Genomic DNA, 72,089 nt, shown 5'->3' with positions numbered 1-72,089 from the left:
ATACAACAAATGATAATTTAAATAAAATACTTTTCCTTCAAAAAAGCTTTTAAGAAACATTCGTAATGTTTCATATAACCATCCTGATGCGCCTCTCTTTAAGAGCAGAGTCTGATGCCTGTGATGTGTCTCTATCAATATCGACTGTGTATAACATATAAATCACATGTAGAAACTCGTGTCCCTAGCACTAAGAGTGACCGCATACCCCACCCGTATCACGCAGTACTGGATGCTACAAAATGACAAAATAACATATGGCGAGCGAATGACATCAAGTGCATTAAATAGTCTACTCAACTTACTTCACACCGAAAACATTCACCTTCTTACCATGTCATTTAAAGACCTTCGAGCATTCTTTTCTTCTAATATGACCGCGGAGCAAATGTATGATATTTACCTTTTAGATAATAGTCCATAAATGTTTTGCCTTACTTTGTTTTATTGAACTGGGCTTTGCGTGTATGTATTCTTTTTCTGTGAATATTATTTTACATGAATTTTTGTCTTTTTGTTTTGTTTTCGGTGCCCCTGCTGCCAAATGTAAGGATGGGGGGCCGAGGGCATGTCAAGCTGCATCATGCAGCTTTTTTTCTCGATTTCCTCCGTCCTACACATTTGACGGAAAATAAATCATTATATTACAGTTAGGTAAACGCCTGCACTCTTTGATGCTATACTTCGTCTCATCCTACGATAGACTAAAGGCCAAAGCCACGGTCCGCCATGTCCAATCACGTTCCACGCTAAACTGTGCCATGATAACAATGATTTTAAGTGGATGAATAATGTCCGAATCAAAGATTTCTGCATCATTTCTACAGTTTCGACACTGAAAACAGCCTGTATTTCGTGGCTTTCTTTGCAATGTAAAATTCATAAGTCAATCAGTACTAGTCTATTCGAACCACTCTACGCTCATTCTTATTAGTGATAGGAAACGCGGGGATAATGCCTGTATCGAGGATAAGTGCCACGCAGTTTCTAAGTGGCTCGAGATTGGATCTGGCTGTTCGTAGCTGTTGCCTTTAGTCTATCATAGGGTGAGGCGAAGAATAGTGGCGTTTTAAAAGAAAGAAATAAAGCGACAATCAGCGTGGTCTTACTGTCTCCTCCCTGGGCGGCTTCCTCTTAACACCTTTGCATTCGTATCTGTGGTTGGGGGGTGCAGGGACCTTGAAGGAAGTAAGCACAGTGTCCGTAGAGGCACCTCTGCATCTAACCTAACAAAAAGCTCCGGACCCCTCTCATCACGGCGACCGTGGCTCCCTCGAAGGTGCCGTTTCTACACGGCCAGGATAACTTAAGTGTCCTACCTCAGTGGAATTGATTGCCGCGAAGGTCGACTTAGAGATGCACTGAAGGCGGACGCGGGGTTGTTGCGAGAATTTTAAGCGTTGACATGAGGTAGTGACAAGTCGCAACAACCGACACCAGCACGCCTCTCTCAGGTGCAGCCTAGACGCGAAAATACGTCTTTGGAAGGCTTGCACTCCCTTGACGCTCGTGAAGTAAGGACGAGAGGCTGCAATCTCGCGAATATACTAGATAGTTTTATAATAGACTGCACCAAAAGTTTGGGCCACCCAAGTAGCTTGGTACATCGTACTCCGCATGCGTAGAAGTTTTCTTCATGCTCAGTGTGAGGCCCCAGGTGGCTCAGGAGCTTCTAAACGTTGAGGTCCCGTATAAAGAAACTCCCTACTTTCGCGTGCATGCTGATCTTACTCGAGGCTTGTGTGTTTTGCATGCTGCTGTATATCGCTTTTGTGGGACTCAAGCACTAGTAGTGTTGCACGAAACCAGTATTTATTTGGAAAGTAAAATAGTAATAGTAGTAAAAACTTCTTTTTTTATTTGGAGTAGTTAAAACAAACTTTGGCACATACTCCAGGGTATTCCCATTAAAACATTGTTCCGTCTCAAGTTGGCGATTTATAAGCAACTGTTTCATCTACCGACGCGATTCATATGTGTTTATAAAAGAATAAGCATTCGAAAATACTTTTTCTGCAGAGCACCTCAGCGTAACTTATAGCGCTCTTACGTTACGATATGTTCCGAGAGTGGCAGTATTCTTGACAGGCAAGGTATTTGTTGCTGTGTTTGGCTTGAGCGTTTTTGTGAGTTTCTTTAGCGCGGTATTAAAGAAATGAATAAAACACACCACGAATGCAAACATCAATTGCGCTCTTGGACACATAAATAAAGCAACCTTTAATTAGAATTTGTTCACAAATTGAAAATGCAGTGGAAGAGGTTTTAGTCATTTTGAGACGCAGGGTGTGAAAATTATGTTCGAGCTTCCTGCTTCGTCCTCAGCTCTTTGTTCACCCTCATGTGGTAGTCAAGTAGAGCGCCTTAACCATTTCGAAGCTGAAGCACTCCTGATTCAACCTTTAAAGTTCCAACCTTTTCGGGGACGGTGCGAGAGTAAGGTTCTTAAAACTGGCCATACGCTCCCTTCCTTTAGCTTTCAGTTAAGAAAGTTCCAGGAGGTCTTATGTAATGCGAAAGCATCAACATGGAGCGAAGCTGCCGTTCTCTTTCGCCGTTTTTTGTGGCAGCGAAAAACGGCACCTAAATTCCCGTTGGCTAAGCGGAGCGACACCGAAGCACAGCAACGCAGATATTTCGTGGCGGAACCCGACCAGGCGCTCAAGGTCAAAGCGGACGCGCCTCAGAAATAAAACACAAAGATCACAGCAATGCAGATGCATCGTAAGGGAAGCCGAGGAGCCGACGGGGTTCGCCACGCCTTCGCAGCTGGGTGAGTGTGACGTCACTGCCGTAGCGCCGTGTGAAAAATGAAGACGTGGCGCGATGCTTGTAGGAGTGCGCTGCGTGTAGGAATGCTTTCGTATTCCTACACGTAAGCAGTTTTAAGTGTCTCTGCCGAACTTTTTAGTTTTTACCAACATCTATATGTTGTGGGAGACAACGAGCCACGCTGGACGTGGATGGACGGCCCCGTGAGCGGCGAGGAAGAAGAAAAGGGACGCTCGTGGTAGGTGCGCGTGAAACAGTCCGAAGAGCCGTGACGAACGAACGTGGCTGTGCTGAACGAGCCCAGGGAAGACCCGGACCACAATGCAGCCTTGGCCCCCGCAGCACAACTTAAGTATCGATAAAGTGTTTGTCTATCATAGCGCTCCTTGTGTGACTTCCTCGGAGCGAGTAGAACTCGGCCTGATCGGGAATTGACAGGCGACCCACATAATTGGCGCTTCCAACGTGGGGCCCGATCAGTCTGCCGTTTTTTCTTTTCGCTCCCAGGGAGTCCCACGAATCGCGATTTCTAAATTTAGGTTTGTTTTGTTTCCCCATTTGAATTTTTTTGTTACTCCGCTGGACATCAGTGTTTAACGTTCTGCCGCCATGTCCAGGTTACGGAATAAGGCCGCCCATCCCGAGGCCTCAACCCAGTCAGTGGCGGATATTGACTCGGACGTGGGAAACGGCACGAGTGGGGAAGCGAGCGTTGAGGCAGCGCTAGAACCCCCAATTCCGGCGGTGAACACGGGAGACGTCAGCGAACTAATGCACGCCATGACGGCGATGCTCGCGACGTTTTCTAGGCAGATGGGTTTGGCCCCAGGGGTGGTGAATCCCGCGCCTACGCCCGTGCCTCGCCCGCGGTTGAGCGTGCCGACGCCGACCTATTCGGGCTACTCCGACGCAGCATCGGTTCACGATTTCTTGCAGGACCTAGACGCGTACATTGCCGCGTTGGGCGCGTAGGATGAAACGGCCCTGATACAGATCGTCCCAATCGCGTTGACGAATGACGCAGCGCGTTGGAGACGAATGCAGAGGCCGTTCCTTTCGATGGCAGATTTCCGGACACGATTCAGAGAGGAATTTCTGCCTCCCGACTATGAGATGCGGATCAGAGATGAGCTGGCCAGCCGTACTCAGCATCCGGACGAGAGCCTCAAAGCAGGGTTGGGCAGTATCGCTATACAAATGTATCGCGATAGTATTTCAGAAATACATTTCGTATCTGTATTTCTGTATCGTGATACATTTTTTTCACCAGTACTTGTATTCTTATATCAAAATACATTTGGAATGTTTCTTTTATTGCGATACAATCAGGATGAAATGTATTACGTTACATTTCCTGAGAAATACTCCCCCCCCCCCCCCCCCCTTCCCCGAGAAAAAAAAAAAGAAAGAAACAAGTCCGAACGCATTTTTGTTTTTAAATTTTTGAGGACATTAGAGTTAAGGAGATGCTGGGGCATTGTTACTGTGCTGACCAAGGTTCCTTTTGATTCTGCAAACTATTTTTCTATGCGTCCTTTTCTCTCTTCTGAGAAGTGTTGCGTAGTCGGGCACCAGAACCAGGTAGTGGCGTGCCAGGAGTGAGGTCAGAGTATCTTCTGCCGCAGGTCCTTAGGTAGGGATTTCTTGAGTCATTGTTTGCTGGCATCCAATGCCCGCTGCTAACCGTCTCTCTCGCCTTAGCGTACAGAGTACACCCAGCCGGCAAAGCTGAGTCACATTCCGTTGCAGCACGAGCCTGGCGGTGGTTGACTTGAAATAGTAGGATGACTCACGCAGTGAAGTTCAACACATATTCGAATGCATCTGCGGCTGCGCCCGTAACATTGCACAGCTCAAGGGTACGTCATCAGCCGACGTGAACATGACCCGCTGCTCTGGTGATCCGAAACCCAGAAGGAGGCCAGAAGTGGCCTCGCTGTCCCATCCCAGACTACGTACTCCCGCGACTAGTCTCGAGACCGCTGTTTCTCGGACAGCTCGCACCTGTGCCGGCCATATCAGCTCGCAATCCACGAGGTCTTTGTTTATATAATGCTAGGCAAAACGTGAGGACTGCATTCCGTGCGTCAGTGGCGGAGGGTCGGTAGTAAGGACCTTCAGAACAGGAATGCTACCGTATCGTTTTTTCAACCGTGACAGAAGATAAGACATGTATTCCATGATGCTTCAGGTGGTCCACTATTCTCAAAAATTCCAAATGACACTGTACGCACGATCTTCAACTAGGTAACCTACAACGAAAGCACGTATTGTCCTTTCACACAGCAGCGTGGTAAAGTTTCATGTTCAAGGCCACACCTACAGATAAAGAATATTAGTTCATTCCACCGTGGCACCATGTGACTAATGTTGATAGGATTCCCTGGTCAAACAGACAAGATGTCATGGAAGGGACCGCGGGCAGCCCTTGATGGAACGTTTTTTTGGGCCCATTGAAGACTACTTGTCATCCGAAACCACTACCTTTAAGGCAAAGTGCCAAGCCTACAGGAAAGTAATTTCGGGATCGAAAACATCCACTTCAAAGTTCAAGCTTCATCTCAGTTGGCGTCTCAGAAAGTTTGGAAAGTGTATTGCACATAAGTATTTTTGTATTTGTATTTCTGCCCTCCCTAAGTTGTATTCCTGTATTTGTATTTCCAAATAATTCTTGCCTCTTTTTAAAATGTATTTCCGATACGTATCGCGATACATTTTTACAGATGTATCTTAGTATCAGTATTTTAGCTACTATTTTAATGTATCCCAGTATTTGTATTTCCAAATACATTTTTGAGTATTTCTGCCCAACCCTGCCTCGTAGAATACATCCGCGCTCTCCAGGAGCTCCACTCCAGAGCCGACCCTACAGCGTCAGACGCAGAGAAGGTAGCTAAAGCGATCCGCCAGTGTCACCCTAGATTTAAACCCTACTTGCGCGGACCTGCTTTCGCTGGTCTGGAAGCACTTGCCAGAGAGGCGCGCATCGTTCAGGCGAGCTTGCTCGCCGAGTTGACGTATCGCCCCCCTCCACGCGCAGAGGAATCTGCAGAGCCGGGTTGCGCCTGGACAGGACGAGGCGCGGGAGCTTGCGACGACTCACGTACCCCGTACGTGGCCTCTACAGGACATAGGAGTGGCGCAACTGCTTTCCCCCTCACCTTAGATCCCTTCACTTTTGAACAGAAGCGCAGAGCAGCTAACGCGGGCTCTTCCAGGGCGCGTCCTCGTAGGGGAGGCGGCGCAGCCGACCACCGCGGAGTCGCGAATCCTTACGAGGGTCGCGGGAACTACACTGACCCCCGGCGTGACACTACTTCGCGTGATGGTAGCGGCCGACGCTCAGCACACAATGGCAGGAGACAGGTCAGGTGCTATAAATGCAATCAGCTTGGGCATATCAAGCGTCAGTGCACATGGACGGCAGGTCCCCCCCCATGGGTCTCAGGGAAACGGGAGAGGCCGGCGCCACTAATTGGACCTCCCGACTCGCGGTTGTCGGCCGCTGCCGAGGCCCCTCATCAGTCTGCCAACGGGGCTGGAGTTGCGGTCAGCGACAGGTCGGTGTTTGCCCCGTCGGCATGTCGAACTCAGGGTTTGACATCTGAGAAGGGAACGTATGTGCGCGTCGAGATCGGTGGTAACATTTACTACGCACTAATTGACACCGGTTCGACTCTTTCCCTAATCGGCGACAGAGTCTACGAAGACTGTCGCCGACGAGCACTTCACGTGCGGGAAGTTTCCACCGCGCCGTGTTTAGCAGCAGGATCGGCTAGGGCACAAAGCGCTATACGCCTTCACCTTAGCTTCGACGGCAGTCGAAGGAGGCAGCATTTTCTCTATCCGCCAGGCATGCAAATCCCTGTGATCTTAGGACAGGACTTCGTCTGCCGGGAGGGGATTATCATTGACTTGAAGAATAACGGGTACCACTATAATCCGTTGACTCCCCTTATCCCCTTTGCCGTCCCACCGAGTTTCGGTCAGGACACAGAAAGCTCACTCGTCGGATCACGAGAGGAGCAAAGATTAGCTGCGCGAGTTGTATCGGGAAACGTTGAAGCGATTGTCGCTTCTTACAGCGGGCCGGTAGAACAACGGCGTAGGTTAGCAGACGCCTTGCATCGACACGCAGCTATGTTTACCGAGAGGCCGGGACTTACAAACATTTTACAACACAGAATCGACACAGGAGATGCTAGACCATGGGGTTGTAATCCCAGACCGCTGAGTGCGCACAAGCGAGCTCTCCTAGACAAGGCTCTCGATGAGATGATAGACACAGGGGCCGTAAGGCCGTCACAGAGCCCCTGGGCTTTTCCGGTAGTCTTAGCGCCAAAAAAGACGGTACCGCTCGCCTCTGCGGTGACTACCGCCGACTTAACGGGATGACACGAAGGGATTCATATCCCTTCCCATCTATTGAATCCATCATGTACTCGTTGGGTAGCGCGAGGGTTTTCACTACCTTGGATTGTAGCAGAGGTTTTTTGCAGACCCAGGTAGCACCACACGATGTCCAGAAGACGGCGTTCACCTGTCACAGGGGTCTGTTTGAGTTTATCCGCCTTCCGTTCGGATTGTCGAACTCGCCATCGAGTTTCCAACGGCTTATGGACATCGTGCTGGGGGACGCGAAGTTCAACTTTGCCATGGCATACATGGATGATGTCGTCGTATTTTCAAAGTCATTCGAGGAGCACCTAGCGCACCTTGAGATTATCTTAAGCAGAATGAGCAAAGCGGGGTTAACGATTAATCCAAAGAAGGTCCAGCTCGCAGCCTCAAGGGTCAACCTCTTGGGTTTCGTTGTAGATGATGGTACCTTGAGGCCGAACGAGGATAAGTTGAGGGCCATTCTTGATTACCCACCACCGCGCGACGCGAAGAGCCTTCAAAGGTTTCTTGGAATGGTCGGTTTTTATCGGCAGTTCATTCCAGGGTGCGCTGGACTCACACGGCCACTGAACCTGGTACTCCAGGGAAGACCCTGACCACAAGGCAGCTTTGGCCCCCGCAGCACAACTTAAGTATCGATAAAGTGTTTGTCTATCATAGCGCTCCTTGTGTGACTTCCTTGGAGCGAGTAGAACTCGGCCTGATCGGGAATTGACAGGCGACCCACAATGTAGCCTTTGTTTTTGTTTTTTACAACATACAATTCATGACGTATTTATAGCCCTCTGCAGTTACTTGAAGTTGCTATTAATTGTCACTGAAAGCCTAAGACATTCGGGCGTGGAGTATCCCTCCGCCAACAATGACACTGTGGTATCGCCGAAGACAAGAAACAAGTCTAGTGGCAAGAAGCGCGACCATGAGAAGTTACACCCCGCTTTTCTTCTTTGAATGTATATAGTTAAAAAGAAAGCTGAAAGGTTCTTACAAAGTGAAAGTCCTTATAATTTCGTGTTAAAAACAAGTTTTTGCGTTGATTAAGTTTTGGTATGCTCAAAAACGCTGGACTACCATCCGACAATAAATATATCGTTAGTTGTTTTATTAGAACGTATTAAAAATATATAGTGCATTTCATAGATGGTTCCCCAAAAAATCATGTACAGAATATTTATACGTGATGATTGATACCCAAGTCTGTGGTTTGAAAAGCTGAAACTCGTGAAGAAAAAAGAAAAAAATGGGACAGACAACGCCTATCCCTTTTTGAGACGTTGTCTCAAAAACCTATAAAAACCTTACCTCGACCACTCCAACTGTTTCATGAGCGCACTGCGGACACAATGAATGTACAACTTTCTCAAAGCATTACCTAAACTTAAAGGTAATGCTTAAAAATAGAATAAGGGACGTTACGACAACTATTTTGACGAGTTTTAAACGGCTACTGTGCCTAGATAAAAACCCATTTTTTTAGTTTTTTTTTTCATACAACCAGCGCAAACCTTTACTATTTAACAAATGTAGATCTAAAAATTGCAACTTCTTCACGACCGTGGAACCAGACGTGGTCCCTTACTCCGGTGCTAGTTCGAAAATAGAACTTCGAGCCTTACTCACCAGCAACCCAGTGGGGGCACATATCAATAGGCAAACAAATGCACGAACAGACAAGTTTTCTTCCTCCGAAAATTCTACAAAAGATGAGGATGCCACTTGCTCTCCAGCAAGTTGGGTGAAACTTAGACAACCTGCTAGGTTTTACCAGGGCTGACCTTAATAACAGTTCAAAAGTAGTATCACCAAATAGACCGAAAATACCCGCGTTAGCGTGGAAAAACACCAGATTAGGCTCAAGAATGTCTTGCATCTTTCTCAACATTATACTCACCGAGGAATAATATAAATTTTATAAATCTAAGCGCAGCAAAGTACGGGCCTTTTAGTGAAGAGGAAATAGGCTGTCAAGTAATATTTTTTGCTTCGTCTCTCAAGTTTACGATTATGATGTTTTCTAACCAACTCGCCTGCGCAGTTTTGCTTCTAGTAATTTATCTTGTCTGTGGCGTATAGTTAACACACAGAAAGGTTTGCGTGACCAGATTTTCAATGGTAATGGTTGAGGTCGAGCTGAGTTAGGAATTGTGCAAGAAACAACATGTTTACGTTTAGAATAAATAATGATCTTTAAATATATGAAACCTTCGAGATATCCGTGTTTACTTTTCCTCGTTGTTGCTGTCCAGACGCCCTGGAGACTCCAGCAGATTAATAACCATTAAAACTATTACGGGGGGACAAGGACACATCGGGAGGCAGCGCCAAATAATCTTTTATTCGAGCGCCCTTACCAAAAAAAAAAAAAATATCTGCGTGCACTCACGGGCTTTTTTCTAGGTGGCTTTTTTATCGACACATCTGTATTCACGTAACGAGGAGATGCCAAAACCCCGACGAAAGTGAATTGGTTCCGCAGGGATGACGCTGTATATAAGTGTTATTTTATTTTTATTCATTTTAGCTCTCACTTAGAAAAAATGTATATAAGCCAACTGAAAGCATGCCGACTTAGTGTCTTCGCAATCCGTACTTCTATTAACACAGCGACGATGGCTGTTTCGAAGATGGTGAGTTTCTACATGGCAAAAATACCTTAATACTTAATGCCCTACCTCATTGGCAATTGCTTTCCGGGACTGTCTTGTTATAGAGATGTATCGAGGGCGAACCCAGACTAATTTTTATGTGTTGTGTTGTTATGTGTTGTGTTGTTGTGAACTGGGTCCACTCGTGCGACAAACTGCAAGCACCGACAGCAACAAGTCTCTAGGAGGAGCAACATGCACGCGAAGGTATCTAGGCAAGCTTGCAGTCTCTCGGCCTTCGTGAGGTAAGCACGAGGGATAACAAGCCTGAAAAGATGATTTAAAGTTAAAGTCCGTAAATGTATCTTCAACCAAAATTTTAAAGGCAACCGGACGTTTCAAAACCAACTCGGTTTCTTCTGCAGGGGTGACTGAAGGCACGCGGACACAGCAGCAGCTCCTAACCTCTTCGTTTTCAAAAAAAGAAAAGAAAGAAAGTGAAAGTGAAAAGAAATTAAAAAAGAAAAGAAATTAGGAAATTGAAAAATTGTAATATAACTTTTTTAGTTATGAAGATAGTCGTCTCTTCAGCTTTTCCGTTGCGTCACGGAGGCCATGCGCGTACACAGAGGGCAAAGCGCCCAGCGACCTGTTTCGGTTTCCTTACGTTTGCTGGATTTCCCACGAGATCAAAAAAAGTCTTCTTGAAAATTGGGCTCTTTGTCCACCACGTGTGCGTTCGCGAAGTCAATGCGATGGTCTAGGTTATCGCAATGTCCGGCGATGGCGCTGCGCTCACTGTCAAACTTCCGCATGTCGTTCTTGTTTTGGCGGATACGCTCGGGAAAGTTCTTCGTCTCGCCGATGTAGGTTGCGGGGCACTCTGCTCAAGGAATGGTGTAAACCACGCCCTGTGCTTTTTTTTTTGGTAGACTATCTTTCGGTCTTGGCAAAAAGCCACGAACTCAATATGACCCCGCAACGGCCGCCTCTTCCAAAAATGGCCGCGGCTGTGGAGGACGGAATTATGCGCTTAGACCCTAGCATCCGGGATAGAGTGCGGCTTAAAGCGGTGGGTACCCTTTCGAAGCTGCCACAACGGCAACGATACAACCTGACGGTGGAAGAAGTTACAGCGCTTCGCAAACTTCGCGAAGATACGGAGATTATATGCTTCTGCCGGCCGACAAAGGAAGGTCGACCGTCGTCCTGGACCGTGAGGTATACAAGGAAAAGGTACGGGGTCTTCTTGGCAGCCATGCTTATGAAAAGCTCAAAAAGATTCTACGCCACAGGTTCGGAGGAACTTGAGCAAAATCCTGGCAGAGATTTTCAAGAAATACCCTGAGTCGAAGAGCCTTTACTTGCGACTTATTTGCAGGAATGGCTCCGCTCCAGGATTTTATGGCGTTGCAAAGATCCAAAAAGCCCAACCTGCCTCTACGACCTATTGTGGACTTTACAACAATTATCTTCACCGGACTTTGGCTCCTCTCATCGGAAACACGTCGACCCATGTAAAAAATGCTGGACACTTCGTGGAACGCGCCTCGTATATACATCTCAGCGACGGTGACACCATGGTGTCTTTCGACGTGGTGTCCCTCTTCACAAGTGTCCCAGATACCCTTGCAGTTGCTGCAGCCCGCGAAGCCCTTGAAAAAGGCAGCTCCTTGACCACAAGAACAAACCTCACTGTGGAGTAACCCTTCCGTCTGCTCGAGTTTTGTCTCGGCAGCACATATTTTACCTTCAAAGGGGAGTTTTCAAACACGTCAGCGGCACTACAATGGGTCACCTCATCTCGGTCACAACGGCGAACCTCACGATGGAAACAATCGAGCAAAAAGCGCTGAGGTCTTTCCCCAACAGCTCTAAAGTATTCAGGCGCTATGTGGATGATTTTTTCTGCATTCTCAAGAAACTGGACGTGACAAATTTTTTGGCACACCTCAACTCTATCGAGCCGGCCATTCAATTTACCGTGGAATGTGAGGCGGATGGCACCTTGCCATTCCTTGATGTGCTGGTGAACCGACGAGGACAAGATCTGACGTTTACAGTGTACCGGAAACCAACAAAAACCGGGCGCTACCTCGATTTTGACTACAACCATCCAACGTGTCATAAAGCCTCAGTGGTTTCGACCCTCCTGCGTAGGGCAACAACTATCTGCTCGTCGGAGACCGATAAAAAAGAAAAAAGACCATAATTGAAGACCAAAAAAATGGCTACTTTAGTAGCTTTATTGAGCGCATCGCCCGACGCCAAGGTCTCTCCAGACAAGAACAGATGCCAGTAGAAGAAAGACAGCCCCATCGAGTCGCGCGCATCAGAGCTCCCTACGTAAAGGGAACCAGCGAAGCTCTCGCACGAGTTCTGGGAACGGAAGGCATTCTGGTAAACCACAAGCCCACGTCTACATTGGGAAGGTTTATGTCAAGACCGAAAGATCATCTACCAAAAGAAAAAGCACAGGGCGTGGTTTACACAGTTCCTTGAGCAGAGTGCCCCGCAACCTACATCGGCGAGACGAAGAACTTTCCCGAGCGTATCCGCATACACAAGAACGACGTGCGGAAGTTTGACAGTGAGCGCAGCGCCATCGCCAAACATTGCGATACCCTAGACCATCGCATTGACTTTGCGAACGAGCACGTGGTGGACACAGAGCCCAATTTCCGAAGAAGACTTTCCTAGAATCGTGGCAAATCCAGCACACACCACGAAACCTAAACAGGTCGCTGGGCACTTTGCCCTCTGTGTACGCGCATGGCCTCCGGGACCTGACGGAAAAGCTGAAGAGACGACCATCTCCACAACTAAAAAAGTTATTTTACATTTTTTATATTTTCTATCTGTCCTTTTTTTAATTTCTTTTTGTGTTCTCTTTCTTTCTTTTCTGTTTTGAAGACGAAGAGGTTACGAGCTGCTGCTGTGTCCGCGTGCCTTCAGTCACCCCTGAAGAAGAAACCGAGTTGGTTTTGAAACGTCGGGTTGCCATTCAAATTTTGGTTGGAGATACATTTTCGAACTTTAACTGTCACCCACAAAGGCAGATTTCTGCCGAATATGTTTACTTTCAATAATTTAACCTGCGTGCTGCTCCTACTTTGGTTTGGGCTGTTGCTGTTTGTTGCTCCATAGGACTCGAGAATTAGTAGTATTTAATTAGTAAGTAGTATTTAATTAGTATTAGACCTCTAGAAATTAGTATATATATATGTATATATATATATATATATATATATATATATATATATATATACAGGGTGCGGCCGTAAAAACTTTCACATTTGGCACGCTTAGGAAGAATCGAATTTCAAACATACATACTTGAAACTGGGCACACGAACGTCATTTATTCCAAAGTTTTTTGCCTATTTTTTTCAGACGTCAACTCTGGAGTAGCGAATTATTAGAAAGATAACAAGAATGGCAGACGTGCATTTCCTATGGCCTATATCCGCCCGTTCGCCGTCTGCTATCTGGTTCGCGACGCCGCTAACAGGTGGCGCACTGAACGCAAAAACGCGGGAAACTCCGCACCAAAGGCTGGTGTCGGGCGAGATAATCGCGATAAAAAGTGATTTGAACGAAATATATGAATGATTGTTGAAATAACCTGTTTCAAGTAAAGTTCTGACAGATCGTCATGCAAGCAAGAAGACACCATAATGCGACGAGATAATTTAATTTACAGCTGCTCGTCTTGTTGACAGTTGCGGGTCGCTCTCGAAGACAGAAAGCACCGCTTAAATGAGCTCCTCATTTTTCAGCAGGCTCTACCGTTCACTGACTGGATTCTTCTTTTTAAAGTCGTCTCCACTCACAAAACGATCCGCCCAACTGAAAGCAGTCGGGCGTGAAGGCGGGCGTTTATGAAATGCAGTGCGAAAGTTTTCGTGGTGCTGTGGCCACCGAGTTCCGCTCCACTTACCACTTGACTGCCTGGGCACACTCACTTGCCAAGTATTGCGGCATCGCTGCAGTTATTATCAAAATATTTTGATAATAACTGCAGAAGATAGTGCAACCGGGAACGGACCCGTCAACAGATAAGCAGACGACAAAGGAAGACACACGTTCGTCTGCTTTAAAACATATTTTTATTAAACGAGGGCGTCCGCCAGTTTCTAAATTTCAAGTAAAAGGGCATAATCATTCACATATTTCGGTAAAATCACTTTTTATCGCGATTATCTCGCCCGACACCAGCCTTTCGTGCAGCGCTTCCCGCGTTTTTGCGTTCAGTGCGCCATCTGGGAGCGGCGTCGCGAATTGGATAGCAGACGGCGAACGGGCGGGTATAGGCCATAGGAAATGCACGTCTGTTATTTGTTATCAAATTGGGCACGTTCGAGTGCCCAATTTGAGGTATGTACATTTGAAATTCGTTTTTTGCTAGGCGTGCCAAATGGGAAAGTTTTTACGGCCGCACCCTGTATATATATAAAACCATGATGTTGTTAAATGTTTTATGGTTAGTTGATAGTGCCGTAAGAGAAAAACTTGAAACATATTCTAGAGAATGCCCAGTAGAATGATGCTTCGCTTCCAGTTTGTCCTTTATAGGTAGGGTTCCGCGTTTTCGGATTTTATTTTTTCAAAATTCGGCGTACTTTTTTCGGTGTTTATTTTAAAAATCGATTTTCGTTTTTTTTCGGTGTATATTCATTCTCAAAAAAATTTACCGTTTTTTTCGGTGACCATAAAAGAAACGCCAACGGACACGGGATCAGATGATCACTCAAAGAATAACGGCATATATATATGCGTGGTCTTCGCTACAACTTCGGTCAGGACACACTTCAAAATCGTGGAATTCACGGGCATAATCTTCAGCACGCTTCTTTTTCCTTCCCATTCTGACGGCGTGACCGTCTGAGGTGATGACCGTACAGAAACCAGTGAAGTGGCAAAACAAAATCTAATGTATTTATGTTTTCAACCACAGGGAAGTTTGAGAGAGGGTGATAAGAAGGTATCAACGGCTTTCCTCGATGTCTTCTGCAGTGCATGACACCCGAACTTTTTTTAAGAACAGGGACTTGACTAACTAAGCCCGATCACAGAAAAAACACAGATGTCCCGCGAAAGCCAATCCAAGACCTCTTTAGTTGCATGTTGAACCTTGGAAGAGGGCAAGTACGAAGACGTCACAGGATGTCGAACCTTGCAAAGCCCTCTCTCCTCTCTCCCCTCCCCCCTCCCCCACCCACCTCGACGCGGCCCTAAGAAACTAACCTTTCTTGGTTATAACCGAATTTTAGAAAACGGATTAGATGTACTTTTATCGGTTTAAACATAAAACGCCGAACCTACAAACTGACCTTTTTCGGTTAAAACCGAATTGTCAAAAATGAATTCGGCGTACTTTTGTCGGTTTTTATCGGTTTAAACCGAAAACTCCGAACCCTATTTATAGGCAAATGAGTAATCTTTCAACTTTTTTAGAATACATTGTAATGCATTTCCTAAGAACGCTTTCTGCAGGGCAACTCCGCGTAACGTGCTCTTAAACTACGGCCGACTCGAAGCTCGGCAGTCTTATAGACAAGCAAAGTGTAATTTTCTGTGCTTGGCTGGACAGCTGAGATTTTCTTGAGGGGTGTTTGCAAAAATAATACAATTTTCAAGAATACAAAAACAGTTGCGTTTTTGCAGAGAAAAATAAAGCCGCTCGAGTTGTAAAAAAAGGAGAACAATAAGGAAGGGTTTTGTCCTTAAAAACGCAGGGCGTGACTTATTACGTTTACGCTTGGTCATTCGTGATATATCCATTAGCCTTCTTATCGGCCAATGGAGAGTTTTAGAGAACCATTTTTGCACATCCAATACCGTACAATGAACCCTCCGCTACAAACTGCGGAAGCACTACCCCAGAAGGTTAGGACATGCGCAGTTTGTTCCGGAGAGCCCATTGTATTGTACCGCTAGTAAAAAACAAATAAATAACGGTTTCTTAAAACATTCAAATGATTCAGCCTCTTCCGCGACGGAGCGACAATGATACCTGGGTAAGACGGGCACGTTAGAGACCTTCAGAACGAACTGCTTTAAAGGGCAACTCCGCTTAATTTCAAAACTTTTGAGATAGTGGCCGATTTTGCTTTTTGAAGCACTTAAAAACAATCCCCAATCCCTTGTTCCGCAAAAAATAAAATATTTTTCGTGTAATTTTACTCTAGCCATGATCACAAACCGAAACCGAAACGGTGGCAAAGCCGGACAACATTGTATATTCGGCATCACTAAGCATGTACACCCACGTGATATACAAGGGGAAGAAGGAGCTCCCCTCTTATCAGGATCCTCCTTTGTGCCTCCTGGATTAGCACAGGCGTCGCTATTCTCCTCCCAGAAGATTATAGAAGATTAACCTGTCACTCAAAATTCTTACAAAAGCAGCTTCCCTCTCTTCCTTTTAGTCGAGCGCCGGGCCGGCCGAGAGCGTCACTCACGTCTCTCACGGCGCTGGTGCCACCCGTGCTCTCCCCGGAAAAGAAAACAAAATTGAAAAAAAAAAAAAAGAAGCTGTACATGCTTGATGACGTCACGAACGTGCCGGGAGAAGGAATTTGGAGGAAGCGGAAATGCAGCCGGGCAGTGTTGTCTGGCCCACACGTCTCATCCAAAACCAGCGGATTCGTGCTTGTCAAACTTTGACAGCGATTTTAATGAAGTTCTAGGCGGAATTCCGTCGTAATATTTGCCATGGGGGATTTGTAGATGATAACAAAAAGAACTGTATAGTTTTGCACTACTGGAAAAGAAGCGGAGTTGCCCTTTAAAGGGTCGGCGAACCATCGCACGCCGATAAGCGCAAGATCCAGAGCTGTTTCAGAGGTGCTTTAAAGAAGCTCGTTCTGAAGGCCTTTAAATCTGCACGTCATACTCAGGTATAACTCGACATGCCTTCAGTTTCTTAAGTTGTCAGCAACCAGAGTTGTAGGTGGTTCTTTTTTGTGTTTTTTCTTACCGGAATCTACAATTTTTTTACTTTTGCCATATACCATTCAAGACATACACCTTTTTATAGGTTTCTTCCATTACCCGACTTGCTATTGTCCCCAGCAACTTCAAAAACCCAGCGTGTAAGGAGTCTCGAGAAGTATCGCTTCAAAACCAATAAACGGCATTGCGGCATTGGTCAACAAGACGCCAGAGAACAAATTACGAAAAAAGAAAGCGCATGAAAACAATTAGACACATTCCACGTTTCGTAATGTCTGAATAAGTATAGTCAAAACAAAAACCGAAACGCTGCTATAATTTAAGAGTTGCTTCAGATATCGCGTAAACAATATATTTTTTTCGCTTCTCTAGTTCTTGTGTGCCAGAAAACGCAATACCCTACTATTAAGAAACAAAAAGCAATCCCTAATTACTTTAGAGCTTGAAAAAAAAGAAACGGAGCATATTACATTTCATAGACTATCCCTGTGAAAGCGCACACTTAATGTATAGTCACTGACATCCTAAAAAAACACAATGATTACGTTTACTCTTTTCGCCTCCTCGATTCGATCTTCGACGTTCTCATGCAGCAATCCCGTTGGCTCTGGAGAAAAAAAAAATTGCGGTGGCTTAGGTCGGCTATTTGAGGATATACGTAGAGTGACCTTGTGCGCACAAAATGAGAGGCGCTATCAAGCGGCTTAGGTGCAGCATCAGACTTGGCTACCGCCAACGTTATTAGATTAGCTCAGTTACGGAACTGCTCATAGGCGCCGCATACACGAACAGTAACCCCCCCCCCCCCCCCCCCTCACTCACTCACCACGACTCGCCAAGCGTCGCTCGACGCGCCGCCAGACGGCTGCTTTGGTAACTGAATCAGGATACGTGCGTTTCAACGTTACTAGAAACGTAAAAACCAACGGAAAAAAATTTTTTCGTAGTAACTTTTATTGGAGTTTAGAACAAAATGGGGGGCCGCGTGATGTTTTCTAAAATATTTAGTTTGCAAGGTTTTGCAGTACAATTAATATTGTTTTCATACAACCATGTCTCAGCGGCGATATCAGGTAGCACGTCCCGACGTAGGCTCATCCCGACCTGGGCTCATCCTAAGCCTAGGTCATCTTAAGCCTAGGAAAATGCAATTTCGCGGCGGGTGCGCCGCGAAATTGCACTTTGGAGCAATTTCGCGGCGCGCCCGCTGGGGACACGGGGGTGGCATCCCCGTGACCTCTTTCCATTGTATCTGTTTCGGCTCCGAAATGGCCGATTGAAACCCAAATAGGTGTTACGTGCAGTTCCTTGAGCGACCGCTGCAGGATAAATGGCGGCGTTGTGATCGCCATTTGGCGCTTCAGCCGGGCTCTTGGGAACGAATAGTTATGAAACGAAAATTTAGATGGCGCTTCGAACGAGGCTTGGCGGATTGGAGTGAGTGAGGGGGGGTACCCCCCTCCGCGGGAGTTCCACAACTGAGGTAACCTGATAACGTTGGCTAGCGTGGAACGGAGGCGCACAGCTGGGCACGCGGAGGCGCCAGTGTGTCCGCCGCAGCTATGACGTCACCTCTCTGGAATGTGCAGACGGGCGAGGCGGGCGTGGCGGCGGCTGAGCGGGCGGTGGCGGCCGCTCCGGTGCGCCAGCTGTGCGCCGTGTGACGTCACTGCACCTCGCGCATGCGCAGCACGGATCACGGCTCATCATGCGAGCCACGCGAAACTGTTCAACCTCGGCCAGTCTAGCTCACGCTACAATAATAAAATGCACGGGACTCGACACGGCACCCTCCGTTTCCTAAATTATTTATGATTATGTGTGACTATAGAGCCACTAAATCTAAAAACAAAAGAATGAGACGATTGCTTAGAAAGTTTCGTTGTTGAAAATATTTTCGTGTCTAGGTTCTGCTGTTGGCCGCAGTGTTAGTCGTCACCATCTGCATCACCTCGACAGAAGGACAGCCACGACCCCCCAGACGTAACATCGGACGTAACTTCAAAAGTGGCAACGCTGCTGGTCGTGCGACACCTCGCACTCACAGTCCCTACAAATATGGAGATCTTGGAATTGTTACTGGTTCCTTGTAGGGAACTGGCATCATGTGCATCCTGAAGAATCTGTACTTTTTCAGTCGCGGCGTATAAAGTGCTCAAAGGGTTTTTTAATGTTTTTAAAACTTGTCAGATGTGGACATTTATTTTTGGCCACAAACCTCCGTTTTCTGACGCATTCTTGAAAGCGCCAGAACAAGAAGTACAGAAATAAAAACATGGGAAACGTTACTTTATTTTGTGCTTTTGTGGATGCAGCGACCTACATTCCAGGCATGAAGTGGGTGATTCAAATATCTGAGAACAAGCAGGCGAGCGAATGAACTTCCAACATCTTGTGCACCCAAGACTTATGGGAGCAAGAAAGTGGACTACACATTTACATGCATGAGTGTGTTATCCACGTTTTTGTTCCTTATCCTTTTCATATCACGTTCCTGTTCCTTATCATAGAGCCCCTACCTAGGTTACCTAAATGTATTTTTCACGCAGTTGTTCTGGCACAGCGTATATACCTGCTTTACTCAGATAGCACGTAAATAAACAGGAAAATTACTTTTTGTCTTTGAAAAGATGGATTTTCTATACTGACAAAGGACTGTTGCCTTAAAATAAAGCAAGCCATATGGTTTGTACAAATTCTCTTTCCTTTACATTTTTTTGCGGTGGTTGGACGGCATTAAATAGTAGACGTGTCTGGATAGTTCTTAAATAAAATAGCGCTGCGATTTTTCTACCTTCAACTCTGCAGAGGGAGTCGGTATGTCTTGGCTTTCCCACGCATTAGAATGGACACTAATTACGCAGTGTTATAAAATTTGAACTGCTATTTGCACATCCCTAGCCGGTAGAATCAGGGACACCAAAAACCAGAGATCCATTGCCAAGGTGAAACATCTTTTCTGAAAAAGGGACGACATCGTTTTATTCTTTCACTGAGAACTGTTGTTTACTGAAATAAATGCTACAGGCGCCCACAATTTCAAAGTTATTTTTGTATCTTACTAGGCTGAGGTGTTTGCGGCTCATAAATAAATTTGGTTATTATTTTGTACTTTTTTGATCGAGGAACGGTGATCTGTTCCAAATTTCGCATTTTATTACCACCGCTAACGGCACATCCTCATGGAGTCTCGGCTTTCTGCTATGCATAGTTGATTTTTGCGAGCCGAAAAGTAAGCATTCATCGCCTCGATTAAACTCCGTAATAACCAACACATCATTATTTTTTTTTTTCGTTTTCCGGGTGCTTCTCCGCTTTAGGGCAAAAATGGTAAGCTCATAATTAATTTATCTTGTCGGTTACGTATAACTGGGGCAGAAATTACGTAAGCAACAAGATTTTTACGTTTACAACTTATAATGAGCTTATGTTAGACCATTAAGAAAGTCTGCAAGCACATATTCTGGTTATCGTTATTCACGTGACCTTTCGATGCTCTCAAATTTATCAAGTATAATGATGAATACGGAGGAGGTAGAACTCGGGGAGGTAGAGCACGGGTAGAACACTTTAATTACTAATTCGTCGCAGCGGCCGCTGCGAAGAATAAGTAATAAGCAAATAAAAGTCCCAAGGACCTAGCTACTTGGAGTAGTTATAATTCTTTAAAAATTGATGAGAGCAAAACAACTCATTTTATTTCGTCCAAGAAACAAGAATGATCATATTACCAGCGATATTGTCCTCAATAAAAAAAAAAGAGGTTATTTCTAGTTTCAAAACGCTTGGTGTAATCTTCACAGATCGATTGAAATGGGACGAGCGTGTGAATTATATATTGGTAAAGTTGTCACGCGTGCTTGGCGCGATATACCATCACCGCCGTATTGTGCCAAAAGATATAAAACTTCTAGTTTATAATTCATTATTTCTTTCCCATGTAAACTATTGCCATTTAGTCTGGGAAAAAGCGACAAATTCTAATTTAAATAAATTACTTGGCCTTCAAAAAAGCGTTTAAGAAACATTCGCAATGTTCCATATGACCATCCTAATGCGCCTCTTTTTAAGAGCCTGAGTCTGATGGCTGCGATGTGCATATCGACTGAGTATAACCTATAGATCACATGTAGATAAATCACATGTAGAAACTCGCGTTCCTAACACCAAGGGTGACCGCATACCCCACCCGTAACACGCAGTACTGGATGCTACAAAATTACAAAACAACATATGGCGAGCGAATGACATCAAGTACATTAAATAGGCTACTCAACTTCACAGCGAAAACATTCACGTTCTTACCATGTCATTTAAAGACCTTCGAGCATTCTTTTCTTTTAATATGACCGTGGAGAACATGTATGATATTTACCTTTCAGCTAATACTACCATAAATATATTGCCTTACTTTGTTTTATTCAACTGGGCTTTGCGTGAATGTATTCTTTTTCTGTGAATATTATTTTAAATGAATTTTTGTCTTTTTGTTTTGTTTCCTTTGCCCCTGCTGCCAAATGTAAGGATGGGGGGCCGAGGGCATGTCCAGCTGCATCATGCAGCTTTTTTCCTCGATTCTTTCCGTCCTACACATTTGACGGAAAATAAACCATATTATTATGGTTAGGTAAACGCCTGTACTCTTGGATGCTATACTTCGTCTCATCGTACGATAGACTAAAGGCCAAAGCCACGGTCCGCCATGTCCAATCACGTTCTACGCTAAACTGTGCCATGATAACAATGATTTTAAGTGGATGAATAATGCCCGAATCAAAGATTTCTGCATCATTTCTACAGTTTCGACACTGAAAACAGCCTGTATTTCGTGGCTTTCTTTGCAATGTAAAATTCATAAGTCAATCAGTACTAGTCTATTCGAACCACTCTACGCTCATTCTTATTAGTGATAGGAGACGCGGGGATAATGCCTGTATCGAGGATAAGTGCCACGCAGTTGCTATACTTCGTCTCATCCTACGATAGACTAAAGGCCGAAGCCACGGTCCGCCATGTCCAATCACGTTCTACGCTAAACTGAGCCATGATAACAATGATTTTAAGTGGATGAATAATGTCCGAATCAAAGATTTCTGCATCATTTCTACATTTTCGACACTGAAAACAGCCTGTATTTCGTGGCTTTCTTTGCAATGTAAAATTCATAAGTCAATCAGTACTAGTCTATTCGAACCACTCTACGCTCATTCTTATTAGTGATAGGAGACGCGGGGATAATGCCTGCATCGAGGATAAGTGCCACGCAATTTCTAAGTGGCTCGAGATTGGATCTGGCTGTTCGTAGCTGTTGCCTTTAGTCCATCATAGGGTGAGACGAAGAATAGTGGCGTTTTAAAAGAAAGAAATAGAGCGACAATCAGCGTGCTCTTACTGTCTCCTCCCCGGCGGCTTCCTCTTAATGTATTCGTATCTGTGGTTGGGGGGTGCAGGGACCTTGAAGGAAGTGAGCACAGTGTCCGTAGAGGCAGCTCTGTATTTAACTTAACAAAAAGCTCCGGACCCCTCTCATCACGGCTACCGTGGCTCCCTCGAAGGTGCCGTTTCTACACGGCCAGGATAACTTAAGTGTCCTACCTCAGTGGAATTGATTGCCGCGAAGGTCGACTTAGAGATGCACTGAAGGCGGACGCGGGGTTGTTGCGAGAATTTTAAGCGTTGACATGAGGTAGTCCCACTGACAAGCCGCAACAACCGACACCAACACGCCTCTCTCAGGTGCAGCCTAGACGCGAAATTACGTCTTTGGAAGGCTTGCCCTCCCTTGACGCTCGTGAAGTAAGGACGAGAGGCTGCAATCTCGCGAATATACTAGATAGGTTTATAATAGACTGCACCAAAAGTTTGGGTCACCCAAGTAGCTTGGTACATCGTACTCCGCATGCGTAGAAGTTTTCTTCATGCTCAGTGTGAGGCCCCAGGTGGCTCAGGAGCTTCTAAACGTTGAGGTCCCGTATAAAGAAACTTCCTACTTTCGCATGCATGCTGATCTTACTCGAGGCTTGTGTGTTTTGCATGCTGCTGTATATCGCTTTTGTGGGACTCAAGCACTTGAAGTGTTGCACGAAACCAGTATTTATTTAGAAAGTAAAATAGTAATAGCAGTAAAAACTTCTTTTTTTATTTGGAGTAGTTAAAACAAACTTTGGCACATACTCCAGGGTATTCCCATTAAAACATTGTTCCGTCTCAAGTTGGCGATTTATAAGCAACTGTTTCATCTACCGACGCGATTCATGTGTGTTCTTAAAAGAATAAGCATTCGAAAATACTTTTTCTGCAGAGCACCTCAGCGTAACTCATAGCGCTCTTACGTTACGATATGTTCCGAGAGTGGCAGTATTCTTGACAGGCAAGGTATTTGTTGCTGTGTTTGGCTTGAGCGTTTTTGTGAGTTTCTTTAGCGCGGTATTAAAGAAATTAATAAAACACACCACGAATGCAAACATCAATTGCGCTCTTGTACACATAAATAAAGCAACCTTTAATTAGAATTTGTTCACAAATTAAAAAGTGCAGTGGAAGAGGTTTTAGTAATTTTGAGACGCAGGGTGTGAAAATTATGTTCGAGCTTCCTGCTTCGTCGTCAGCTCTTTGTTCACCCTCATGTGGTAGTCAAGTAGAGCGCTTTAACCATTTCGAAGCTAAAGCACTCTTGATTCAACCTTTAAAGTTCCAACCTTTTCGGGGACGGTGCGAGAGTAAGGTTCTTAAAACTGGCCATACGCTCCCTTCCTTTAGCTTTCAGTTAAGAAAGTTCCAGGAGGTCTTATGTAATGCGAAAGCATCAACATCGAGCGAAGCTGCCGTTCTCTTTCGCCGTTTTTTGTGGCAGCGAAAAACGGCACCTAAATTTCCGTTGGCTGAGCGGAGCGACACCGAAGCACAGCAACGGAGATATTTCTTGGCGGAACCCGACCAGGCGCTCAAGGTCAAAGCGGACGAGCCTCAGAAATAAAACACAAAGAAGATCACAGCAATGCAGATGCATCGTAAGGGAAGCCGAGGAGCCGACGGGGTTCGCCACGCCTTCGCAGCTGGGTCAGCGTGACGTCACTGCCGTAGCGCCGTGTGAAAAATGAAGACGTGGCGCGATGCTTGTAGGAGTGCGCTGCGTGTAGGAATGCTTTCGTATTCCTACACGTAAGCAGTTTTAAGTGTCTCTGCCGAATTTTTTAGTTTTTACCAACATCTATATGTTGTGGGAGACAACGAGCCACGCTGGACGTGGATGGACTGCCCCGTGAGCGGCGAGGAAGAAGAAAAGGGACGCTCGTGGTAGGTGCGCGTGAAACAGTCCGAAGAGCCGTGAGGAACGAACGTGGCTGTGCTGAACGAGCCCAGGGAAGACGCGGACCACAATGCAGCCTTGGCCCCCGCAGCACAACTTAAGTATCGATAAAGTGTTTGTCTATCATAGCGCTCCTTGTGTGACTTCCTCGGAGCGAGTAGAACTCGGCCTGATCGGGAATTGACACGCGACCCACATAATTGGCGCTTCCAACGTGGGGCCCGATCAGTCTGCCGTTGTTTCTTTTCGCTCCCAGGGAGTCCCACGAATCGCGATTTCTAAATTTAGGTTTGTTTTGTTTGCCCATTAGAATTTTTTTGTTACTCGGCTGGACATCAGTGTTTAACGTTCTGCCGCCATGTCCAGGTTACGGAATAAGGCCGCCCATCCCGAGGCCTCAACCCAGTCAGTGGCGGATATTGGCTCGGACGTGGGAAACGGCACGAGTGGGGAATCGAGCGTTGCGGCAGCGCTAGAACCCCCAATTCCGGCGGTGAACACGGGAGACGTCAGCGAACTAATGCACGCCATGACGGCGATGCTCGCGACGTTTTCTAGGCAGATAGGTTTGGCCCCAGGGGTGGTGAATCCCGCGCCTACGCCCGTGCATCGCCCGCGGTTGAGCGTGCCGACGCCGACCTATTCGGGCTACTCCGACGCAGCATCGGTTCACGATTTCTTGCAGGACCTAGACGCGTACATTGCCGCGTTGGGCGCGTAGGATGAAACGGCCCTGATACAGATCGTCCCAATCGCGTTGACGAATGACGCAGCGCGTTGGAGACGAATGCAGAGGCCGTTCCTTTCGATGGCAGATTTCCGGACACGATTCAGAGAGGAATTTCTGCCTCCCGACTATGAGATGCGGATCAGAGATGAGCTGGCCAGCCGTACTCAGCATCCGGACGAGAGCCTCGTAGCAGGGTTGGGCAGTATCGCTATACAAATGTATCGCGATAGTATTTCAGAAATACATTTCGTATCTGTATTTCTGTATCGTGATACATTTTTTTCACCAGTATTTGTATTCTTATATCAAAATACATTTGGAATGTTTCTTTTATTGCGATACAATCAGGATGAAAAGTATTACGTTACATTTCCTGAGAAATACTCCCCCCCCCCTCCCCGAGAAAAAAAAAAGAAAGAAACAAGTCCGAACGCATTTTTGTTTTTAAATTTTTGAGGACATTAGAGTTAAGGAGATGCTGGGGCATTGTTACTGTGCTGACCAAGGTTCCTTTTGATTCTGCAAACTATTTTTCTATGCGTCCTTTTCTCTCTTCTGAGAAGTGTTGCGTAGTCGGGCACCAGAACCAGGTAGTGGCGTGCCAGGAGCGAGGTCAGAGTATCTTCTGCCGCAGGTCCTTAGGTAGGGATTTCTTGAGTCATTGTTTGCTGGCATCCAATGCCCGCTGCTAACCGTCTCTCTCGCCTTAGCGTACAGAGTACACCCAGCCGGCAAAGCTGAGTCACATTCCGTTGCAGCACGAGCCTGGCGGTGGTTGACTTGAAATAGTAGGATGACTCACGCAGTGAAGTTCAACACATATTCGAATGCATCTGCGGCTGCGCCCGTAACATTGCACAGCTCAAGGGTACGTCATCAGCCGACGTGAACATGACCCGCTGCTCTGGTGATCCGAAACCCAGAAGGAGGCCAGAAGTGGCCTCGCTGTCCAATCCCAGACTACGTACTCCCGCGACTAGTCTCGAGACCGCTGTTTCTCGGACAGCTCGCACCTGTGCCGGCCATATCAGCTCGCAATCCACGAGGTCTTTGTTTATATAATGCTAGGCAAAACTTGAGGACTGCAATCCGTGCGTCAGTGGCGGAGGGTCGGTAGTAAGGACCTTCAGAACAGGAATGCTACCGTATCGTTTTTTCAACCGTGACAGAAGATAAGACATGTATTCCATGATGCTTCAGGTGGTCCACTATTCTCAAAAATTCCAAATGACACTGTACGCACGATCTTCAACTAGGTAACCTACAACGAAAGCACGTATTGTCCTTTCATACAGCAGCGTGGTAAAGTTTCATGTTCAAGGCCACACCTACAGATAAAGAATATTAGTTCATTCCACCGTGGCACCATGTTACTAATGTTGATAGGATTCCCTCGTCAAACAGACAAGATGTCATGGAAGGGACCGCGGGCAGCCCTTGATGGAACGTTTTTTGGGGCCCATTGAAGACTACTTGTCATCCGAAACCACTACCTTTAAGGCAAAGTGCCAAGCCTTCAGGAAAGTAATTTCGGGATCGAAAACATCCACTTCAAAGTTCAAGCTTCATCTCAGTTGGCGTCTCAGAAAGTTTGGAAAGTGTATTGCACAAAAGTATTTTTGTATTTGTATTTCTGCCCTCCCTAAGTTGTATTCCTGTATTTGTATTTCCAAATAATTCTTGCCTCTTTTTAAAATGTATTTCCGATACGTATCGCGATACATTTTTACAGATGTATCTTAGTATCAGTATTTTAGCTACTATTTTAATGTATCCCAGTATTTGTATTTCCAAATACATTTTTGAGTATTTCTGCCCAACCCTGCCTCGTAGAATACATCCGCGCTCTCCAGGAGCTCCACTCCAGAGCCGACCCTACAGCGTCAGACGCAGAGAAGGTAGCTAGGGCGATCCGCCAGTGTCACCCTAGATTTAAACCCTACTTGCGCGGACCGGAATTCGCTGGTCTGGAAGCACTTGCTAGAGAGGCGCGCATCGTTCAGGCGAGCTTGCTCGCCGAGTTGACGTATCGCCCCCCTCCACGCGCAGAGGAATCTCCGGAGCCGGGTTGCGCCTGGACAGGACGAGGCGCGGGAGCTTGCGATGACTCACGTACCCCGTACGTGGCCTCTACAGGACATAGGAGTGGCGCAACTGCTTTCCCCCTCACCTTAGATCCCTTCGCTTTTGAACAGAAGCGCAGAGCAGCTAACGCGGGCTCTTCCAGGGCGCGTCCCCGTAGGGGAGGCGGCGCAGCCGACCACCGCGGAGTCGCGAATCCTTACGAGGGTCGCGGGAACTACAATGACCCCCGGCGTGACACTACTTCGCGTGATGGTAGCGGCCGACGCTCAGCACACAATGGCAGGAGACAGGTCAGGTGCTATAAATGCAATCAGCTTGGGCATATCAAGCGTCAGTGCACATGGACGGCAGGTCCCCCCCCATGGGTCTCAGGGAAACGGGAGAGGCCGGCGCCACTAATTGGACCTCCCGACTCGCGGTTTTCGGCCACTGCCGGGGCCCCTCATCAGTCTGCCAACGGGGCTGGAGTTGCGGTCAGCGACAGGTCGGTGTTTACCCCGTCGGCATGTCGAACTCAGGGTTTGACATCTGAGAAGGGGACGTATGTGCGCGTCGAGATCGGTGGTAACATTTACTACGCACTAATTGACACCGGTTCGACTCTTTCCCTAATCGGCGACAGAGTCTACGAAGACTGTCGCCGACGAGCACTTCACGTGCGGGAAGTTTCCACCGCGCCGCGTTTAGCAGCAGGATCGGCTAGGGCACAAAGCGCTATACGCCTTCACCTTAGCCTCGACGGCAGTCGAAGGAGGCAGCATTTTCTCTATCCGCCAGGCATGCAAATCCCTGTGATCTTAGGACAGGACTTCGTCTGCCGGGAGGGGATTATCATTGACTTGAAGAATAACGGGTACCACTATAATCCGTTGACTCCCCTTATCCCCTTTGCCGTCCCACCGAGTTTCGGTCAGGACACAGAAAGCTCACGCGTCGGATCACGAGAGGAGCAAAGATTAGCTGCGCGAGTTGTATCGGGAAACGTTGAAGCGATTGTCGCTTCTTACAACGGGCCGGTAGAACAACGGCGTAGGTTAGCAGACGCCTTGCATCGACACGCAGCTATGTTTACCGAGAGGCCGGGACTTACAAACATTTTACAACACAGAATCGACACAGGAGATGCTAGACCATGGGGTTGTAATCCCAGACCGCTGAGTGCGCACAAGCGAGCTCTCCTAGACAAGGCTCTCGATGAGATGATAGACACAGGGGCCATAAGGCCGTCACAGAGCCCCTGGGCTTTTCCGGAAGTCTTAGCGCCAAAAAAGACGGTACCGCTCGCCTCTGCGTTGACTACCGCCGACTTAACGGGATGACACGAAGGGATTCATATCCCTTCCCATCTATTGAATCCATCATGTACTCGTTGGGTAGCGCGAGGGTTTTCACTACCTTGGATTGTAGCAGAGGTTTTTTGCAGATCCTGGTAGCACCACACGATGTCCAGAAGACGGCGTTCACCTGTCACAGGGGTCTGTTTGAGTTTATCCGCCTTCCGTTCGGATTGTCGAACTCGCCATCGAGTTTCCAACGGCTTATGGACATCGTGCTGGGGGACGCGAAGTTCAACTTTGCCATGGCATACATGGATGATGTCGTCGTATTTTCAAAGTCATTCGAGGAGCACCTAGCGCACCTTGAGATTATCTTAAGCAGAATGAGCAAAGCGGGGTTAACGATTAATCCAAAGAAGGTCCAGCTCGCAGCCTCAAGGGTCAACCTCTTGGGTTTCGTTGTAGATGATGGTACCTTGAGGCCGAACGAGGATAAGTTGAGGGCCATTCTTGATTACCCACCACCGCGCGACGCGAAGAGCCTTCAAAGGTTTCTTGGAATGGTCGGTTTTTATCGGCAGTTCATTCCAGGGTGCGCTGGACTCACACGGCCACTGAACCTGGTGCTCCAGGGAAGACCCTGACCACAAGGCAGCTTTGGCCCCCGCAGCACAACTTAAGTATCGATAAAGTGTTTGTCTATCATAGCGCTCCTTGTGTGACTTCCTTGGAGCGAGTAGAACTCGGCCTGATCGGGAATTGACAGGCGACCCACAATGTAGCCTTTGTTTTTGTTTTTTACAACATACAATTTATGACGTATTTATAGCCCTCTGCAGTTACTTGAAGTTGCTATTAATTGTCACTGAAAGCCTAAGACATTCGGGCGTGGAGTATCCCTCCGCCAACAATGACACTGTGGTATCGCCGAAGACAAGAAACAAGTCAAGTGGCAAGAAGCGCGACCATGAGAAGTTACACCCCGCTTCTCTTCTTTGAATGTATATAGTTAAAAGAAAGCTGAAAGGTTCTTACAAAGTGAAAGTCCTTATAATTTCGTGTTAAAAAAAAAAGCTTTTGCGTTGATTAAGTTTTGGTATGCTCAAAAACGCTGGACTACCATCCGACAATAAATATATCGTTAGTTGTTTTATTAGAACGTATTAAAAATATATAGTGCATTTCATAGATGGTTCCCCAAAAAAGCATGTACAGAATGTTTATACGTGATGATTGATACCCAAGTCTGTGGTTTGAAAAGCTGAAACTCGTGAAGAAAAAAGAAACAAATGGGACAGACAACGTCTATCCCTTTTTGAGACGTTGTCTCAAAAACCTATAAAAACCTTACCTCGACCACTCCAACTGTTTCATGAGCGCACTGCGGACACAATGAATGTACAACTTTCTCAAAGCATTACCTAAACTTAAAGGTAATGCTTAAAAATAGAATAAGGGACGTTACGACAACTATTTTGACGAGTTTTAAACGGCTACTGTGCCTAGATAAAACCCCCTTTTTTTAGTTTTTTTCCATACGACCAGCACAAACCTTTACCATTTAACAAATGTAGATCTAAAAATTGCAACTTCTTCACGACCGTGGAACCAGACGTGGTCCCTTGCTCCGGTGCTAGTTCGAAAATAGAACTTCGAGCCTTACTCACCAACAACCCATTGGTGGCACATGTCAAAGGCAAACAAATGCACGAAGAGAAAAGTTTTCTTCCTCCGAAAATTCTACAAAAGATGAGGATGCCAGATGCTGTCCAGCAAGTTGGGTGAAACTCAGACAACCTGCTAGGTTTTACCAGGGCTGACCTTAATAACAGTTCAAAAGTAGTATCAACAAATAGACCGAAAATACCCGCGTTAGCGTGGAAAAACACCAGATTAGGCTCGAGAATGTCTTGCATCTTACTCAACATTATACTCTCCGAGGAATAATATAAATTTTATAAATCTAAGCGCAGCAAAGTACGGGGCTTTTAGTGAAGAGGAAATAGGCTGTCAAGTAATATTTTTTGCTTCGTCTCTCAAGGTTACGATTATGATGTTTTTTAACCAACTCGCCTGCGCAGTTTTGCTTCTAGTAATTTATCTTGTCTGTGGCGTATAGTTACCACACAGAAAGGTTTGCGTGACCAGATTTTCAATGGTAATGGTTGAGGTCGAGCTGAGTTAGGAATTGTGCAAGAAACAAGATGTTTAAGTTTAATACAAATAGCGAGCTTTAATATATGGAGCCTTGGAGATTTCGGCAGCTACTTTTTCTTGTTGTTGTTGTCCAGGCGCCCTGGAGACTCTCGCAAATTTATCACAAAAAAAAAAAAAAAAACCCGGAGGAGCGAGGGCACATCGGGAGACAGCGCCAAAAACTTTTTTTTATTTGAGCGCCCTTCCGAAAGCAAGCATCTGCGTGCAGTCACGGGCTCATTTTTAGGTGGCTTTTTATCAACACATCTGGTGATGAGGTGTCAGGACCCCGACGGAAGAGAGCGCGGTGTCCGCAGGGGTACCGCTGTATATAAGCTAACGGAAAGCGGGCCGACTCAGTGTCTTCGCAATCCGTACCCCTACTGACACAACGACGATGGCTGTCTCGAAGATGGTGAGTATCTACATGGCGAGGATGCCCTAATACATAAGGCCCTTGCTCATTGGCAAATGCTTGCTCTGATGGTCGGCTTAAAGATGTATCGAGGGCGAACGCAGATCAATTGTGAGATGTTTGTTTGTTGTTATGAACTAGTCACACTAGAGCGACCAACAAAAAGCACCGAGAGTCACAATTCTCTTCGAGGAGCAACACGCACGCGAAGGTAGAGACTTGCAGTCTCTCGGCCTTCGTGTGGAAAGTACGAGGGATGAGAAGCCTGAAGAGGTACTTTAACTTGCTTGCTGCTCCTACTTTGGTTTCGGCTGTTGCTGTTTGGTGCTCCAATGGGACTCCACAATTAGTAGTCCTGCACAGAATTAAATATGTATATATATATATTTTTTTTTAATCGTGATGTTGTTAAATATTTGATGGTTTTTGATGGTGCTGTACGAGAAAAGCTTGATACATATTCTAGAGACTGCCCCGTAGAATGATGTTTCGTTTCCAGTTCGTCATTTGTAGGCAAATATTTAATCTTTCAACTTTGGTTGGCTTGAGAGCTCAGAATTCCTTGTATTGTGTTTACAAAAAAAAAAAAAAAAAGAATTTAACATAAGTGCAGAGACGATTACCTTCTTGTAGAGAGAAGTAAATCTGCTCGAAATTTGAAGTCGTTCACAAATTGAAGAAAAAAAGAAAGAAATAAGAAAGGGGTTTTCGTCCTTAAAAAACGCAGAAGGTGTCTTATTATGTTTACGCTTGGTGATTCGTGATATATACATTGGCGTTCTCATCGGCTAATAGGGAGTTTTAGGGAACCGTTTTACAAATCCGATATGGTACGATGAACCCTCCGGTACAAATTGCGCAAGCATTACCGCTGAAGATCCGCACATGCGCAGTTCGTAGCTTAGGGCCTATCGCACCGTATCGGATGTAAAACAAAATGTTCCTAAAACTTTAAAATGATTCAACCTTTTTGGGGATGGAGTGACAATCATACGTGGGTCGGAGGGGCACGTTAAAAGTCTTCAGAACGAAGGGTCGGCGAACCATCGCACGCCGATAAGCACAACATCGCGAGCGAATTCGCCGATTCTTTAAAGGAGCTCCTTCTGAAGGCCTTTATATGTGCACGTCTGACCCAGGTAAAACTCGCCATGCCTTCAGTTTCTTAAGCTGTCAGTGACCAGAGGTCCAGGTGGTTCTGTTTAATGTTTTATTTACCAGAATCTATAATGCATTTGTGTTTTACTGTTGTCATATTAAGTTCAAGACATCCGTTTTTTATAGATCTCTCCCGTTATCTGAGTTCCGATTGTCACTGAAAGCTTAAGAAACGCAGCGAGTGGCGAGTTCCGAGTTAATGAGTATCGCTCCAAAACCAATGACTTTGCGGAATTTGCCAATGAGACGCCAGAGAACAAATCACGAAAAAAAAACGCGTGAAAATAATTAGACACATGCTGCGTTTCTGAATGTCTGAATGAGTATAGTGAAATCAAAAACCGAGATGCAGCTATAACTCAAAAGTTTCTTCAGATATCGTGTAAACAATACGCCTATTTTTTTCTGTTACCTAGTTTTGGTGCACCACCAAACGCAATACTATACTATTAGAAAACCAAAAGAATCCTTGATTATTTTAGACCTTAAGAAAGAGACATAGTATATTAAATTTTACAAATGGCCTCCATGAAAGCGCATACTTAATTGTAAAATCACCGACAGCTGAAAAAAAAGAGAAAACGCAAGGATTACGTTCACTCTTTTCGCTTTGCGATTAGATCTTCGACATTCTCATGCTACAATCTCGCAGGGTCTGGAGAAATAATAAGATGAGCGGGACTCGACACGACACCCTGCCTTTCCTGAGTTATTTGTGATTATGTGGGACTATAGAGCGAATAAATCTAAAAACAAAGAAAAATTTGACAAGTGCTTAGAAAGATCCGAGCCAAATTCGGTTCAAATATTTTTGAGTCTAGGTTCTGCTGTTGGCCGTAGTGCTGGTCGTCGCCATCTGCATCACCTCGACAGAAGGACAGCCACGACCCCCCGGACGTAACCCCGGACGTAACTTCCAACGCGCTGGTGGTCGTGCGACCAAACCTACTCGTCGCACCGGCCCCTATCCTATCAGATCGGGAGGGATTCCTATTGGCTGAATGGAACTGGCAACAAGAGCATCCTGAAGAGCCTGCAGTTTTTCAGTCATGTCGTTCAAAAAGCTCAATGTGTTTTTCAATATTTTTGAGACTTGTCGGATGTGGACATGTGTGTTTGGCTCCGAACCTGCGTTGTCTGCTGCATTCTTGAAAGCGACCAGAACAAGAAGTACAAAAATAAAACCATGGGAAACGTTGTTTTATTTTGTGCTTTTGTGGATGTAGCGACCTACATTCCAGGCATGAAGCGGGTGATTCAAATAACTGAGAACAAGCAGGCGAGCGAATGAACTTCCAACATCTTGTGCACCCGAGACTTATGGGAGCAAGAAAGTGGACCACACATTTACATGCATGAGTGTATTATCCACGTTTTGTTCCTTATCCTTATCATATCACGTTCCTGTTCCTTATCACAGAGCCCCTACCTAGGGTTCCTGGGTGTATTTTTCAGGTAACACATAAATAAGCATGAAAATTGCTTTACGTCCTAGAAGAGGTGGTTTTTTATACTCACAAAGGACAGTTGCCTTAAAATAAAGCAAGCCATATGGTTTGTACAGATTCTCTTTCCCCTACATTTTTTATCTGGTAGTTGGATGGGAATCAGTAGTAGTGGTGTCTGAATAGTTCCTAAATAAAATAGCGCTGCGTCATTTCTACCTTCTACACTGCAGAGGGAGTTTGTATGTCTTGGCTTTTCCATGCATTAGGGTGTTGACGAAATACGCAGTGTTATGAAATTTGAACTGCTATTTGCACATCCCTAGCCGGTAGTATCAGGGACACCAAAAGCCAGAGATCCATTGCCAAGGTGAAACATCTTTTCAGAAAGAGAGATGACATTGTTTTATTCTTTTGCTGAGAAGTGTTGTTTACTGAAATAAATGCTACAGGCGCCCATAAAGTCAAAGTTAATTTTGTGTATAACTAGGCTGAGATGGTCGCCGGCACATAAAGAAATTTGGTTCCTATTTTGTACTTTTTTGATCGAGGAACCGTCATGTGTTCCAAATTTCGCATTTTATTACCACCTCTAACGGCACATCCTCAAAGAGTCTCGGCTTTCTGCAATGCGTAGTTGATTTTTGCGAGCCGAAAAGTAAGCATTCATCGCTTCGATCAAACTGCGTAATAATCAGCACATCATTATTTTTTGTTTTGTTTTACGGGTGCGTCTCCGCTTTCGTGCAAAAGTGGTAAGCTCACAAGTAATTTATCTTGTCGGTTACGTATAGCTGGGCAGAAATTACGTAAGCAACAAGATTTTTACGTTTACAACTTATAATAAGCTTTATGTTAGACCATTAAGAAAGTCTGCAAGCACATATTCTGGTTATCGTTATTCACGTGACCTGTTGATGCTCTCAAATGTATAAAGTATAATGATGGACACGGAGGAGGTAGAACTCGGAAGAGGTAGAGCACGGGTAGAACACTTTAATTACTAATTCGTCTCAGCAGCTGCTGCGAAGAATTAGTATAATTAAAGCAATTGCATTCATATCCGTAGTTGGGGGGTGCAGGTACCTTGAAGGAAGTAAGCACAGTGTCCGTAGATGCACCTCTGCGTATAACCTAACAAAAAGCACGCCAAGGCACAGCATCCTCGCAATCCAGACCCCCTTGTCACGGCGACCGTGGCTGCCTCGAAGGTGGTGTTTCTACACGGCCAGGATAACTCAAGTGTCCAACGTCATTGGAAGTGCTTGCCGTGATGGTCGACTTAGAGATGCATTGAGGGCGGACGCGGGGTTGTTGCGAAAATTTCGAGCGTTGATATGATGTAGTCGCAATGACAAGCAGCAACAACGGACACCAACACGTCTCTATCAGGTACAGCCTAGACGCGAAATACGTCTTTGGAAGACTTGCACCCTGTTGACGCTCGTGAGGTAAGCACGAGAGGCTGGAAACCTGCGAATATACTAGATAGTTTTATAATAGACTGCACCAAGGGTTTGGGTCACCCAAGCAGCTTGGTTCATCATACTCCGCATGCGTAGTAGTTTTACTTATGCTCAGTGCGAAACCCCAGGTTGCTCAGAAGCTCCTAACCGTTGAGGTCCCGTATTAAGAAACTCCCTACTTTCGCGTGCATGCTGATCTTACTCGAGGCTTGTGTGTTTGGCATGTTGCTGTATTTTGCTTTTGTGGGTCTCAAGCATTAGTAGTGTCACGAAACTAGTATTTCTTTGGAAAGTAAAATAGTAATAATAGAGTAATTTTTTTGTTTTCATTTGGAGTAGTTAAAGCAAACTTTGGCACATACTCCAGGGTATTCCCAGTAAAATATTGTTCAGTCTCAAGTTGGTTATTTATAGGCAACTGTTTCATCTACCGACGCGATTCATATCTGTTTACAAAAGATTAAGCATTCGAAAATACTTTTTCTGCAAAGCACCTCAGCGTAACTTATAGCGCCCTTGCGTTACGATATGTTTCGAGAGTGACAGTATTCTTGACAGGCAAGGTATTAGTTCCTGTGTTTGGCTAGAGCGTTCTTGTGAGTTTCTTTAGCACGGTATTCGAAAATAATTAATAAAAATACCACGAATGCAAACATCAATTACGCTCTTGTACAGATAAATAAAGCAACCTTTAATTAGAATTTGTTTAAAAATTGAAAACGCGGTGGAAGAGGTTTTAGTCATTTTGAGGCGCAGGGTGTGAAAATTATGTTCAAGCTTCCTGCGTCGTCATCAGCTCTTTGTTCACCACCTTGTGGTATTCAAGTGGAGTGCTTCAGCCTCTAAATGGTTGAAGCACTCTACTTGAATACCACAAGGGGGTGAACATAGACCTGATGACGAAGCAGGAAGCTTGAACATAATTTTCACTCTTTCTTCACCCCCTTGTGGTATTCAATTAGAGTGCTTCAACAATTTCGAGGCTGAAGCACTCTTGATTTAACCTTTAACGATCAAACCTTTTCGGAGACGAGGCGAGAGTAAGGGTCTTCAAACTCGCCATTGGTACTCTTGTTTAAGCTTTCAGGTACAAATGTTCCAGAAGTTCTTTTTTAATGCGAAAGCATCAACATTGAATGAAGCCGCCGTTGTCTTTCACCGTTTTCTGTGGCAGGGAAAAACGGCAACTAAATTCCCATTGGTTGAGCGCAGCAACACTGAACCACAGCAACGGAGATACTTCGTGACGGAAGCCGACGGGGCGCTAAAGGTCAAAGCGGACGCGCTTTAGAAATAAAACACAAAGACGTTCACAGCAACGCGGATGCATCGTCACGGAAGCCGAGGAGCCGGCGGGGTTCGCCGCGCCCTCGCAGTGGGGGAAGCGTGGGGTCACCGCCGGAAGGCCGTGTGAAAAATTAAAACGTGGGGCGCTGCTTGTAGTAATGCGCTCCGTGTAGGAATGCTTAAGAGTTCCTACAGTTAAGCAGTCTTAAGTGTCTCTGCCGAATTTTTTTTATGTTTTTGACGAACATCTGTATATATGCTTAGTTTTTGTTATTTTACCACATACAATTCAAGACACGTTTATAGCCATCTGCCGCTACTTGAAGTTGCTATTGTCACTGAGAGCCTAATACCCCTGTCAGACTGCCATCTTAAACGTCTTTTGAACAAGGTCTTTATAAAATTGGCGAACCAGCGCCCGCAGTAAGGCACGTGCGCACTCAACATTCCGAGCTGACTGGCCGATTTCGTAGAGGAGCTTAGTGAAAAGTACCTTTTTCAACGCCGTCTGACAGGGGTATAAGACACCCAGGGCGTCGAGTATCCCCCCGTCACCAATGGCACTGTGGTATCAGCTGATGTCAAAGAAAAAATCACGATGCAAGAAGCGCGACCATGAGAAGCCACACCTCGCGTTTCTTAGTCTTTGAATGATATAGTTAAAAAGAAAGCCGAGAGGTTCTTATAACTTAAAAGTTCTTATTATCTCGTGTTAAAAGAAACAAGCAAAAAGCTTTCACGTGGGTTTAGTTTCGGGATGCTCAAAAACGCTGGATTACCATGAGACAATAGAGACATCGTTGGTAGTTTCTTTAGAACTTGTTAAAAAATAAAATCAAATATTACAATTCATCATGGTTTCCCGAGAAGGCACATACATAATATTTATACATGATGATCGAAACCTGAGACAGTGGTTTGAAAAACGGAAACTCGTGAAGAAGGAAGAAAAAGAGATAGACCTTTTGAAATGTCTCAAGAAGAAAAAAAGGAAAGACAACGTCTGTCCCTTTTTGAGCCATTGTCTGTCCCTTTTTCTTCCTCCTTCGCGAGTTTCCGATTTCAAACCGCCGCCTCAGGTTTCAATCTTCATGTATAACTAACACCAGCTCGCCGGTACTTTCATCGTTTTTTCATGCAGAGTATTTACTGTTTTCGCTCCGTGACTCTTTTTTCGGCATTCTTATTTATCGGCTCATAACACAGTCTCTTTAACGGCGGAGCGATGCTAAAATGCTCGAGACTCACTACTTCCTGTGTTATTTAAAATGTGAACAAATATAAACCAATTTAAAAAAAAAAAAAAACAAAAAAAAAAAAACGAAAAAGGTATTTAGAATGGAACAAGGCAACTTTGTTGAAATTTTATTTATTCTCTAGAGCTACTTTTGCCAGCCGTAGTGCACGTCGTGTCCCCATGTATCAGCTCTATACTCTTCATCTGAAGCTTTATATTTGTCCGGTTTTAATCGTGGCAAGTATGATACAACTTGTTATGGGCATAACCAGCCTTTTGTCAGTCCCGTTACATCCGGCCCGTTATATCGGGACAGTTATATTCGACCCCTTTTATCAGGCCCGCTGAATCCGGCTGTTCTTCCACTGCCTTCTTCGGTCTTTAGCACTTTCGTTGGCTTAGCAGCAGTGGATTCACGGAACCATGTTGTAAGGCCGCGGTAAATAGTGTGCATGTTGAGGCTGCTTCGCCGGCGGGTGTGTGTTTTTTCATTTTTTGTTTTTGCTTTCGACGCATTCGGCGAGTGTTCGGAGCGCGTGGCGTATATGATGTGGCTGCCGTGCCGGCGGGGATGTGTCCTTTTATTATTTGTTTTTGCTCCCGACGCCGTCGGCCCGAGTGTTCGGAGCGCGCGTGTTACCTGATCCGGGCAGTCGGCGCTCAGGCGCCAGCCAGGCGGGGAACAATGCACGGGCCGATTAGACACGGAATTCGGTTCTGGCGGTTGGAGAACTGACGGGGTATTATATTTACCATCGGACGTTTATTGGACAGGTGTATACCACGTGATCTTCTTCTGTTTTAAAATTATTGGTCGGTCCTGGGCAGAGGGAGAGAAGGGCCTTTCCTACAAAGGCCCGTGTCGGGCGAGGCAAGGACGATTTTGGCGCATGAGCTGGGCGCGCACGCAGATTTGGAGGCGCGCAGCAATGATGCCGGGTCCCTGACTTTTTGTAACGAACGTCCAGAGTCAGTAATTATTCGAACTAATAAACACCTTGGAAAACGTCAACCATCTAACGGCTTCTGAATTCGGCGGCACCAACAGAAGACGCCGAGGACCATCATCATCAGAGTAGACGAAGAACTAAGAACCAAAAAGAAACTTTTACTCATGTTTCACCGAAGTAGCCAAGGGTGCGGCCCGCTGTATCCGGCTCTCTGCATCTGGTCCTTTGTATACGGCCCGTTGTATACGGCCCTTTGGTCCAACTTTTCACGGCTGCCTCCAGCTTTTGTCCAGGTGGCCCTTTTTTAAACTGCCCCTATGGCTCACTAAAGATGCCCGTGCGCCCACTGCTATCTACAAAAGGATGTCGGCTATTGACAAGGTAAAAAAGGACTTAAATATAAAGCCCCGATAAGACAATGAGTTGTGATTGCGTGCGAAACACGATACTGCAGTCCTATATACATGACTTCATTTTTAAGGCAAACATATTTTCGACATCATCAAAAGGTCGAAAACCAATGCATTGATCGAACGTTTAGAAAAAAGTTTACCCAAAGGACCTCGGTTGTTCTGGCGCTATGCTGAAAACAATATGCGCCACAGCGCACCAAATTTATTCTTACATGAAGCAGCTGGCTTTCTGACTTTATGAACTGACAGCAAATACTTTTACATGCCGCAACTGTTACGGGCTCGTCCCCCTAGTTTCGCGTCTGCGTGAGCGTAAACGAATTCAGTTTCCCCGCTCAATTTAGCTGAAAATTGACATCACGTGCCTTATGCACCAATTCAACTCCCCCGCTAAATTAGGGGGAAGATTGATGTCACATGACCTGAGATATCGAGGCACGCATATTGTTTTTAGCATAGCGCGAGAACATCCGAGGTCCTTTGGTTAAACGTTTTTCTAAACATTCGATTAATGCAATGGTGTCATGTATACAGGACTGCCCTACAGACGAATACAGGTTCCCCTTTAAATTTAGCGGAAAAACTTCCGCTAAATTTAGAAGGGAACCTGCATTCGTCTGTAGGGCCCGTGGCGAGAAGGAAAGACCAAGACAAATTCAAGAAGCCCTGAAGACGATAATAATCAACCTTCCTCATTCTTACAAAATAATGTGACGCCAAATTTAAGTGCCCGCGCAGCCTCTGCCCGATCTGCCTTGCCCTAACATTGTGAGAAGGGTAGTGGTTCTTCTTTCGCGCCTGAAATAATCAATGTTCTGTTTACTGATATCCGAAGTGTTATGCGAAATCACGACGACCTCTGCTCTGCCAGTGACTCTACCGGGGCCGATGTTGTAGTATTGACAGAAACGGGGCTCTCTAGCAAAATTCACGATAACGAAATCCTAACTACTAACAAACAATTAAACATTTATCGCACTGATAGAAAAGCTCGCCAAGGGGGAGGTGTGCTGATTGCTGTCGCCGATCATATAAATTCCCTTTATTTGAATGTTGCGACTGACCTCGAGACAGTCTTTGTTTGCCTGTCCGTGAATCACAAAAAAATATATATCTTGGGTGCCTGTTACCGCCCTCCCTCAAGTGACGATGGCTTTCTGAACAAGCTTCAAGACGTAATCAGTACAGTGACTTTGTGATCTCAAACACCAAATTTCATCCTTCTTAGTGATTTTAAATATCCAAATATTGTGGAGTCGGTGGAAACACTATGCGCAAGCCCTTTTTCATCTCACAATGACACATTCATCAGATTATGTTCGCACTACAATCTCTCACAGCTAGTGTCTCACGCCACCAGAGTTACGTCCTCCTGTGCCCCTGCAGCTTCTGCTCTTCACTAATAAGCTTCAGTCTGTCCTTGAACCTGGCTCCCAGATAGACTGCGGTTTACTTGACTTCTGTAAGGCCTTTTATAAAATTTCTCACCGGCTACTCCTATTAAAACTTAGCAACATAAACATTGATCCGAACGTGCTACACTCGATAAAATCGTTTTTAACCAACCGTTCTCAATTTGGGCATGCCCCCCCCCCCCCCCCCCCCCCAATGGTACTAACTCTTCACTTTCTCCCGTAGCATCTGGAGTTCCCTAGGGTTCTGTTTCAGATCCGCTACTTTTCCTCATATATATTCATGATCTGTCTGATTAATATCTCCTCTAATAATAGCTTATTTGCTGTACTATATAAAGAAATAATAAATAACTCCGACATATCTGCTCTCCAATCTGATCTTAGCGCTCTATCATAACTGGTGCGACAAATTTTTGATGCAACTTAACCTTCATAAATTTAAATTCACGAGAGTTTCGCGTCAAACTAACATATGGTCGATTTATTACATTGACGATACTCCGCTGCAGTCTGTGTCCTCATACATATACTTAGGTGTTTACATAACTTCTTATCTTCTCTGGGAAACTCGCACTATACGTAACTAACAACGCCAAACGCATGCTTGGATATCTCAAATGAAATTTTTCACAGTCCTCAGTGTCACTAAATTTTATAATGGTTAAAAAGCGCAACAGGACAACGGACAAAAAGAAATACAAAGGGTCAGTACTGTGTTTGTGTCCTCCTTTCTGTCCGTTGTCCTTTATCGCTTTTTAATTCTTATAAATGACCAACTCGGCCAACACACCACCCTCACTAAAACACCTGTTATATACTACTTTAGTACGTACTAAGCTTGAATATGCGTGTTCTACCTGGGACCCCGATCATAACACTATCATTGCAATATTGATTTCGGTTCAAAATCGCGCAGCACGTTTCATACTCTGTAAGTACCATCGTACACCCAGCATTACTTCAATGAAAAAAAAAACAACCTTAGTTTGCCCACACCAATCAAACGTAGACGCCTATTCCGCCCGACTTTATTTCATAAGATTTACCATTATAACCCTTTCATGCGCCGTGAACTTCTAACTCCCCCTACTCATGTTTCAAACCGCGTAGATCACTAATACAAAGTCGGTATCCCCAATTACAAAACTAACACTTATTATAACTTCTTTGTTCCTGGCACTAGCTCTGATTGGAATCGCCTTTCCGCTGACATAGCCTCCATAGCCAGTATAATTGTTATAACTGTTGTAACATTGTATAACATATTCTTTAAATGTCTGAGCAAGCGTGCATTAATTACTGTATTATATTTTTTTGTACCAACAACTGTACCCTTGTCAACCCCCCCCCCCCCCCCCCCCCTCACCTCTGTTATGCCCTTCGGGGCCTTGAGGGCAAATAAATAAATAAGCGAATAAAGAACCTTGGAACGACAGACATGATAAAGTACAATCAAGGTTCAAATAAATACGAACAGCGGAGCGCGTACCATCCTGAGCCTGCTGAATCTTCTAGCGGGACTTGTTTTTACTCCTCCGGAGAGATTAACATCGATGCTACTATCCCTGGCATTGTCTTCACTCTTGGTTGCACGCGGCGCAACACTCGCTGTTTTGATGGTAGGCGTACCCTTGAATTGCTGCTCTTTATAATCAAGGCGCCGTTAGCCATAGCTCGGAAACGAAATCACACGATATTGAGCATTGTCATATTCAGTGTAGAGTGATTTCACGGCTCGTTTTTTGTTGAAATAAACGAGTGTCGTCTTTTATTGCGACATAATGATTGAATTGGTAGCGCACAAGCCACGGTCCTAGTGGATTATTGGAGAACGACACCCGTTCTAAACGGAATTAAAACAGCTTCCATTCATTTACTAAGTGAAATATGCCAATGAAATACGGAACTGCTTCGGTTGAACAATGAGTAGCCACAGAGCCCAGAATTCCTATGAAGAAGCTGCATCATTCTCGCCGCCGGCCACTCAAGAGCACAGCGTAAAAGCAGTGCCGTTGGTGGTAAATCACACTAATAATATTTGTCGTGATGAATGAACAAAAAATGAAATAATCTCTTGCTCTAAACACTTCCCGTACCCGCTGCTATGTGGCATCGCGTGTATCGTTTGGTCGCCGTTCTGTTATTTATATTTGTTTTGGCCATGGCTCTATCACGGGAGCTCACTCCTTACGTTGAAAGCTGCGACGTGCTACGCCCCGTCTTTCTGATAAGCACATTTGGGTTTTATCGTTTCCTCTTTGTTAAGTTGTATTGAGAGGGGGCTTACTTGCACACAACATATCGTTATTTGTGTGCCATTACAGCACTAAACCCGCGTGAAAGTACCCTGTTAAACGCGCAAGTAATTTATTTTCATAATGTAGACCCTGATACACGAGTAAATAAAATAACAAAGAAGACACGAACTCTCAAACACAACTTAGTTCATTCGCAAAAGAACAGGCAGTATGCAGCTGCCCACATGGACAAAAAAAAAGGAAGACAAAAATAATTATAATACAATGCCACAGGAAAGCGTTGACGGAACTCAGGCGGTGTGACCACTAACTTGGGCACTGCACAAACTTTTAGATGCCCGCCGCCAAACAACCTGACATGATGCCCCCATCAATGTTCCTTTGAACCAAGTGAAAAGCAGCCTCCCCTTCTAACCCTCTCCCCCGGATTGCCCTCGTCTAAAAGAGAAAAGAACAAACAGAAGAAGAAATTGAGAAATATAAACGGCTGGCCTACACAGCTTCTGTGGTTCCTTACACATAAAGTTTCATTTAGAACTGTTTTACTTGACCACTTTTTTTTTTGCATACGCTTCTTCCCCAAAAAGGGAGCATGCATTACATTCAGCAATATATGTGTCTAGCTTAAATGGAGGAGATAAAATTTTCAAATGTTTGTGTTCTAAGAAGCGGTCATCTACGTTGCAGCCTTCTGAGAATACACAGTTGAGTCCACATTTGAACGAAATTTTGAACAACCTTTCTTAGACGTAAGCAATTGGAGGACCCTCATGTTTCTTCACACAGCCATGTTCTCACTCAAAAAGAAGCACTGCAAGTCTAACCAGCCAAACCTTTGTATTAAAAACTACTTTTAATTGGAATTTGTAAGCCAAACGTCGGTGAATATGCGAAAGCCTGATAAATAACGGGAATTACAACATTTCCCTTCGGAGGATCTTCAGAGCCTTTAGGCGTCTCTGCAATTTCTCTACACAAAATTAATCAAAAAGAAATGCAACCAATAAAATCCTAGCCTCAACCGCTCTAACCGTCTCAGGAGCGCACTGCCGGCAGAATGAATGCACAACTTTCTCAAAGCATTACCTATAACTTAAAGGTAATGCTTAAAAAAAAGCACAAGGGACTTTACGACACCTATCTTTCCGAGTTTTAAATGTGTACAGTGCCTAGATAAAACCCCTTTTGGTTCGTCCATACGACAAACACAAACTTTTACCATTCAAGCAATGTAGATCTAAAAAAATTGCAACTTCTTCACGACCGTGGAACCAGACGAGGGCCCTAACTCCGGCGCTAGTTCGATAATATAATTCCGAACCTTACTTACGAGCAACCCATTGGGGGCAGATATCCATATGCCAACAAACGCCCAAACAGACAAGTTTTCTATCTCCGAAGATTCTACAAAAAATGCAACGTGCTGTCCAGCTCGTTCGGTAAAACTCAGACAACCCATTAAACATTACCAAGGCTGACCTTGAATAACAGTTCAAAAGTAGTGTCAACAAATAGACCGAAACTACCCACTTGAGTGTGAAAAAACACCAGATTAGGCCAGATTAGAATCGAGAATGTCTGGAATTATTCTACACAACAGGGTACTCTCCAAGGAATGAATGAAGTATTTTAAGCGTAAGAGCAACAAGGTACAGGCCTTTTGTTGAAGGGGAAACAGCCTGTCAAGTAATATTTTTTGCTTCGTCTCTCACGGTTCAGATTATGACGTTTTCTAACCAGCTCGCCTGCACGCTTTTACTTCTAGTAAATTATCGTGCCTGTGGCGTATAGTTACCACACTGTAAAGTTTCCGTGAGCAGATTTACAATCGTAATCGTTGAGGTCGAGCTGAGTTTGGAATTGTGCAAGAAACAACATGTTTACGTTTAGAATAAATAATGATCTTTAATATATGAAACCTTCGAGATATCCGTGTTTGCTTTTCCTCGTTGTTGCTGTCCAGACGCCCTGGAGACTCCAGCAGATTAATAACCATTAAATCTATTACGGGGGAACAAGGACACATCGGGAGGAAGCGCCAATTACTCTTTTATTCGAGCACCCTTGCCAAAGCAAAGATCTGCGTGCACTCACGGGCTCGTTTCTAGGCGGCTTTTTTATCGACACATCTGTATTCACGTAACGAGGAGGTGCCAGGACCCCGACGAAAGTGAAGTTGGTGTCCGTAGGGATGACGCTGTATATAAGTGTTATTTTATTTTTATTCATTTTTGCTCTCACTTAGAAAAAAATGTATATAAGCCAACTGAAAGCATGCCGACTTAGTCTCTTCGCAATCCGTACTTCTATTAACACAGCGACGATGGCTGTTTCGAAGATGGTGAGTTTCTACATGGCAAGAATACCTTAAGACTTAACGCCCTACCTCATTGGCAATAGCTTGCCGTGACTGTCTTGTTATAGAGATGTATCGAGGGCGAACCGAGACTAATTTTTATGTGTTGTGTTGTTATGTGTTGTATTGTTATGAACTGGGTCCACTCGTGCGACAAACTGCAAGCACCGACAGCAACAAGTCTCTAGGAGGAGCAACATGCACGCGAAGGTATCTAGGCAAGCTTGCAGTCTCTCGGCCTCCGTGAGGTAAGCCCGAGGGATAACAAGCCTGAAAAGATGATTTAAAGTTAGAGTCCGTAAATGTATCTTCAACCAAAATTTTAAAGGCAACCGGACGTTTCAAAACCGACTCGGTTTCTTCTGCAGGGGTGACTGAAGGCTCGTGGACACAGCAGCAGCTCCTAACCTCTTCGTTTTCAAAAAAAGAAAAGAAAGTGAAAATGAAATAAAATTGAAAAAGAAAAGAAATTAGGAAATTGAAAAATTGTAAAATAACTTTTTTAGTTATGAAGATAGTCGTCTTTTCAGCTTTTCCGTTACGTCACGGAGGCCATGCGCGTACACAGAGGGCAAAGCGCCCAGCGACCTGTTTCGGTTTCCTTACGTTTTGCTGGATTTCCCACGATTTCAAGAAAAGTCTTCTTCGAAAATTGGGCTCTTTGTCCACCACGTGCGCGTTCGCGAAGTCAATACGATGGTCTAGGTTATCGCAATATCCGGCGATGGCGCTGCGCTCACTGTCAAACTTCCGCACGTCGTTCTTGTTTTGGCGGATACGCTCGGGAAAGTTCTTCGTCTCGCCGATGTAGGTTACGGGGCACTCTGCTCAAGGAATGGTGTAAACCACGCCCTGTGCTTTTTCTTTTGGTAAACGATCTTTCGGTCTTGGCAATAGGCCATGGATTCAATATGACCACGCAACGGCCGCCTCTTCCAAAAATGGTCGCGACTGTGGAGGACGGAATTATGCGCTTAGACCCTAGCAACCGGGATGGAGTGCGGCTTAAAGCGGTGGGTATCCTTTCGAATCTCTCACAACGGCAACGACACGACCTGCCGGTGGAAAAAGTTACAGCGCTTCGCAAACTTCGCGAAGATACGGAGATTATGCTTCTGCCGGCCGACAAAGAGAAGTCGACCGTCGTCCTGGACCGGGAGGTATACAAGGAAAAGGTACGGGGTCTTCTTGGCAGCCATTCCTATGAAAAGCTCAAGAAAGATCTTACGCCACAGGTTCAGAGGAACTTAAACAAAATCTTGGCAGAGATTTTCAAGAAATACCCTGAGTTAAAGAGCCTTTACTTGCGACGTATTTGCAGGAATGGCTGCGCTCCAGGATTTTATGTCCCTCCAAAGATCCACAAACCTAATGTGCCTCTACGACCTATTGTGGACTTTACAAATATCTTCACCGGACATTGGCTCCCCTCGTCGCAAACGCGTCGACCCATGTAGAAAATGTTGGCCACCTCGTGGAACGCGCCTCGTGAATACATCTCAGCGACGGTGACACCATGGTGTCTTTCGACGTGGTGCCCCTCTTCGCAAGTGTCCCAGTTGCCCTTGCAGTTCTTGCAGACCGCGAGGCCCTCGAAAAAGACAGCTCCTCGACCACAAGAACGAACCTCACTGTGACGGAACTCTTCCGTCCGCTAGAGTTTTGTCTCGGCAGCACATACTTCACCTTCAAAGAGGAGCTTTTCAAAAACGTCAGTGGCACTGCAATGGGTGCCGCCATCTCGGTCTCAACGGCGAAACTCACGATGAAAACAATCGAGCAAAAAGCGCTGAGGTCTTTCCCCAACAGCCCTGAAGTATTCATGCGCTATGTGGATGATTGCTTCTGCATTCTCAAGAAACTGGACGTGACAAATTTTTTGGCACACCCCAACTCTATCGAGCCGGCCATTCAATTTACCGTGGAATGTGAGACGGATGGCATCCTGCCGTTCCTTGATGTGCTGGTGAACCGACGAGGACAAGATATGATGTTTGTGGTGTGCCGAAAACCATCACAACCGGATGCTACCTCGATTTTGACTCCAACCATCCAACGAGTCATAAGGTCTCAGTGGTTTCGACCCTCCTGCGTAGGGCAACCACTATCTGCTCGTCGGAGACCGGTAAAAAGAAGAAGACCATAATTAAAGACCTAAAGAAAAATGGCGACTTTAGTAGCTTTATTGAGCGCATCGCCCGACGCCAAGGTCTCTCCTGACAAAACCAGATGCCAGTAGAAAAAAGACAGCTCAATCGAGTCGCGCGCATCAGCGTTCCTATACATAAAGGGAACCAGCGAAGATCTCGCACGAGTACTGGGAATGGAAGGTATTCTGGTGTCCCACAAGCCCACGTCTACATTGGGAAACCGAAAGATCGTCTACCAAAAGAAAAAGCACAGGGCGTGGTTTACACCATTCCTTTCGCAGAGTGCCCCGCAACATACATCGGCGAGACGAAGAACTTTCCCGAGCGTATCCGCCAACACAAGAACGACGTGCGGAAGTTTGACAGTGAGCGCAGCTCCATCGCCGCACATTGCGATACCCTAGACCATCGCATTGACTTCGCGAACGCGCACGTGGTGGACACAGAGCCCATCGCATTGACTTCGCGAATTTTCGAAGAAAATTTTCTTGGAATCGTGGCAAATCGAGCACACACCAGGAAACCTAAACAGGTCGCTGGGCGCTTTGCCCTCTGTGTACGCGCATGGCCTCCGTGACCTGACGGAAAAGCTGAACAGACGACCATCTCCATAACTAAAAAAGTTATTTTACAATTTTTCAATTTTCTAATTTCACCTTTTTTAATTTCTTTTCTCTTTCTTTCTTTTCTTTTTTGAAGACGAAAAGGTTAGGAGCAGCTGCTGTGTCCGCGTGCCTTCAGTCACCCCTGAAGAAGAAACAAAGTTGGTTTCGAAACGTCGGGTTGCCTTTCAAATTTTGGTTGGAGATACATTTCCGGACTTTAACTCTCATCCAACCAGGCAGATTTCTGCCGAATATCTTTACTTTTAATAATTTAACGTGCGTGTTGCTCCTACTTCGGTGTCGACTGTTGCTGTTTGTTGCTCCTATAGGACTCGAAAATTAGTAATCTTGCATATATATTATATATTAGTATATATATATATATTAGTAATCTTGCATATATATATATATATATATATATGCAAAAAATCGTGATGTTGTTAAATGTCTTATTGTTAGTTGATAGTGCTGTAAGAGAAAAACTTGATACATATTCTAGAGAATGCCCAGTAGAATGATGTTTCGTTTCCAGTTTATCTTTTATAGGCAAATATGTAATCTCTCAACTTCTTTAGAATAAAATGTAATGCATTTCCTAAGAACGCTTTCCGCAGGGCAACTCCGCGTAACCTGCTCTTAATCTACGGCCGATTCGAAGCGCGGTAGTCTTCTAGACAAGCAAGGTGTCATTTTCTGTGCTTGGTTGGAGAGCTGAGATTTCCTTGTGGGGTGTTTGAAAAAATAGTACAATTTAACATAAATACAGAAACAATCACGTTATTGTAGAGAGAAATAAAGCCGCTCAAAATTAGAAATCGTTTACGAATTGTAAAGAAAGAAAGGAGAACAATAAGGAAGGGTTTTTGTCCTTGAAAAACGCAGGGCGTGACTTACTACGTTTATGCTTAGTTATTCGTGATATATTCATTGGCGTTCTCATTGGCTAATAGAGAGTTTTAGGGAACTACGGTAGAATGAACCCTCCGCTACAAAACTGCGCAAACACTACCCCAGATGATTCGCACATGCGCAGTGTGTTCCGGAGGGCCCATTGTACTGTACCAAATGTTAAAAAAAAAAAAAAAAAAAAACGGTTTTTTAAAACTTTCAAATGATTCAGTCTCTTCAGCGTCGGAGCGAACATGATACCTGGGTCAGACGGGCACGTTAAAGACCTTCAAAACGAACTCCTTTAAAGGGTCGGCGAACCATCGCACGCCGATAAGCGTAAGATCGCGAGCTATTTCAGAGATTCTTTAAAGGAGCGCTCGCTCTGAAGGCGTTTAAATCTGCACGTCTGACTCAGGTATAACTCGCCATGCCTTCAGTTTCTTAAGTTGTCAGCGACAAGAGTTCCAGGTGGTACTTTTTAATGTTTTTTTTTTCTTTTTCTCTACCGGAATCTATAATGCCTTCGTGTTTTACTATTGCCATATACAATTCAAGACATACGGCTTTTTGTAGGTTTCTCCCATCACCTGAGTTGCTATTGTCCCTAGCAACTTAAAAGCCCAGCGTGTGGGGAGTCTCGAGTAAATGAGTATCACTCCAAAACCAAAGAATGGCATTGCGGCATTGGTCAATAAGACGCCAAAAAAACAAATTACAAACGAAAAAAAAAAAAAAAAACGCGTGAAAAGAATTAGACACATTCGGCGTTTCTTAATGTCTGAATGAGTATAGTCAAAACAAAAACCGAAACGCAGCTATAATTTAAAAGTTGCTTCAGATATCGCGTAAACAATATTTTTTTTTTTTTGGTTACCTAGTTCTGGTGTGCCAGCAAACGCAATACTATACTATTAGGAAACAAAAAGCAATCCTTGATTGTTTTAGACCTTGAAAAACAGAAACGGAGTATATTACATTTCACAAACTGTCCCTGTGAAGGCGCATACTCAATGTAAAGTCACTGACAGCCTAAGAAAAAACAAAAACGCATGGATTACATTCAATCTTTTCACTTCCTCGATTCGATCTTCGACGTTCTCATGCTGCAATCTCGTTGGCTCTGGAGAAAAAAAAAAAAGTACGGTGGCTTAGCTCGGCTATGCCAGGATATACGTATATACGTAGCGTGAGCTTATACGCACAAAATGAGAGGCGCTATCAAGCGGCTCCGGTGCAGCGTCAGACTTAGCTACTGCGCAACGGAGTTGCACAGCTGGGCACGCGGCGGCGCCAGTGCGTCTGCCGCGGCTATGACGTCACTCCTCTGGAATGCGCAGACCGGCGAGGCGGACGCGGCGGCGGCTCCGGCGCGCCAGCTGTGCGCCGCGTGACGTCACTGCTGCTCGCGCATGCGCAGCACGGAGACCGGCTCATTATGCGAGCCACGCGAAACTGCTCAACCTCGGCCAGCGTAGCTCACGCTACAAGAATAAAATGCACGGGACTCGACACGGTACCCTGCCTTTCCTAAGTTATTTGTGATTATGTGTGACCATAGAGCGACTAAATCTAAAAACAAAAGAATGATACAAGTGCTTAGAAAGTTTCGCGCCAAATTTGTTGGAAATATTTTCGTGTCTAGGTTCTGCTGTTGGCCGCAGTGCTAGTCGTCGCCATGTGCATCACCTCGACAGAAGGACAGCCACGACCCCCCGGACGTAACCCCGGACGTAACTTCAAACGTGGCGGCGCTGGTGGCCGTGCGAGCACTCGCACTCACAGTCCCTACAAATATGGAGATCTTGGAGATGTTACTGGTTCCTTGTAGGGAACTGGCATCATGTGCATCCTGAAGAATCGGTACTTTTTCAGTGGCAGCGTATAAAGTGCTCAAAGGGTTTTTTAATGTTTTTGAAACTTGCCGGATGTGGACACTTGTTTTTGGCCCCAAACCTCCGTTTTCTGCTGCATTCTTGAAAGCGCCAGAACAAGAAGTACAGAAATAAAACTATGGGAAACGTTGCTTTATTTTGTGCTTTTTTGGATGTAGCGACACATATTCCAGGCATGAAAAGGGTGATTCAAATAACAAAGAACAAGCAGGCCAGCTAATGAACTTCCAACAGCTTGAGCACCCGAGACTTATGGGAGCAAGAAAGTGGACCACACATTTACATGCACGAGTGTGTTATCTACGTTTTGTTCGTTATCCTTATCATATCACGTTCCTGTTCCTTATCATAGAGCCCCTACCTAAGGTTCCTGGATGTAATTTTCACACAATTGTTCTGGCACAGCGTATCTGCATGCTTTACTCAGGTAGCACGTAAAAAAGCAAGAAAATTACTTTGCGTCTTAGAAAAGATGAATTTTTTATAGTCACAAAAGACTGTTGCCTTGAAATAAAGCAAGCCATATGGTTCGTACAGATTCTCTTTCCCCTACATTTTTCAGCTGTGGTTGGACGGCAGTCAATAGTAGAGGTGTCTGAATAGTTCTTAAATAAAATAGCGCTGCGTCATTTCTACCTTCAACTCTGCAGAGGGAGTCGGTATGTCTTACCTCTCACTTGCATTAAGACGGACACGAATTAAGCAGTGTTATGAAATTTGAACTGCTATGTGCACAACTCTAGCCGGTAGTATCTGGGACACCAAAAGCCAGACATCCATTGGCAACGTGAAACATCTTTTCAGAAAAAGAGACGACATCGTTTTATTTTTTTGCTGAGAAGTGTTGTTTAGTGAAAAAAATTAGTCAAAGTTATTTTTGTATATTACTAGGCTTACGTGGTCGCCGGCTCATAAAGAAATTTGGTTTTTGTTTTGTACTTTTTTGATCGAGGAACCGTCATGTGTTCCAAATTTCGCATTTTATTACCATCTCTAGCGGCACATCCTCATGGAGTCTCAACTTTCTGAAATGCATAGCTGATTTTTGCCAGCCAAAAAGCAGGCGTTCATCGCCTCGATCAAACTCTTTAATAAACGGCACATCATTATTTTTTTCCTATTACGGGTGCTTCTCCGCGTTAGTTTAAAGTGGTTAAACTCACAAGTAATTTATCTTGTCTGTTACGTATAGCTGGGGCAGAAATTACGTAAGCAACAAGAGTTTTACCTTTGCACCTTATAATAAGCGTGATTTTAGACCATCAAGAAAGTCCGCGCGCACTTATTCTGTTTATCGTTATTGACGTTACCTCTTGATGCTCTCAAATTTATCAAGTATAACGATGGATATGGAGAAGGTTGAACACGGGGGGGGGGGGGGGGGGGGGGTTGGTAATGCCCTGTACTCTTTGATGTTATACTTGGTCTCATCGTACGATGGACTAAAGGCCAAAGGCACGGTCCGCCATGTCCAATCGCGTTCCCCTCTAAACGATGACATCATAACAATGATTTTGGGTGGACGAATAATGTCCGAATCACAGATTTCTGCATCATTTCTACAGCTTCGACACAGCAAACGGCCCGTATTTCGTGGCTTTCTTTGCAATGTAAAATTCATAAGTCAATCAGTGCTATTCGATTCGAACCACTGTTCGCTCATCCCTGTTAGTGATAGGAGACGCGGGGCCAATACGTGCATAGAAGCTAAGTACCACGCAATTTCTGAGTTGCTCGAGATTGGATCTGGCTGTTCGTAGCTGTTGCCTTTAGTCCATAGTAAGGTGAGACGAAGAATAGTGGGGTCCTAAAAAAAAAAATTAAAGCGACAAGCAGCGTGCTCTTACTGTCTCCTCCCTGGGCGGCTTTCCCTTGACACTCTTGCATTCATATCCGTAGTTGGGAGGTGCAGGGACCTTGAAGGAAGGGAGCAGTGTCCGTAGAGGCACCTCTGCATATAACCCAACAAAAAGCACGCCAAGGCATAGCATCCTCGCCATCCGGACCCCTCTCATCACGGCGACCGTGGCTGCCTCGAAGGTGGTGTTTCTACGCGGCCAGGATAACTTAAGTGTCCTACCTCATTGGAATTGATTGCCGCGAAGGTCGAGTTAGAGATGCATTGAGGGCGGACGCGGGGTTGTTGAGAGAATTTTGAGCGTTGACATGAGGTAGTCCCAATGACAAGCAGCAATAACCGACACCAACACGCCTCTATCAGGTGCAGCCTAGACGCTAAAATACGTCTTTGGAAGGCTTGCACTCTCTTGACGCTCGTGAAGTAAGCACGAGAGGCTGGAAACCTGCGAATATACTAGAGAGTTTTGTAATAGACTGATCCAGGGGTTTGGGTCACCCAAGTAGCTTGGTACATCGTACTCCGCATGCGTAGAGGTTTTGCTTATGCTCAGTGCGAGACCCCAGGTTGCTCAGGAGCTCCTAAACGTCGAGGTCCCGTATTAAGAAACTCCCTACCTTCATGTGCATGCTGATCATACTCGAGGCTTGTGTGTTTTGCATGTTGCTGTTTATCGCTTCTCTGGGACTCAGGCATTAGCCGTGTTGCACGAAGCTAGTATTTCTTTGGAAAGTAAAATAGTAATAATAGAGTAAACTTCTTTTTTTTAATTAATTTGGAGTAGTTAAAGCAAACTTTGGCACATACTCCAGGGTATTCCCATTAAAACATCGTTCCGTCTCAAGTTGGTTATTTATGAGCAACTGTTTCATCTACCGACGCGATTCATATGTGCTTACAAAAGATTAAGCATTTGAAAACACTTTTTCTGCAGAGCACCTCAGCGTAACTTATAGCGCTCTTGCGTTACGATATGTTCCGAGAATGACAGTATTCTTGACAGGCAAGGTACTAGTTGCTGTGCTTAGCTTGAGCGTTTTTGGGAGCTTCCTTAGCGCGGTATTCGAAAAACAGAAAAAAATATAACGCGAATGCAAACATCAATTACGCTCTTGTAGAAATAAATAAAGCAAGATTTAATTCGAATTTGTTCAAAAATTGAAAAGGCTGTAGAAGAGGCTTCAGACGTTTTGAGGCGCAGGGTGTGAAAATTACGTTCGAGCTTCCTGCCTCGTCATCAGCTCTTTGTTCACCCCCTTGTGATATTCAAGTAGAGTGCTTCAACCATTTCGAGGCTGAAGCACTCTTGATATGACCTTTAAAGATCTAACCTTTTCGGGGACGGAGCGAGAGTAAGTGTCTTGAAACTCGCCATTAGTTCCCTTCATTAAGCTTTCAGGTACAAAAGTTCCAGGAGTTCTTTTTTAATGCGAAAACATCAACGTGGAGTGAAGCTGGCGTTGTCTTCCGCCGTTTTCTGTGGCAGCGAAAAACGGCAACTAAATTTCCGTTGGCTGAGCGGAGCGACACCGAACCACAGCAACGCAGATACTTCGTGACAGAAGCCGACGGAGCGCTTAAGGTCAAAGCGGACTCGCCTCAGGACTAAAACACAAAGAAGTGAACAGTAATGCAAGTGCATCGTCACCGAAGCCGAGGAGCGGGCGGGGTTCGTCACGCGTGCGCAGTGGGGTAAGCGTGATGTCACTGCCGTAGCGCCGTGTGAAAAATTAAGACGTGGCGCGATGCTTGTAGGAGTGCGCTTCGTGTATAAATGCTTTCGTATTCCTACACGTAAGCAGTCTTAAGTGTCTCTGCCGATTTTTTTTTGTTTTTACCAACATGTATATGTAGCCTTTGTTTTTGTTTTTAACATATACAATCCATGACATATTTATAGTTCTATGCCGTTACTTGAAGTTGCTATTCTCACTGAAAGCCCAAGACATTCGGGCGTGGAGTATCCCTCCGCCAACAATGACACTGTGGTATCGCCGAAGACAAGAAACAAATCAAGTGGCAAGAAGCGCGACCATGAGAAGTTACACCCCACGTTTCTTAGTCTCGGAATGCATATAGTGAAAAAGAAAGCTGAAAGGTTCTTATAAAACAAATTTTCTTATCATCTCGTGTTAAAGAAAAAGCTTTAACGTTGATTACGTTTTGGTATGCTCAAAAACGATGGACCACCATCAGACAATAAAAATATCGTTAGTTGTATCTTTAGAACTTTAAAAAAAAATATATTACATGTCATTGATGGTTCCCCAAAAAAGCATTATACATGATACTTGATACCTAAGTCAGTGATTTGAAAACCATAAACTCGTAAAAAAAAAAGGGACAGACGACGTCTGTTTTTTTTTTTTTTTTTGTACGTTGACTCAAAAACCCATAAAAACCTTACCTTGACCACTCCAACTGTTTCGTGGGCGCAGTGCCGGCACAATGAATGCACAACTTTGTCAAAGCATTACCTATAACTAAATGGTAATGCTTAAAAAAAAAAAAGAATAAGGGACGTTAGGACAACTATTTTTACGAGTTTTGAACGGCTACTGTGCCTAAATAAAACCCCTTTTGTTCGTTTTTTTCATACGAACAGCACAAACCTTTACCGTTTAAGCAATGTAGATCTAAAAATTGCAACTTCTTCACAACCGTGGAACCAGACATCGGTTCTAGCTCCGGTTTTAGTTCGAAAATATAATTCGAAGCGTTACTCGCAAGCAACCCATATGTGGCACATATCAATAGGTCAACAAATGCACGAAGGGACAAGTTTTCTACCTCCGAAAATTCTACAAAAGATGCGGATGCCTCTTGCTGTCCAGCAAGTTGGGTAAAACTCAGACAGCCTGCTAGGTTTTACCAGGGCTGACCTTAATAACAGTTCAAAAGCAGTATCAACAAATAGACCAAAAAGGCCCACGTTAGCGTAAAAAAACACCAGATTAGGCTCGAGAATGTCTGGCATTTTACTTAACAATATTCTCTCCAAGGAATAATAGAAATCTTATAAATCTAAGGACAACAAAATACGGACCTTTTGGTGAACAGGAAACAGGCTGTCAAGTGATTTTCTTTGCTTCGTGTCTCAAGGTTCCGCTAATGATGTTTTTTAACAAGCTCGCCCGCACACTTTTGCTTCTAGTAATTTATCTTGTCTTTTGCGTACAGTTACCACACTTAAAGGTTTGCGTGACCAGATTTACAATGGTAATGGTTGAGGTCGAGCTGAGTTTGAAATTGTGCAAGAAACAAAATGTTTAGGTTTAAAACAAATATCGATCTTTAATATATGGAACCTTCGAGATTTGCACCTCTACTTTTCCTCGTTGTTGTTGTCCAGACGTCCTGGAGACTCTCGCAAATTTATCAGAAAAAAAGAAAAAAACAAATTCCGGAGGAGCGAGGGCATATCGGTAGACAGCGCCAAAAACTTTTTTATTTGAGCGCCCTTGCGAAAGCAAACATCTGCGTGCAGTCACGGGCTCGTTTTTAGGTGGCTATTTATCGACGCATCTGTATTCAAGTGGTGATGAGGTGCCACGACCCTGACGGAGGTAAGCGTGGTGTCCGCAGGGGTACCGCTGTATATAAGCCAACGGAAAGCGGGCCGACTCAGTGTCTTCGCAATCCGTACTCCTATTGACACAACGACGATGGCTGTCTCGAAGATGGTGAGTATCTAGATGGCGAGATCTAGATGCTTGCTCTGATGGTATCTAGATGGCTTGCTCTGATGGCCGGCTTAAGGATGTATCGGGGGCGAACGCAGACCAATTGCGAAATGCTTGTGTGTTGTTATGAACTATTCGCACTAGAGCGACAAACAGCAAGCCCCGAGAGTCACAAGTCTCTTTGAGGTGCAAAACGCACGCGAAAGCATCTTAGGCACACTTACAGTCTCTCGGCCTTCGTGCGGTAAGCACGAGGGATGTCAAGCCTGAAACGATACTTTAACTTGCTTGCTGCGCCTACTTTAGTTTCGACTGTTGCTGTTTGTTGCTTCAATGGGACTCGACAACTAGTGTTCCTGCACAAAATTATGTATGTATATATGTATATAAACATATTTTTCAAATCGTGATGTTGTTAAATATTTTATGGTTATTTGATGGTGTTGTAAGAAAAAACTTGATAGATATTTTAGGGAATGCCCACTAAATGATGTTCCGTTTCCAGTTCTTATACATTTTAGGCAAATATTTAATTTTTCAACTTTGGTTCGCTTGAAAGCTGAGATTTCCTCTTATTGTGTTTCCAAAAATAATAGAATGTAACATAAATGCAGAGACAATTACGTTCCTGTAACAATAAATAAATCTGCTCGAAATTAGAAGTTGTTCACAAATTAAAGAAGAAAAAAAGAGAGAAATAATAAAGGGCGTTTTCGTCCTTAAAAAAAGCGGAGCGTGACTTATTACGCTTACGCTTGGTTATTCGTGATATATTCATTGACGTTCTCATCGGCTAATAGAGAGTTTTAGGGTACCGTTTCTTCACATCCGGTACGGTACGATGAACCCTCCGGTACAAATTGTGCAAGCACGACCGCAGAAGATTCGCACATGCGCAGTTTGTACCGGAGGACCTATCGCACCGTATCAAAAGCAAAAAAAAAAAAAAAAAAAAATCTTTTTTTTAAATTATTTTTAACTGATTCGGCCTCTTTGGGGATGTAGTGACAGTCATACGTGTGTCACACGGGCACGTTAAAGGTCTTTGGAACGAACTCCTTTAAAGGGTCGGCGAACCAGCGTACGCCGATAGGCGCAAGATGGAGAGCTAATTCGCCGATCCTTTAAAGGAGGTCGTTCTAAAGGCCGCTAAATGTGAGCGTCTGACCCAGGTATAACTCGCCATTCAGTTTCTTGAGTTGCCAGCGGCAGGGTTCCAGGTGGTTCTTTATAATGTTTTTTTTTTTTTGTTTACCAGAATCTATGTTGCCTTCGTGTTTTAAATTTGCCTTGTGCAGCTCAAGATATCCGTTTTTTATAGACCGACACGCGGGCTTGACGTCACGGCGCTGCGGCGGCTATGCGATCGCGCCGGAGCCGGGGGGTGTGGGCAAAAGGGCGCACGTTTCGCATGGGTGTCATAGCATTTCAGCATTGCGCGAAGCTGTGTTGCCGTTAACCTCACCGAAATGTACAAGAAAAGTAGCGGAGTTAGCTTCTACAAGTTCCTGGTGGACTCTGAAAGGCATAGAAGGTGGATAATATCCGTGGATCGAAAATTATGGTCGCCTCGCGCGAACAACCGTTTGTGCGGCAAGCACCTTCTTGGAGGCAAGTGCGGCTACCATTTCGATCGCCGCCCCTAGGCTTGCTTATGTGCAGGGAAACCGTCGTCTGATCGAGACCACCCGAATTGTGTTCCCACGGCGTTCGCGCACAAAGCACCGGCCAGGCGCTCGTCGGAGGCTCGCTACGCCAGTGCTACCCAGCAGAAGGGGATCGGCGACAGAACGGTAGTGTTGTAGGCGTTGCCGAAAAAAAGTTACAAAATACGTTACCCGTTACTTGCAAATAAAAGGCGCGCGTTACCGAGCTATGTTGCCTAAAAATAAAAGGAACGCGTTACCCCTACCGATAAAATGTAGCGCACGTTACTTCTGCGTTACTTTTTAAATTATGATTTAACACGTTTTACGGTTTTGACGATACAGGTATGCATAAGCTCATATATCAAGAAATATTATGTTAATGTAGAAACTGAACATAATTGATTTATCTATTTCTACGGTTTCACCTCTCTCTTTTTTTTTTCTCACGAAAAAAACGTAAAGAAAAGCACGACTTGTCGCCTAAAATCACAGAAAAAATTAAAGTGTAATTGAAGTAACGAGTAGCGTAACTACGTTACTTGAAATAGTAACATAAGTACGTTACCCGTTACTGTGTCGAAAAAGTAACGAGTAGGTTACTACGTTACTGAAAAAGTAACGCGTTCCTGGTAACGCCGTCACCTGTAACATGTTACCGCTAAGACTGCTGAACGGACAAAGAGTTACTGCTTGTCATGCCTTGTGGTCATGACAGTAGGAAAAATAGCATACATTGACTTGAAGACGCTATGTGTATTTATTTAATTAATAAATACACTTCCGCAGACCCACAGTCTGCTGGTCCCGCCGACAATGCGGAAACCGACTCGAAGTAATCGTAGGCCTCGAGAGACTTGTACGCCCGCTCCTCGGCCGTGAACTGGCTTGGTGAAAAAACTAAATAAACGACGACGTAAGCCGTCGACTTCAGTGGCAGCAACTTCACGTCGGAAGTTCAGCAGGCCTTGTTTACGGCGTACGGATCCTCGTAGGCAATGCCGTCCACACAGAGTTCGTTTCCATACCGCCGCCATTCAGGCTCGGGTAGCGAGCTTAAATAGTCGGGCATAGCATACGACATACGTTGCCAGAAGCTACGACGCACGAATAAAGCTAGAAGCGTCCCTACAACGTCGACAGCGAGTGCACGCCACACAGCGCAATGGCGAAAACACTGAGACCCGGGTCGCTTTTGCCCACATAGCTACCGCGCATGCGCGACCTTCCGGCCGTGTTGGTAAACAGAGTCGCTCCGCGTGTCGGTCTCTAGCCCTCTCCCGTTACTATTGTCCCTGGCAACTTAAAAAGCCCAGCGCGTGGGGAGTCTTGAGAAAATGAGTATCGCTCCGAAGCTAATGACATTGAGGCATTGGCCAATAAGACTTCAGAGAACAAATGACAAGCAAAAACGCGTGGCAATAAGGATACGCACCCCGCGTTTCTTAATCTCTAAACGAGATTACGAAAAAAAGCAAAAAAAAAAAAAAAACCGAGAGGCAGCTGAAATTTAAAAGTTTCTTCAGATATCTTGTAAACAATATATTTTTCCTGTTACCTAGTTTTGGTGTGCTACCAACGCAATACTATACTATTAGGAAACAAAATACGATCCTTGATTGTTTTAAATTTTCAAAAAAGAAACAGAGTGTCTTAAATTTCGAAAGTGCTCCCCGTGAAAGCGCCTTATTAATTGCAAAATCACTGGCAGTTTTACGAAAGAAAACGCAAAGATTACGTTTACTCGTTCCGCTTCGCGATTCGATCTTCGACGTTCACATGGTGCAATCTCGTTGGCTCTGGAGAAATAATCAAACGCACGGGACTCCACACGACACCCAGCCTTTCCTAAGTTATTTGTAGTTATGTGTGACTATGAAGCGACTAAATCTGAAAGCAAAAGCATTTGGCAAGTGCTTAGAAATGTTCGAGCCAAATTTGGTTTAAATATTTTCGTGTGTAGGTTCTGCTGTTGGCCGTGGTGCTAGTCGTCACCATCTGCATCACCTCGACAGAAGGACAGCCACGACCCTCCGGACGTAACCCCGGACGTAACGCCGCACGTAACCCCAAGCCTTCTGGTGCTGGTGGTCGTCGGCCAAAAGGGTATCGCACTCCCCATCCCATCCAGCCTGGAGATATTCCTATTGGCTGAAGGGAACTGGCATCAAGAGCATCCTGAAGAATTTGTACTTTTTTCGGTCGCGGTGTTCAAAGGGCTCAAAGTGTTTTTTTAATATTTTTGAAACTTGTCGGATATGGACATTTGTTTCTGGCCTCAAACCTGCGTTGCCTGCTGCATTCTTGAAAGCGCCAGAACAAGAAGTACAGAAATAAAATCATGGGGCGTTCCTTTGTTTTGCTCTCTTGGGGATGTAGTTACCTACCTACATTCGAGGCACGAAACGGACGATTTAAATAACGGTGCACAAGCTGGAGAGCTGGTGAACTTCCAACATCTTGAACTCCCAAGACTTATTGGAGCAAGAAAGTGGACAACACATTCACATGTAGGTGAGGGTGTTGTCCACTTTGTTGTTCCTTAACCTTTGGTTTCCAAAATGTTGAAAACTAGATAAGCATTATGATCGTAGTAATCGTAAGAGCGTACTGACTAAAAAAACCCCTACTTCGGGTTCCTGTATGTATTTGTCACACAAGTTTTTTGACTCATGAACTCACTTACAGCTTAACAAGCGCACCATCTTATTAGTTCCTTGCAGTCGATAAGGTGGCAGCATTAGTACATAAGAGCGCCGAAGAACGAATAAGAAAATGAGAGGCGTAACCATAATGAGGAACGCGCTGCAGTTTTTAAGTTGTCGGTGCACATGAAAACAGAAGAAAGGGCCTCAGAAGACAAACTCCGACATGCAATTTTAGCAATTATTTTCTTGAGGATGAAAATTACCTGTAGCCTTATCTAAAGAGAGGAGCACAGACATTTAAAAAAACGTTTTACAGAAGGATGACGAGGAACTCGTAGATAATTTGTATTTTACGTGTTTTCTTTATAAACTTTAGCTTTTTATGAACATCAGAGCCTAACATATTTCAAGTAAGTCTGGTCTTTGACTTCGGCGCATTTTCCAAACTTTATGATATACCGAGTGGCCAAATTAACCACTTTGCTCTAGAAACAAAGCTATAAACCTGCCCATCAAAACAAGGGTGGGTAATGTAAATAATTACAGATATTGAAGATTGTGGCTATTCTGAACGAATCTTGCATACCATTTTAAAAATAACCATCTCTATTATCGACACAAACGGTGGTGTTTTAGATACAGGGGATTATGCCTACATGAGCGCATAATAATATTAACTTTCGTCATCTTGAGTTGGCTAACAATATTGTTCTATGACCTTTGCGACTGATACTCTTACCTATGAGTATCCAGTCGCATAGGTATTATTTTTTTAACTTATCAATACTATTATTCCAATGCATGGAATATAATAGGAGTGGCACAAGAATGAAGCACTATGTATACAAGATGCTTGCAATGTATGTGTAGGCCCCCGCCACCAGAATGCCACGAAAGAAACTCTGGACTACAATTGACAGCAGTGTGTCGGCAAGTATACACATAGCAGTACATGAACAATTACATAAAAGATTATCTTGCAGACAGTAGCAAATATGAAACAAGAGTTTTAACAGTGGAACGCCCTTGACAGTGAGGCGCCGATTGCAAAAAAAAAATCATATTTATACACTTGATAACAGTTGCTCAAGAAACGAGGAAACACACTCACAGTCGACTATATCTCGAGGTAGTTTGCTCCAATTGGACGCAGTACGCGGAAAAAAGGAGTGCTTAAACGCATCTACCCGAGAGTGACATTCAATAATTATTTTCGGGTGTGTGAATCGAGTGTTTGTCCATTGGCAAAAAGCGATATATTTATCCTGAGGTATTCTTATAGCTCCATTCACGATTATATAATGCATTTTTAGCCGGGCTATCTTTCTTCTGGATGACAGCGATGTTAAATCCGTTTGAAGCATTAATTTTGATGGTGAGTTCTTTCTTCCGAATTTGTTGAAGATAAACCTAAGAGCTTTTCTCTGAATCATCTCTAGTTTGTTTACGTTCTTTTGTGTGAAAGGGTCCCAAACGACGCCGGCATATTCAAGAATTGGCCGGATTAAAGTTTTATAAGCAAGCGATTTTGTAGAAGGCGGTGCACCCGGCAAGGTTCGTTTCAGAAACCATAACTTACTGTTGGCTCTCTTTCTGATTTAATCAATGTGAAGGTCCAATTTAAGTTCAGTAGAAAAAATAACGCCAAGATATTTAAAGGTTGTTACCTTGTTTAGTTTGTGACCAGATAACGCATAAGTGAAGTCAAGTGGGAGTTTCCTACGTGAAATATTCATACACACAGATTTGTTTTCATTAAATGTCATATGCCAATCGTTGCACCACTTGAAAATTTTGTTTAGGTTATTGTTTAATGCTATCTGGGCGTGGCGCGATTTTACTTCAGAATATTAGACGAAGTCATCTGCGAACAATGTTATGCGAACATTTATGTAATTAATTATATCACTGATAAATATTAAAAACAACATGGGTGGCAGAACTGTCCCTTGAGGTACCCCTGAGGTTACGGGCGATGTAACTGAAGGTTTATTGTTGTATGTTACGAATTGTTGCCTTCCCTTTAGGTAGTGTTCAAACCATTTTAATAATGAGTCAGATTTAAGAACAACGTTTAATTTAGCGAGAAGTTTGCCCTGGGAAACCTTGTCAAATGCCTTTGCGAAGTCTAGAATTATGATATCAACTTGAGAACGTTTATTTATACACTCATTACATTCATGTGTTGTTTCCAGTAGTTGTGTTTCGGTTGAAAGGCCTGTTCTGAAAACATGTTGTTCTTTTGTTAATAACGAGTGGTTTTTGAGATGATTAGTAATATGTGAGCATATGATATGTTCTAGAATTTTGCAACACTATGACGTTAATGAAATTGGTCTATAGTTCGCAACGTCTGTTTCCTTTTCGGATTTAAAGATAGGAACGATTCTCGAAACCTTTCAATCATCAGGCAGGGCCCGAGCAATAAAGATTGTTGGTAAAAAATGCGAAGGTATTTAGAGATCCACTCCGCGTAGCGTTTTAGGAATGCTGTGGGAATCAAGTCGGGACCGGGACTTCTCTTTTCATCAATGTTTAATAAAAGAGCCAGTATACCTTCTTCAGAAATGTGCAGCTCAGCAATCCTTGGAATATGATCTAAACTTTGGATTGGTGGCAGCGAACGATTATCAGAGGTAAAGACTGATACAAGGTTACTATATAAAGCCTCTGCAATAAGAAACGCTTCTTGCGTGAAATTACCGTGAATTAAAAAGTTATATGATATTTTCCGTTTAGGTTGAAGGTATCTCCAGACTTTTTTCGGCGAGGATGACATACAATTTGGAAGTGTATAGCTGTAGTATGTTGACTTTGCTGAGGACACCATTTCTTTATGGGTTTGATTCAATTTGCAAAGGAGTTGTTTATTTGTCAGGGAAGGGTTCCTCATCTATGTTTTTCCGTAGCCGGGAAATTTGGCGGCCGATATGAATGATCTCACGTGTGATCCAGGTGTTCGTCTTATTTATTTTGTGTGTTTTGTCCGAACATATTTAGCAACGCAATCTTCAATTATTTCTTTAAATTAGTTGCACAAGTCCTTCATGCACACATTCTGAGTTTCTGAAAGCTGCCGAAATGAATCGAGGGAGAGTTCTAGATGATCTAATATAGAAACGTCGTCCGCATTAAGAGAGTCATAAACGGGAACTAATATAATATGGATAGCCTTTTGTACTCTGACCTTGACGGCATTGCTGGAAAAATTCGCATTTTTCTTGCCGCTTCTGTTTTCACGTTTCAGAGCTAAAATGTCCACTAGGAACCAACTACGTAGATACATCAATATATGTTACACAATATTTATGTCATGATCAGAGTGGTCGACTGCCAAGAATTGGAAGTTAACCTGCGCGACGACTTCGAAGGCTGACACCTGTATAACATTGGTTTCAGCAGAGAATAAAAAAAAAAATCCTACCATTAAGCTGGTTGGGAAACACAGAAAATCTATTCGTGAACAAAGCGCCTACCATAACGTACGCCAACACTGGCAAAATTAAAATAAATACTGAATAAATTGCTGAATAACTGACTAAAATGTACAAATTAACTTCATAATTAATAAAAATGAACTCACGGTTCCAGCTAGAAACGTGCTGAGCGTCATTCAAAGCTCCCAAATCAGTCAAATTTAAATACTTAAAACACCTGTGACGCGTGATGTTGCGCGAAAGTCTCCATTCGTACAGCAGGCACAAGACTGGCGTTTCGAAAACGCCGATGATATCATGATCTGCGTTTCCGCATCGCCAGCCTTGTGTCTGCTGCGCCAGTTGAAGCTTTAGTACACCCCATGCTTCACAACAGCTTTAGGGACCTTCAAGCGTACCAAAAACAAAAACTACAGTAGTTGACGCCTTATAAAACACGGGACGCGGCTTACTGTGTTTACGCTTCTTGCCTTGTGATTTGCTCATCGCCGTTCATATAATCTAATGCTGCACTCTCACTGGTTGTGGATTGATGATCAGCTGTTCGGGGCTCGCCCTTGCCCTGCGTTTCTTTAGCTGTCCATGGCAATAGCAGTGAGTTTCGTTTTGCGGCGCGTCGTACGCTTCTCTAGGAAGATACGACAATACTAGGTGCACACCAGGGGTGGGCAGTATCGCGATACAAACGTATCGCGATAGTATTTCAGAAATATATTTCGTATCTGTATTTCTGTATCGCGATACATTTTTTTTATCAGTATCTGTATTCCTGTATCGAAATACATTTTTAATGTTCCTTTGTATCGCGATACAATCAGGGTGAAATGTAGTTCGTTACAGTTTTTGAGAAATACACCCCCGCCCCTCACACCTCCGGAAAAAAAAATATCCGAACTCTTTTTTTTTACTTCTGAAAGCACCAGGGTAAAGGAGATGCTACGGCATTGTTATTAAGATGACCAAGGTTCCTTCCAATACTCCAAACTATTTTTCTATGCTTCTTCTTCTCTCTTCTGAGAAGTGTTGCGTAGTCGGGGACTCGAACCAAGTGGCGTGCCAGGAGTGGAGTCAGAGGATCTTGTGCCGTAGGTCCTTAGGCAAGGGTTTCTTGAGTCATTGTTTGCTGGCATTTAATGCCCGCTGCTAACCATCTCTCTTGCCTTAGCGTCACAGTACACCCAGCCGGCAAAGCTGATTCACAGTACGTTGCAGCACGAGCCTGGTGATGGTTGACTTGAAATAGTGGGATGACTCACGCAGCGAAGTCCCACACATATTCGAATCCGTCTGCGGCTGCGCCCGTAAGATTTTACGGCTCAAGGATACGCTATCAGCTGACGTGAAGGTGATCCGATGCTCTGGTGATCCGACACCCAGGAAGGAGGCCAGACGTTGCCTCGATGTGCAGACCCAGACTTCGTACACCTGCGACCCGTCTTGAGCGCGCTGTTTTTCGGAGAGCTCGCACCTGTACGGGGCGATATCAGGCCGCAATCCACGAAGTCTCTGTTTGGATTATGCAAAGCGAAACTTGAGGACTGCAATCCATGCGTCAGTGGCGGAGGGTCAGCAGGAAGGGCCTTCACAACAGGGATACCACCGTATTGTTTTTTTCAAACGTAACAGAAGATAAGACATGTGTTCCAGAATGCTTCAGGTGGTCCACTATTTTGGAAAATTCCAAATGACACTGCCGGCACGATCTTCAACGAGGTAACCTACAACAAAAGTAAGTATTGTCCTTTCATTCAGCAGCGTGGTAAAGTTACATGTTCAAAGCCACACCAACAGATAAAGAATACCAGTTCATTTCACCGTGACGCCATGTGATCATTGTTGACAGGGCCGAGTGTCCTTATTGGACAGGGGCGTGGTGACGTTTTGATGGGATTTAGGATGACATGGAATTCATTTTGAGGTATTTTCGCATCCCTCGTCAGACAGACAGGATGTCAAGGGAAGGGACCGCGGTCAGTCCTTGATGGAACGTTTTTTTGAGCCCATTCAAGACTCCTCGTCGTCCGAAATCACTACTTTCAAGGCAAAGTGCCAAGCCTACGGGAAAGTAATTTCGGGATTAAAAACTTCCACTTACAACTTCGAGCTTCATCTCGTTTGGCGTCTCAAATAAAAAAAAATGTATTGCTGTATCAGTGTTTCTGTATTTGTATTCCTGTCCTCCCTAAAATGTATTCCTGTATTTGTATTTCCAAGGACTTTTTGCCTCTATTTAAGATGTATTTTCTATACGTATCGCGATACACTTTTACAGATATATTTTAGTATAAGTATTTTATGTACTATTTTAATGTATCCCAGTATTTGTATTTCCAAATACATTTTTGAGTATTTTTGCCCAACCGTGGTGCACACACGTGTGAGAAATCCCCTGCAGACGGACGATCGTGTGCAGGTATGCAGGGTCCCTACACGATGAACACAGGTGTGGATTCACAGCTCTCCTGTACGCTAAACGCCTTCCTGTTATTCGAATATTAAAAAAAGAAAATAATGTTCGACCATTTGTCTTTTACATGCGTATTATCAGTGTGATAATGAAACCATTGAACATATATATTACATGCCCCTCTTTGGCAATTCTTTTTTTTTGTCACCGACTGGGAACAAAATGATATACTGTAAACGACTTAATTCTCGTGGGGACCTAATTTTCGCGAATTTCAAGAATCGCCTCCGATTCTCGAAAAATAGGTCCCGCGAACAATTTCCGGCAAAATGTAAACACATTGGAATCTATATTGAGATCCCACCGCGTCGCGAAAATTAGAACCCGCGAATTATTTCAAAACTTAAGCCTTGACATAACTCGCGAAATATTGAGCCCGTGAAAAATAAGTCGTATACAGTATTCGTAAACAAAGCAGTACCGTTAAAGGTTGGTAGGGACGCAGAAATAGTTATTTTTTATGTTTGTGATTGGTAGCCTTTCCATTTGCTTAGTTTATCATTAGCCCAGACAAGAATGGCGATTATTTTCTGTAAAATACAGAGTGTCTTTAACAGTGCCAAAAGACCAACAGCTTGTCACGCTTGTACTCTCTTAAAAATGCCTTCTCGTCTACTTGCCCGCTAAACACTCGAAGAGCCAATCTCTGCGATCTAGGAAATCAGTTCAGCGAATGATCGTGAGGAACATCTCTTTAGACCTCAAAATTAAGTTTGCGTTCTGGCATTACGCAATGCAAGCATGGGGCTTTGCATTGCGTAATGCCACAGCGCAGACGTCCTTTTTAGGTCTAAACGGATGTTCCTCCTTATCATTCGCTGAGCTGATTTCGTAGATCGGAGAGATTAACTCTTTGGGTGTTTCGTGGGTCGGAAGTTTGTGGCCTAACCAGTCATCGCAGAAATGACCGGACGAGGAAATATGCTGCTTCATTAAGCAGTGTCTCTGCAGGGGGTGCATCCACCAGTCTATTGTCCAAAAAGATGGTGCACCGCAAATTCGCAAAAAATAAAAGTCCTGAAGAAGAAAAAAAAAAAACACTTGGGCGTGCAATTTTGAAGGCATTGGACATCGATAAAAAAGTAGATGAATGCGGCAGTGTCCCTTTTCTGGCGCTGCACCAGCGAGTAAGAATTATTTTTGCGGGGGTCCTGAAAAACACGAAAAAGCTCCGTGTTTGTAGATACGTAAAGTAGTGTAGAAAAAAGTCTTTAATCCAGTTTGTAAATAAGAAAGAAGCGGGATTCAATCTAAAGTTGCAAATACGGATGGTAGCGAAGGAAGAAGGCTTCAATATTGTTGACAGCCCAACGGTTATCTACTTTTATGTTCATATGTGTTCAGCTGCAGCACCACCCAAAGATGTGAACCAACTAGCTCTGCTCCAACCAATAGTAGTATCATGTTCACGCTTCGAGCTTCGCGATGGTGATTGGCTCTCCGAGTGTTGTGCGGGAAAGTGGACGCACGGGTTTTCTATGTTGCGTGCAAATCTACGCCTTCAAATGGCCACGCTTCATATGATGCATGGGCGTCACGGTGACTCTCGGCGTAAGCCGACGTAAGTTTGCGTAACGCAATGCAACATAAGGAGACGGTGGTGTGTGTGTGAACCGGCCTTATAGGCCAACGCGCTGTTTACGAACAAGCCCACACGATGTGCGGGTAAAGGCGCAGTTTCCACACGAGGTGTACGCAGTGCGCGTGCGCAGGAACCAGGTTCGCGAGAGGTGGAGCGTCCGCGCATGCGCCCTGCCAATAGCAGCGCCTCGGGAAGTGTGTGACGTCAGGGCCGCGCGTTGGACTGCAGTTCCAGGAGTTCCTTTCATGTTTGTCTAACAGTATCTAATGACGCTGGTGCTTTTTTTCCCTATATACAGTTAACTGCAGATTTTCTTTCCCCTACATTTTTGTGGGGATGGACGGCAGTCAGTAGTATAGTTGTCAGCGTAGATCTTTAATAAAATAGCGCTGCGTCATTTCTACCTTCAACTCTGCAGATGGAGTCAGTATGTCTTGGCTTTTCCATGCATTAGGATGGACTCGAATTACGCAGTGTTATTCCATTTGAACTGCAATTAGCACGTCCCTAGGCGGTAGTATGAGGGACACCAAAAGCCAAAGATCTAGTCTCAAGGTGAAAACTGTTTTCAGAAAGAAAGACCACATTGTAATATTTTTGCTCACGAGTGTTTTTACTAAAATAAGTGCTACAGGCGCTCACAACGTGAAATTTATTTGGGAATATTATTAAACTTACGTAGACGTCGGCTCATAAAGAAATTTGTTGTTTTCTTTTGTAATTTTTTTTATCGTGCCCAACATTTTGATCGTGCTCAAAATTTCTAATTTTATTACCACCGGTGGAGGCACATCCTGTAAAGTTTCAGCTTTCTGCGATGCGTAGTTTATTTATGCGAGCCGAAAAGTCGGCATTCATTTCCTCGATCAAACTCGGTAATACCCAGCACATCATTATTTGTTTCCTTTTACGGGCGCTTCTCCGCTTTAGTGTAAAGTGGTAAACGCACAAGTAATTTATCTTGTCGATTACGTATGCCTGCCACAAACAACAGCTTGCGTGACAGGATTGACGATGGTAATGATTGGAGTCGAGCTAATTGGGACTGAAATTGCGTAAGAAACAAGATGTTGATGTATAAAACTTATAATAAGCTTTATGTTAGACGCTTCAGAATGTTTGCGCGCACTTATTCTGGTTATTGTTATTCACGCGACCTGTTGATACTCGGACGCTTATCAAGTTTAATGTTAAATGCGGTTTAGGTAGGGCACTCTGGAAGGAAACGCCCTGTACTCTTTGATGGTATACTTTGCATTGTCACAAATGACAAGTGATCAGGCGGCGAATAACTGAGTGATCTGAACGGGTATTAGGGCGAAGTTGTGCCGAAAAAATAAAAAGGAGACAGAAGATAACAGCAGAGTGTCGCGGGCATCGAAGTCGGCGTAAGAGCAGAGTCCAACGCTGGGGCGAGACTGACTGCGTATTGCCACGCGGAGCCCTTTATGTAGACGCGCAGGCTTCTGGAACAATCGACCTAGAAGGTTCGGCGACTAGAACATTTGTACCTCGAGCGAGCAACAGAGTTCTCGAATGTACCTGAACACTAAATTGCAAGAATAAATAAACGACACGTCGCGCCCAGGAATCGAACCCACGCCCTTCACGTGGAAAGTAAGCACGATAACCGTCAGGCCTCGGCCGTGCTGCCTACTCGGCCAGCGGCGGGCGCGGCAGTATCATCCTATGTTTGACTGAAGTCCAAAGCCAAGAGCCGCCAGGTCCAATCACGTTGCACGCTAAACTATGACATGCTTATTGATTGATTGAGGGTGGATGACTATTGCTTTGAATAAAAATTGCTGCCTTATTTCTATAGCTTCGGTATTGCAAATAGCCGGTATGTCTTCGCTCACAATCCGTAATGGGAGACGTGGGCACCGATACGTTCATCAAAGCGAAATACCACGCTACTTCAAAATGTCCCGTGATTGAATATAGCGGTTCGTAGCTTTTGCTTTTAGTCCATCGTATGGTAAGACGAACTATAGTGGCGTTATAAAAAAAAAAACATATTAAGATGCAATCAGGATGCTTTTACTGTTTTATCCCTAGGCGGCTTCCTCTTGACACTTTTGCACTCATTCCCGTAGTTCTGGGATGCAAGGACCTTGAAGGAAGGGAGCACAGTGTCCGTAGAGGCGCCTGTGCATATAACCCAACAAAAAGCACGACAAGGCAATCCGGACCCTTCGCATCAAGGCGACCATGGCTGCCTCGAAGGTGGTGTTTTTACACAACCAGGATATCTTAAGTGTCCTACTTCATTGGAATTGCTTGCCGCGATGGTTGACTTAGAGATGCAGTGAGGGCGGACGCGGTGTTGTTGCGAGAGGTTTGTGCGTTGATATGAGCCGATCACACTGACAAGCAGTCAGTAACCGAAATCAACACCCCTCTATCAGGCGCAGCCTACACGCGAAGGTACATCCTTGGAAAGCTTGCACTCTCTCGGTGCTCGCGAATTCTAGAGAGTATTATAATAGACTGCACCAAGGCTTTGGGTCGACCATGCAGCTTGGGGCGTCGTACTCCGCGTGCATAGAAGTGTTGCTCATGCTCTGTGCGAGACCCCAGGCTGCTCGGGGGCTCCCAGACGTTGAGGTTCCGTATTCAGAAACTCCCTACTTTCATGTGCATGCTGATCTCACTCGAGGCTTTTGAGTGTCGCATGTCGCTGCTTGTCGCTTTTGTGGAACTCGAGCATTAGTAGTGTTGCACGAAACTAGTATTTCTTTGGAAAGTAAAATAGTAATAATACAGTTAACTCTTATTTTTCATTTGGAGTAGCTAGAGCAAAACCTGGCACATACTCCAGGGTATGCCCAGTGCAACGTTGATCCGCGTCTAGTTGGATGTTTTTACTGTTTCATTTACCGACGCGATTAATTTGTGTTTAGAAAAGATGATCAAGCATTCGATTTTTTTTTTTTTGCAGGGCACCTTAGCGTAACTTATAGCGTACGTTAGGAAAGGCACCAAGAGTGGCAGTATTCTGGACAGGCAAGGTAGAACTTGCAGTGTTTGGCTCAAGAGTATTTATGAGTTTCTTTAGCGGGGTTTTCGAAAAAAATAATAAAATATACCGCAAATGCGCATATCGATTAGGCTTTCGCAGAAAAAGAATAAAGCAACGTATAATTAGGATTTGTTCAAAAATTGAAAAGGCAGGGGAAGAGGTTTTCGTCTTTATAATGCGCAGGGTGTGAAAATTTACGTTCAAGCTTCCTGCTTTTTCATCAGGTCTTTTTTCAACCTCTTCTGTAGTTCAAGAACCCTTATTGTGATTGAAACACTCTTGATTCAACATCTAAAGCTCAAACTTTTTCGGGGACGGAGCGAAAGTAAGGATCTTGAAACTCGCTATACGTTCCCTTCTTCAAAGGGGCGGTGCAACGAGACGAGCAGCAGCTATGCAGCTCGTCTCGTCTACGAACCTTTGTGAAAAAAGACTGGAAATGTACTATTTTTATTGCGCGTTACGGTATGAGGGGAAGATGACAATGCTTTTTTGTTTTGTTTAGATGTACTTAGTTATTCGAGCTCTACTACAGAATGAGACTCTAAGGTAAAGACGAAACGTTTGTTATTGATGTGCAATTTTATCAAATGAATATTAAAGGCACGTGTAGGCTCGTTTTGTACTCATAAAGCTTAATGCGGGACAAGCGCACTGACTCAGAGTAATCCTGGCGAACAGCGAAATGGGTATCTTGCAGTTTGAAACCGGCAGCCAAGATGCCCTCTTTGTCTTTAAATTGGTTAAAGTTGACGATAATTGTTCGATTTTTATCGGGTTGAAATTTCCCTAAGTGGTGCGATCTTTGTAGACTAGGAGGTACCCAGCTGTACGCCGAGATTGTTTTCGCAGAAGTCGACAATTTTTCTCTCCGATTAGCTTCATGTTTTCACTTGATCGGCCTGGCAACCAAGAAAGTAACGTTCAATCTCCGAAGCCTGTTTTCGTTTTCTTCGCACTGTTTCTGTACATTGGCTAGATTGACTTCAAAGAACATGTGTGCACTCAGAATTGCTGTGCCTTCCAGGAAGGCACAGCAACTCTTAGTGCACACATGTGTGAGAAATTACATGAGCATGCACGAGCGTGTGGAGACGTCCAAGTTCATGACGACGCACACATGTCTGGATTCACAGTTCTCGTCTACACTTAATACCCTCACGTGATTCGGATTCAAATATGTATCCCTAACTGTCTTCTACATGTGTTCTGTCAGTGTGAAAAGGAAACCCTTTAAGAGACATCTCCAACACACCTCTTCCGAACCTTCTGTAGTTGAATGTGGCTGACTGAGAATAAAAGAAAAATATATATTAGTGAACGAAGCGGTACTACTGAAGGTGGCTCCGGACGCAAAAATGACTTATTTTTATCATGTTTGTGGCAGGTGGCTTTTTGTTCTGCTTAGTTGATCCTCGACCTAATTTTGCTAGTCTAATTATGTTTTGTAGAGGAACACAGCGCCTTCAGCAATGCTGGAGATCAGCAGTATTTTT

The 72,089-nt window shown here is 44.5% G+C and overlaps 2 long non-coding RNA genes across 2 annotated transcripts; both read left to right on the top strand.

Annotated features, from left to right (window-relative positions):
* Nucleotides 1-30,590: 30,590 nt before the first annotated feature.
* Nucleotides 30,591-50,381, top strand: LOC115315712. The gene is made up of 2 exons (XR_006078151.1): nt 30,591-30,727; nt 50,001-50,381. It is a non-coding gene; the product is annotated as an uncharacterized LOC115315712 (long non-coding RNA).
* A 5,332-nt stretch (nt 50,382-55,713) lies between these two features.
* On the top strand, nt 55,714-59,789 carry LOC8036649. The gene is made up of 2 exons (XR_003917780.4): nt 55,714-55,791; nt 59,401-59,789. It is a non-coding gene; the product is annotated as an uncharacterized LOC8036649 (long non-coding RNA).
* The last annotated feature ends 12,300 nt before the right edge of the window (nt 59,790-72,089 follow it).

This window comes from Ixodes scapularis, unplaced genomic scaffold (assembly GCF_016920785.2).
Source record: "Ixodes scapularis isolate PalLabHiFi unplaced genomic scaffold, ASM1692078v2 PGA_scaffold3__209_contigs__length_174095766, whole genome shotgun sequence".
In the NCBI taxonomy this organism is placed as follows: Eukaryota; Metazoa; Arthropoda; class Arachnida; order Ixodida; family Ixodidae; genus Ixodes; species Ixodes scapularis.
This window is presented reverse-complemented; position numbering and strand designations above follow the sequence as displayed.